Raw genomic sequence first — 71,552 nt, forward strand, 5'->3', positions numbered from 1 at the left:
ATGCACATTGCATATTAGTTGGGCAGGAAGTATGTCTTTCTGAAGATCTCTGAAGTACTATGAAATATTACAGTTGCTACATATGAACAGATAGAAATTCATATGTATTCAATACTTGGCTAAAGATTTTCTTGTCACATCATCAGACAGTTGTTCTTCACCTAGAATTTTGGTGAAGTTATCTATCAAAATGCTTTAATTTAAATGGTATGATTAAAACAAAGTACAACATATTTTCTTGGTCTAAGAAAATATATACAACCAGAATTATATTATATTCTGTGCTGTTTGCATACACGCTGAATGAAAGCCCAGGATTAGTATATGAGCTATAAAGGCAACGAGAAGTAGGCGATTCCAGAAAAAGTGCTTTGATTGTAATAAAGATTACTTTTGCAGTGGTACCCTTTCTACTTAGGAACTGCAGGTATAGTTGCCTTTGATAGATGAAACTAATTAACCACTCTGCAGGCAGGCACAAAGGTCTGTATGGGCACTCGGAGAGACTGAAATGGTGAATAAGCCATTAGTTCTCTCCAGAGGAATTAATTTTGATGTGCATGTCTTTCATCACTGCTAATCAACTGTGATACGCATTCTTTGTGCCAAACTCCTGAGATGTATGGGTAGACTTCTGCAAAGTCGTGAAAAAACAGTATGCACTGTACCTCCCTGTCCAATCTACAGTAGGCAGCAGAAGTGAGCAGAGATCAGCACAGTGTAGGCACACAGGACAGGCTAGAGTGGTTGGCTCATGACCGATTCAGTATGCAAAAACAGTGAGGGCTCCTCACTGTAGGGAAAGACCACCAGTTGTGGCAAGAAGAGAATGTAAAAAGAAAGGTATTTCCTTCTACAATGACAGAGCACAGCAAGCAAGACTTATAAAGAATAAGAAAATAGCAGAATGGAGGAATGAGGCACCACAGCAAACAGGACAAACACGAGGGCTGACAAAGGCCCCTCACAATGCAGTATTTTGTGCCTACGTTGGGTGATATTGATAAGGGTTGATTCACTCAAGTTTATTGAATCTTCTTACATATTGCAATAGCCACATGACAAAGATTAGAAGCAAACTCAGAGCAATCACTCTACTGTTAAAATTTATAGCATGCTCTGGAAGATTTCTTGTACCTTCTTGAAAGTCGGAATAGGTTGGTGCTTTCTATTGGAAGTAGGAACAACGCCTTATGTATGCCGTTATTTCCTATAACACAAAAAGACTCCCATTTCATTATTTCGGTAATTGTGAGTATCTGAATTCTGGCTAAGATACAGACTAATTTTCATGCTTTCCCATGCAGCATTTGGGATGAAGATTAAAGCCTCTATAGCACCTTATATATTAGTTTTAATTATCTGTTAACAGTTGTATCATGAACACATTGTATCAGGACTTCAGAAGTATCAGTATCACCTTGGGTTACCACAAATAACTGTCACTAGAATGTTATTAATGTCTGTAAATCCTTCTGGACAAGCACCTGGAGAAAACAGAGGAGGGCAAAGAGGCAACAGGCGGATAAGAGCTCAGATTTTTTTTTTTTTTCATGCTACTGATTGAAAATTTTCATTTTAGTATGTGAATAATTACATTCTCCTAGTTACTTCTTAGATGGATCCTTACTATTTCATCAGACATCATTAATCATAACAGAGCTCTGCCTGTATAAGGAAACCTTAGGAATAGAGGCCCAAATAACTAGATTTTCAGAGTATAGGTATTATATTGTTTCTATATTTTTGTGGGCAACTTTTTAAAAATATCCACTTCATATGATAAATGCAGACCATTTGTGTTTTTTCTTATGCTTACACGTTTAGCAGTCTTACCTAGTATTTCCTTAGCACAGTACAGGAACAGAAATGACAAGGTTTCATTAGCTTTTCTAATTAAAAGTTTTAGTGTCAGCATGGACCAGAACTGCTGAAAATTGGCTTAAGAAAAATCTGTCTGCATTAACTGAAATAAACAGTTGTATGGAGGCAGCTAGAGATTTTTTCCTTAATAATTTTGCTTCATTAGCAGAGGCATTGTCAAAGTTTCCACTAAGATTTTAGCCTTAGGACATGCTAACAGAGAAAAACCTAGAAAACGTTCTACAACTATACTCCAAAAACTCAAACCAGAAGGAAAATGAGGATTTGCCTGGGGAGAGTGAACACCTGAATATTTCTAGCTGGCCCCAGGGACAAAAAGTTGCACTCCCCACTAATGCAGATGCCTCACAAGACTTTTAGGAACCTTGACCTTAACTTATTTCCTAAACGAATTTTCCTTCTATGCGGAGCCCCTTTAACTCCAGTGCAGCCCCACCTTCCCACAGGCAATGCCACACCACAGCCTGTGCAGACGCAAGGGTGAAACAGGGTCTCACACCTGCCAACATTTACTTGATGTCTTCGTTATTGAACTTTACTACTGCTCCTCCAGATAGTCATGCTAAGTATCTTTCTGAGTATGTGACAGACAGATTTGGACCTTCATAGTTTGATTTTTTTTTTAATACATACAGGTGACATGTTCAATAGCTCAACTAAATCTTTTCAGAAAATCAAACTACTGGTTTACATGCCTAACTTTAGGGGCAATTCAGGCATCCATTTTTACCTTTTTCAAACATAGCCTGAAATTTCATCAGAAAGTGTTGTAAATTCTTATACCTGTCTTATTCTGTGGCTCGTCTAAGTAAGTGTTTGGAGTCTGTTATCCTGGTGGCTGTGTGAACAGATGAAACACAGACTTCTCGGATGATGTACGCTACAGGCAAGTGATAAATATGCAATATAAGTGACAAATATACAAGACACAACATGCAATGTGCCCCTGTGGCAAAGAAGGCCAACAGCATCCTGGGCTGTGTTAGAAAAAGCTTCACCAGCAGGTCAAGGGAGGTGGTGCTTCCCTTCTACTCAGATGTGCCATCACCAGTGCTGCAGTGCTGTGTCCAGTTCTGTACTTTCCACTACGAGAGAAATATGGCCATACTGGAGCACACCCACTGAAAAGCTGCCAACACAATTAAGAGACAGGAGCATCTGTTACACAAGGAGAGGCTGAAAGCTGAGACTGTTTAGGTTAGAGAAGAAAAAGCTCAGGGAGCTTTATCAATGTGTATAAACACATGACAAGATGAATAAAGACAACAGAGCCAGATTCTTCTCAGTGGTGTCCAGTGACAGGACATGAACCAATGGGCACAAGCTGAAATACAGAAAAGTGTTTAACCATCAACAAAACACCTTTCTCCCTGTGAGGGTGGCCAAACACTGGAATAGAGTATTCAAAAGCCCGGATGGACAGAGTCTTGAGCAACCTGCTCTGGCTGACCCTGTTTTAAGTAGGAGGGTTGGCCTAGACCATCTCCAGAGGCACCTTCCAGCCTCAGCCACTCCATGGTTCTAAATTGCTCAGTTTTAAACTCCTAGGAGCGCAGGCAGGAATTCCCAGGGGAACTCCAGTTGCAAAGACAGACTTTGGAATTGACCACTAGCTCTACTGTAAAGGTATTAGAAATATTGTTGGTATTAATCAGCTGCTAAACAAAAGAAAGCATTGCTAAAATGCATCTCTAGTATCAGGCTTTCAAGACATGAAAGCAATTATAATCAGATGGCTGTTCTGATAGATTTTTCAAACCATGCTGCACAGCACCATCTTCTGGTCACCTGAAGTTGGATTTATTTTTTCTTTCAGGCTTTGAGAAAAGAAGCTGTAACCATATCAAAGATAATTTTGATACAAGAAATAGTAATGTTAAGTTTTAAAATAAGCAATTTAAAATAAATAACATCTATAAAGACAGAAGTCATCAAAAAGTTTTTATTAACCCCTGTTATCCCTAGAAATATATGAAGTGAAAAAATATCCTGTAAAAAGCCTTACCCTCTTCATCAAGAGGACCAAGCATCAAACTTGTTCTGATTTCTGCAAGCAAAAAAAAATACTTATTGCTCACATAATAAACAATGAAATCCCAAAGTATATATTACAACAAAATGTTCTTCTGAGCTTGTACATGGACTCTCAGGTGACAAGCAAGTCTGCTTTCTGGAGGAGCCTCTGGATGGGCTTTAGAATATGGGAAGTAAGAACTATTGAGCTTGCTCTGGCATGAGCCAAAAGACATACCCATGAAAAATACAAGTATGCCAAGTAGACCATGAGCACATAATTGCTTAAACTGAATCTCCGTGAGCAGGCTGCACAAAAACAGGCAGGACAGAATTTATGCTTAGAAAATAAGCCACTTGAAAGTACTCTGCTTGTTTCTAGCTTGCTACACTGACAAATCTCCTTAACATCACCATACTTCCTTTTCATTTGTTGAATTTTCCAACAAGTAAATAACCAGTCAATAGTTTGATGCAAGTTACTTGATTATGCAATCACTGTTCAATTAACTCTCCTTTCTTACATAACTGGCTCAACTAGCAAGAGTCATACTTGGTATCTGGTAGTTTCCCAGGTTTGCACACAAGCATTTTTAACTAGACTACAAAAATAGAACAAAAGGAATGAATACATGAAGTAGAAAAATTCTAGACAAACCAACAAGGAATGCTTAGGAATAAAGAAGACTCTGTTTCCTTGTTTTGTTTATCACGTAAAACGCAGAGTTTCTCACAACAGTACATACAACGGCTTTTCCTCCAATGTAGGAGCATGAGTAGAACCAAGGTAAAGTAAGCATATCTAAGCTGTTTTTCTTTTTTAAATACAATCAACACCTTTAGGAAATAAGTGAACCCACATACTACTTTGATATTAACTGCTCTATATTGAGTCTAAGATACCCCAACACTGTAGCTGTGCTACAGCAACACACCCTGGGGTTTCACTGCACTGCAGGCAGCCTTCTGCAGTCACTGAATTTGCTGAATCTGGCCTACCTTTCCTCAGGGTTTATCAGCCCAGCGCTGTTCTCAAGCTCAGGCAGCACAGACAGTACACCAGCTGGGCACTCCCACCTCAGACGTGCTTGAGCAAGGGCAAGACGAGGCCGGGAGGCCGGCAGCTGCGCGGGCTCACTGAAGCACCACACAGCCTGAGGAGAGAAGAGCCTGGTACTGCCCAGGAACAAGCCAACGTGCGAGCCCAGCTGACAGAGCGCTGGTGCCCGGCACTGCGCTCAGAGGAGGCGCAAGGGGGCTTTGAGAAGCGCCCGGCGGGCTCAGCCCCCTCAGAGGCCGAGGAGCACCCTGACGGGCACGGCCAACCACGCGCGCGACAGCCCCGCTTCCCGCCACGCGCCTTTTAAAGGCTTCGGCGACGTCACGGCTGAAGCGGGCGGCCGTTGGACGCGCGCTGCCCCGCCCCCGGCGCGCCGCGGCGGCCTCGCGGCGCGCACGTGCGACGCCCCCTGCCGGGTGTCTGGAGGAGGCGGCGGGCGGCGCCGATAGGCGGAGGCCGGGAGGGGGCGGGGCGGGGGCGGGGCGCAGGCGCAGTGGGCAGCCGGGCCGCGGGCGGGAGGCGGCCGCCGGGGCGCGGGGCTGGCGGTCCCATGAGCAGGCGCTGCCCGCCGGCCGTCGCCTCGCTGCTGCGGGGCCTTGTTGGCCCCGCCGCCCTCTGCCTGGGCCGGAGCATGAGCCTCTGCGGGGTGCCGGCCGCCTGCGCCGCGGGGCCTGCGGGCGGCGGTGGCGGTGGCGGTGGCAGCGGCGCGGGCTTCTCCGCGCGGCTGAGCCCGCCGTGGCTGCGGTTGCCGGAGGTGCCGGGCGCGGAGCCGCACCGGGCCAACGAGATGCTGCTGCTGCTGCCGCCGCCGGCCCCTCGCGGCCCGGCCCCGCCGCAGCAGCATCACGTCGTCTACTTCCCGGGGGACGTGCAGGTACGGCGGGGCGGGCTGCGGGCGGTAAGCAATGGCGGGTGGGAGCGGCCCGGGCGGCTGAGGGGGCCGGGAGGGCGAGAGCGGGGAAGCGGCGGCGGAGGGAGCCGCTGGCCGCACGGTCTCTGCGGGGCGGAGGGGTGGGGAGGGGGAGGGGGTGGTGGCCGCAGCTCCCGGGGCGGAACCGGCAGTGCCGGGCTGCGGGCATCCCGCCGCGGCGAGTCGGAGCCGTTCCCTGGCGAAGCATCTCTTGGGCGCTCTCCGCCCGTCACCCTTGGGTAGACGTAGCGGGAATGGGCCGTTCTTGGAACCTGCAGTCGGAGCAGCGGCGGGGAGGGGGAGTGTTCTTCCATAGCGCTGCCTGGGATGGACGTTTCTGGCGGTGACGGCGATATCTGACATCCCATCGAAGAGTCTCTGTGGAGAGGCGGCGGTGCGATGCGAAGGTGGCGAGTACCTCGGCAGGCTGAGCGCCGCGCTCTGTGCCGCTGTCCGAGCGCCCCGGCACCGTCCTGCGGGTGTGTGACAGGCGCTGGCGCTTCCGCGGCGTGTCCTGAAGGCACCTGTCGTCCCTGAGCGGACGGAAAAGGAAAAGAGAGGCTCCCAGGTGCTGTCCCCAGGCAGCGGGTCGACTCCTGTCGCCTTACGTACTCTGGGTAGTCGGCTCATCTCAGAAGTCAGTACTCCTCAAAGGCAGGGTAGTGTCTTTTTGCTCTGGGAAAAGGCTTTCCTTTTCTGTCGGATAAAGATGCGGGACTTTGGATTTTAAGGATTGGGATGGCCTAAGAAAACCTTTTTGATTACCTTTCCTCGTTATGGCTTTATTATTCCTTAATAGTATTCTCTGCCATTATGCATTTAGAGATCAGGACCATTCGTGACTTGGGGGTTAATTTTTTTCCATCTATGCCCCGTATGGATGCGAACAAGGAGAATGAAAACTCCCTACAGCTGAATGAGAGGGGTGTTTTGTTTTTTTTCCTGTGTAAAAGACAGAAAACTTATTACGAAGTTTTAAGTCTATTAGTCTGTAATAAGATAATCGGTATTTTTTCAGATGGAAATAGTACTGTAAAATTATGTATTCTATGCAATGCTAAGTTGAATAATACTTTAATCTTCTCCTGGAGTGAAGTCAACAAAAATTACAAACACTTCCATGTGCTTATTTTTGTTGTATTAATTTTGGGGGTATTAAAATGTGTGGTTAAAATATTAAAGTAAAATAAGTAAAGCTAAATATGACAGTTTCTTTAATGTGTTTATTTTTCTGGAATCCTAGCAAGTGTGTGCCTCTTTAATGCATGTTTCTCTGTAGTTACAGTCCTTTCTTGCGAGTGTAAGTATGCTAGACAGAGCTGAAGCATTTTCACAGTGTAATAACATGTCTTTTCTATTTTTTTCTATTTTTTCAGAACTATCATGACGTCATGTCTTGCCACCCAGAAAACTTTCAGTGGGAGCACTGGAGTTTTGAAAATGTTGCTACCATACTTGCTCGCCGGTTCCCTGATAGCTTTGTTTGGGTTGTAAAGTGTTCTCGAATGCACCTGCACAAATTCAGTTGTTACGACAATTTTGTGGTGAGCAACATGTTTGGAGCACCAGAGCACAGCACTGACTTTGGAGCTTTCAAGCATCTCCATGCATTGCTAGTTAATGCATTCAGACTCTCTCAGAATATTCTGCTGTCCCAGAAAAGCGTGCATGGTGTCAGCAAGGATGCAAAAATAGCTGCTTGTAAATCACAGCCACAGTCTGTTCCAACAACAAATGGCTGCTCATCCACAGAGAGAGAGAGAGATTGTGAATGCTCTAATAATTCAGCTATGAACTTCATTATACCATCTGCTGTAGGTGCAGTGTCATTTACTTTGATTGGCTTCAGTAAAGGTTGTGTGGTTTTGAACCAGCTGCTTTATGAGCTGAAGGAAGCTAAAAAAGACAAGAATACAGATACCTTCTTAAAAAACATAAAAGCAATTTACTGGCTGGATGGTGGTCACTCGGGAGGAAGCAATACTTGGGTCACTTACCCTGAAGTGCTGAAAGAACTTGCTCAGACAGGGATTGAAGTTCACGCTCATGTTACACCATACCAAGTGTTTGACACAATGAGGTCATGGATTGGGAGAGAGCATGAGAAATTTGTACAGATACTTGAAGAATTTGGTGTGGAAATAAATGATCAATTACATTTTGCTGATGACGTTGCCTCCTTAGAAAACCATTTCAGAGTTCATGAAGTATTTTGAGACTGTATGTATCTGAATAGTGTATTCATTGTAAAAGCACTTTTAACGCTGTAAATGCTGTCATCTAGATTTACAACTTTGAGTAGGCGCTTTCTGAAGAGAATACTAAATCACTCCTGTGTTGCTGATAGATACTATATATATGTTTCAGTAGCTTAAAAAGGAAAACTGGGACCCCATACCTACAACAGATATTGTCATTTGATTTCTGGAAAAAAGTGTTGTGAAGAACTATCCTATACATGTTTTTTTTGTTAAATGTGAACGTTTATTCTCAAACTGCTGGCAAAATTTTTTAGTCCTGGACGTCTAATTTCATATACTACCTATACTGGGAGTTTAAAGTACTCAAGACTTTCAAATGTCTGGATACTTCAAGTTAGTAGCTTCCAGGGCTAAAAGCTTTCATCTTTGTCAATTACAGACGTAATGTTAAGTTTTTGGCTTAAGGAAAATTCTGATTGTTAGAACAATATTAGTTATATATTTTGGTGAAAACTGTTTTACTTAGTTAATCAAATCTTCCAGTTTTATAACATTTCTCCTAATTGAAACAAAGTCACAAATATTTACTTTTGGAATAATAGTGCCAATCCATTTTTCTTCCTGATGTGCGCCTTGCCTTTTCTGTCACTCTAAAGTTTCGTTAATTCATTGTGTAGTATCTGCTAGTGAACAGACATTTCACCTGGGGGCTTGAAAATCTTGATATAGCTATGTTAAGTGACCAAGAATGCTGATGAGGGTGTAGTTTATTGCTGTTTCAACGTACCTTGCTCTTGCTTTGACTAACTTCAATAAGGACCAGCAGCAATATCTGTATTTTCAAGTCAAGACATGTCTTTATCCCTGCCTCAGACTGGTGAGGTTTTTCTTGCTGATTGCTGCATTGATGTTGATCTAAATTGAGCTGTAAGTAGATAACATAGTACAAGTTGCATTAAAATGTTTAGATTGTTGACTGTAGCTGTGTCAAAATGCTTCAGTTTTTAGAACTATTATCTTCTTCAGATGTATCGCAGTAGTTGCTTCGAGAGCCAACCAAAAATCTATTTTCAGAGCATGGGTTTTTTTATACAGAAAAAAAACAACTCTAAATACAAAGCCAGGAAAATCAGATACAAAAGATGTGATCTAGTTCAGGCCCCAAACCTGAATATTCTTCAGAAAGCATTACTGAAAGATGGACAAGTGAGGATATAAGTGGAACTTTTCTACTGCTGTAAGTAACTTTTTCCATTTATCTTCAAATAAATCTTAGAATCACTCTTAAAGACAACTGCAGCTATTAACAATGAACCAGTAGCTTAAAATGGGTTTGGATTTCCTGGAAGTATAGTAATACAAAAGCAGGTTAGCAAAACACTGTGAAGATTGCACAAACAAATGTGGCTCAGTTCTGGAAAAAGGCATCTTATTCAACTTTGTTCATATGTTTGGTGGCTTAGCAACATCTTTCCCCTGCTTCTTGCTTCCTGTGACTGTGAAAGGAAAGCCCTGGGTCATGGCATCATTAAAACTTACATGGTTCACTGGAGACAGTATTTTCACGACTCTTGCAGAGGTTGTGCACCTGTTAGTGGTCACTGAAGAATGAGAAAAGTGTGTTGAACTATTAAGAAAATTTTCTTAAAATATTAAGAGTAGTAGAATTATGCATACAATGTGCACCTTACAATATGAACGTGAACTCTGTCACCAATAATTACTAGACTAATGTACCTAGTTGATCAAAAGGGGAAATTATCTATTTTAATTGGTGGAGAGAAGTGCAAAATGCAAACTAATTCTAACATTTTATAAAAGAATCTGAAATCTAGTTCAATCTGCTCTTTGTTGAAAACTCTTCCTTGGAGACTTTGTTCAACCCTATTTATTGATTACATTCTTAATGGGCGTATAATGACTTGTTTATGTATTCCAAGGAAGGCTATTTCCATTTTTTGGTCCTTTTGATAACACTTGTAGCATACGGGAGGACTTTTTTCTGTAAAGGAAATATGAGTCACCTAGCAAAGTGGTTTTAATAGAAGGCCTACAAATTGCTTGAAATATTTTTGATTATCCACTTATAAAATAAAAATTTTAAAAATAAATAACAAAAAAACAGACCACCCCACTGATCTTGTTCCCTCTCATTTCAGTTTCAGACTGACCAGGCAAACCTGAGTACCCTAAAATGTGCCCTTTCCAATAACAGTGCTGATCACAGACCAATTTCTAAACAATTCTGTGCCAGCCAAAACGGCAGGAGTAGGTTGTTGCAAGCTTTTGGAAACAGCTATTAAAATATTGACATTGTCTTCAGAAGTTTCTGGATGGCTGTCCTATGAAAATAATATTAACCTGTTTGATGGAGCCTGCTTACAATAACTTGAATAAAATAGGCTCAACTGTTGCTGTATTAATTTGAAGAATAAGCACTTTGTTGTAAAGCTAATCTTGTTGTGAGACCTCATGTTGCGGAGGGAAAACTGGCTAGTTGTTTTTCATCCTCTAAACAGTGTAGTACTCTGTTGGAATGTGCCTCTGTCATTCACTACAATGCATGCTAAAAATAAATTTTGCAAACAATGTAGAAAATAAACTATTTCTAATGGATGAACCACTTTGATGTTAATGTAAAACCATTAAACAAGGAATGTGCAGTTAAGTTTTGTGGATTAAGCTTTATCAGGTGTTTGTGGAGACCTAGTTTAAAAAATCAGATTTATTTGATAACTTTTCTTGAAGGCAGGCTTTGTATTTGTGTAGCCAGCGTCCGTGATTCTAAAACAGCTTGCTGGCATCTCACATACACGGGAAAGCTGGCATGAAGTACCCAAGGATGTGAACATTTCTGATAGGATGAAAGGGCTCATGGTTTGTATATGCCTGTTTTTGACCTTAACTGTAAAGACAGTTTTTAGTAATTTTAGATGTAAATACCTGAAGTTAAGTGATTCTCATGCTTTCTTACCATGGCTTAGTTCAAGCCATTTCTGGTTTTGAATGGAGTGAGCAACATTACAGAGTCCTTAGTACAACCTAGAATGTAATAGCTGGTATTCTCTATATCATTACCTGCTCGTTTCTTGTACAATAGACAAGACATTCTTCAGATTTTGAGAAATGCTAAAATGTTTTAAGCTGTGCCTGTTAAATTCCTTTAGAACAGAGCTCGATTCTGTGAAATTGTCCAGATTCTGTATGACTTAAATGATTTTATTTTGTGCGCATCTTAAATAGTAGAAACTTTGGTAACCTTTTTCCTATCTAGGACTAACTTAATTGCATCTTGCAAATGCTACTGCATAAATCAGTGTTGGCTCCTAATTTTGAAGTGATTAAGGGTCCAAGTCTTAATATGTTGCTGAAAGGAGCAGTCTTTTCTGTCCTCCCATCAATAACATCCTGCTGCCTCCCTTATGGTAGCACAAGCACTTTATGGTGAGCCGTTCTATCTTACTAAACAAACATTATTGCTGATAGAGATAACTAACAGGAGTGCTGTGTATTTAATTAATCATATAAATTATTTTAAATAAGACTGCAAAGTCAGTTCAGGAGTAAGGATGTTACAGCTGTGGATATTCACAGATAAAAGTGATTGTGTATGATCATGCACTCAGGTTTTCCAAACAGTTTCTTTTTGACCTATTTGCAGAAAGAAAATGTCACCTGTTTTTTCCGCCCTCTTGTGCTTTTTACAATGCTGGCTTTCCTAAGCTAACAATTATTCACTATTCCTGCAGATAAACAGTATTCATTGTCTGAAAGTTGAAGCACTGAAGTACACTCATCCATTTACTTTGAATGCTTATTTTAAATTACATGGGGTCTTATTAGTTAATATCAGAGAGAAGTTAAAACACAGTAAAAATTTTGGAATGTATGTTCTTTTTTGTGAGCTACATTTTTAGGTACGTCACTGCCTAGCAGAATCCAGAAACATGAATTGTGTGTCTGGTGTTCCTGTGCAATACAAAAGCAAAGGCAGATGTTTCAGACTGAGATCCACAAGAGACAGCCTCTTCAAATCACCTCCACAGTCACTTCACAATCTTTTTAATCTTGTATTGAAATCTCATTTCATTTTTTTAAGGATGGTAGAATAAAGAAAAAAAATAGTTTACTTCTGGTTCCCATAACCTGATGAAAATTTAGACACGTTTAAATATTGCTGATGGAGACCATAAGACCAAGGCTGGCTTTGTGTTGGTCTTGCTGATCTCTTAACTCTGTTAAGATGCAAGGTGACTGTTTTTAACTCGAATGAAATAACATGAAGTCATTAAGCAAGTAGTCCAAGATCGCAGAATACCTCTGTGGTGGAGACAGGCACTGCATCTCCCTGTGCCAGACACTGTTCCTGACTAAATTCATTCTATCAATATTCACAGCATAATTCTCTCCTCCTGCTGACAAAACACACTTGCACAGGATGCACTGTGGATATCATGGAAAACTGATTCAGGCAGTCATTTTGCATATAGTGTAGTGTGGGTTATAAAGTAGTGATGGCTTTGTAGTCATTTCCTGTCATGAGGGCTTCGTTACATGTTTCCAAGCGACCCAAGAATTGCTGAATTCTGCAAATCGCCAGAAAAGCATCTGGTAGAACAAAAGGGAAAAATCCATTCTTACCTTGTTTTTTCTTCATAGAATCGTAGAATGGTTTGGGTTGGAAGGGACCTTAAAGATCACCTAGTTCCAACCCCCTCCCACCGTGGGCAGGGGTGCCTTCCACTAGATCAGGTTCGTGTGTATAAACATCTCGGGTATTTGAGAAGCAGCAGAATGCCATTACTTCAAGGTTCAGAATAAATTTTCCTTCTTTTAGTAAGCTTTCAGAGAGCACTTTTAATCAGGATTGTTAGTTTCTTTTGTTAAGCTTGGCACTTCAGAGCTGAGTTGTTTCTAAAGAAAGCATGGCTGCAAGACGCAGGGAAGAGTCAAGAGACATACCAGCGCTGATGTGCAGAACAAGGCTCTCCACGTCTCCCTCACCAGAGTTTACCCTCCGAGCAGTACTCGTAAGCCTGCGTGTCAGATAAAGCTGTCGCATCCCTTACAGGCTATTGGCATAGCTCTTCTTTCCCATTTGTCACCATTAGAAATACATTGAGTTTGTGTGATGGAAATTTTAAGTGATTCATGTACTGCTTGACAGCTGAGGTATAAACGTTTTCACAGCAAAAAATTATCTGTTACTGTGATCTGGGTTATGACTGCAAGCGATAGCTTCTGAGCGTTCTGTATGAACACAGCGTTGCACGTGGAGCTGCGTGTTTTACATAGTTGAGCAGTTCTTTTAATGTTTTCAATTGGCTCTTAAAAATGTTGACTAGGAACAGATCTAACAGTTGGAAAGGAAGTAATCTTGCTCTTGTTGCTCTCGGGAATTGCCACTTAAAACGGATCATTGCTCTCAGGAATTACCATATACAGAGATCAGAATCTATCCCCAGTCCTAGAGTCTGACTCAAACCAAAACAAGAAACCTTAACATGCATCTTCACAGCAAACTCAGATAACGGTCAAAAAAAAAAAATTAAAATTTCATCTGGCCTTTTAGTAACACAGGAATCTATGGTTATTGAGCGATACTAACTTAGAGAGAATTCCTTGTAAAAGTTACTGTCTCAGAATACGTATCTTCAGTACCTGTGTTGTCTGCATGGAAACATCTAAATGTCTCAGGTTTGGGAAGATACGCTTTGGGCAGAGGAAAAAAGAATCAACACTGCACAGGAATTTTTTTTAAGCTGTGAGGTAATGCGTACTGGGATCACACCATATGTCATGTAACCTCTACTATGGTAAAATCATCCTCATCTTAGTCAAGTTAGTAGTCCTGTTGGGGGACTAACTGTGAACAAGGCGAACAGTTTCATCCTGTGTACTTAAAAAGGATTGCAAATATACTTCTCATTCTTCACGATCAAGTCAAACCCTTTCACATTAGGCATTTAACTTGACACTTGTATTAAGAACCTAGACCCTGTGTAGTTTCTGGAGAGAAACACATTCTTGAGTACATAAAATCTTCAGCACATACATGATAGGCAGATTTTTAATGACCTGTTTAATAGTCTGACAAGAGAATATTTTGACATCATTTTTTTCATTTGATTCTTTCGACAGCAAACACATTAAGAAAAATGTATAAAATGTTTATCTTCTGAAATTATGTGTCATGCTTTGCATTTCATATGACCAAGAATAAATAATTCTTTCCAGGTGCTGATTTGCAATGAACTTACATTTTAAAAGCCTCAGTCAACAAATTTTCAGAGTAATTAAAAGTTTGGGGTTGGCCAAGTTTAAACTGCTGATTTCAGGTACTGTCTATATTTAAGTATCTTAACTCATCTTTCAGTCCTGGGCAGTCCACATCACCTAACTCCTCTGTGGAATACACCATTTGAAGTTGTTGTTTTGAATGCTGAAGATGGTCAGTGTTTATTTTTCTAACACCTGTTATCACAACTTTATCTGTTTTATTGTGGCATGATCCCATTTTGCTTTAGGTCTCTAAAGAACAAACTTCCACAAAATGTCAGAGGGTCTAATTCTTTGTGTTATTTCAGTAACAGACTTTTAAGTATGGCTACATGTATTCTCTCACTGTGTTAGCTGGAAGTTATTCCTTTAATGCTTTCACCATTCATTCATCACTTTATTGCCTGTTTCACACCATGGTTAGAAAGCACCAAGTAATGTATTTATTTTTTAACACAGAAACTGCAAGATTTTTATCACTAGTCACATCATGCTCAAATTGAGAAAATAGATTTTTATTTAAACTGCTTGGTTTCTTCTTTTATAGCATTTCAGAACAACTTTTATAGAAGTTATTAAATAAGAAATTGAAGAAACTGGTTCAAAGTGAGAAAAGGGTGGCTCTGACAGAACAATTACTGTGCTGGTCTTCACACTGATCTACATAGAATAGTTTTTGTTGATCTTTCTTGACCATGCATTTACATCACATCTGGTGGGGTTTACTGACAGTGTTAAGAGAACTGAAAACCAAAGGGGAGGGAAAAACCCCAAACCACTGTCATTGCAAGACTTCTCACAGCACACTGGAAAAGAAGCATGAGCGGGGCTGTTATCCACTAGCTGACCAGGGTGAGATAAGCTCATTTGCTGACATATAAAAATAAAATAAAGGCTTCATTTTAAAGTTGGTAGTGTGGAGAGGAAATAGCTGCACTTGCTATAGCACTTGGCTCACGTTTAATTCAGCATGACCCTCTCTTCCCAGCCAGATACACGCTTTCCAATCCAAACCTCACTCTAGCCTAAACAAGTGAATTATTGCAGCTTTCCTGCTGGCTACCTCAGCACTCATAACTGCAACTGAGGGCTGCACTTGGCCTAAGGTGTTTAGATGAAGAGTTTAATAGCCTCCCTCACAAAATAAAAAGGGGGATTGAAAAATATTCAAAAAGGCATTCTGAATTCCTGTGGCTTGACAAGTCTTATTTATGCTTTTTACATATTTGCTATGAAACAGGTATTATTGAAAATCTGAACATCACCGTGAGGTGGCACAGCAGTGAAGGCACTTGACTCTCAGGATTTTCCTCCTTTTATGTCCTCATCTCCCCAAGAGCCCCAAATGGTTCCCACCCTCCCTCCAGAGCACCACAGGCACTTCTCACAAGCTGAGACATAAGCAGATCGCTCATACGGTGACTGCAGCGCCATGACGCTTCCCTTATTTATACTTGGGGGGCCTGAGAACACCAAGCTAGCACCTCTCTTTTGGGAATGGAGAATCAAGAAATGGCAGAACGAGGGATCAGCACAGTACTTCTCTGTGCTAGCATATTGAGAAACTGCTGGTGGTTAGAGTTGAAAGTGATAGCTGTGCAGGCACAGTGCTGGAACACAGCTTTGTCTAGCCCTGCAGGCTCTCTCTGAGCCTCTCCATTTAGTTCTAACACACAAAGGATACGCTCTGTACACCTCTGCAGAGCAATTCAGATGGGGCCCTCGACATTACCAGTCCAACAAAGCCCAGAGGCTTCCTCAGCCTAAGAGACACACAGATTCTGTCTTCAGCAGTATGCACAAGCAATCCTTGTTCATTTTCGAACAAAAATTTTGGGAGACCTACTTGTGATCCCAAATTTAAATTCTACCCTCAGAACGTACAATGATGTCCATCAGAATCGCTTGGCTGGTTCCATTCATGCCTATTCATTATGATGGCTGGGTGCCCGTTCACATGGTAGCAGACTATTTTCACTGTGTTGAACTGCCAAGAAGAACAGGTTTAGAAGAATAATCTGCACAGTGTTGCAAGCCTCTGCTCCTCTGGAGAAAGTTTTTTCCAGCACTTTATTAACACTGCATATCTATTTAGTCTAAGAGATTTTGGCAAGTTACAGCTCTCAAAAAACACTGCTGGAAGTAACAGGCTGACCTAAATGTCAGACAAATGCTGCCTTCCCCAAACAGCACAAGTAATAACATCAGAGGGATTTCAAAGGGACGACGACAACCTATCTTTTCTGTGAGACATCCGTCTTTATTGCACAAGGCTTTTGAAAGCACCACAATCTGCTGAAAAGTAAACCTCTACAACACCTCTGCAACAGGCTCCATCCCAAAAGGTGCAGTGCAACCCCCTTTCACATGGTAACATAATGCATCTCAAACACCACTTCCAATAGATTCTACATCTACTGCAGAACTACGAACTTCATTTCGGATTTTAGGACTGTAGCTGGATGGATTTGTGGGCACGTTAGTTGCAGGTGTTTCACAGCTGCAGAAACAGCAATGCTGCCCGACTGCACCAGGGCAGCGACAAACAAGGCTTCCTGCGCAATGCCTTATTCAGCTAGGAAAGGGGTAAACCAGTTACCTTGCAGTCAAGCTGCTGCACAACTCTAAACCTACCTTGCATGATTAGCTTTTGCCTTCCCCCCAAGCGCACTCTGTTTCACCACAAGAGGGAGCAGAAACTCCCCACACGTATTACGAGGCTATTACTCAAAAACAAACCATGACTGTTAGAACCACCACCCATGGCTTTCTTGGACCTCCTCAGAAACCACTATGGCTTTCTTAAACTTCAGTAAATGAGGTGGCATTCAGGAAGATGTGCAGTTACTTCTAAATACTGGGAAATAAACAGGATGAACTAGAGATGCGTGTACATGAGCAGGGCTACGACCTTATTGGCATCACGGAGACGTGGTGGGACGACTCCTATGACTGGAGTGTCAACATGGAGGGGTATAAGCTTTTTAGAAAGGACAGGAAGAGGAGACGAGGAGGGGGTGTTGCTCTCTACGTCAGCAACCGGCTGGAGTGCGTGGAGCTTCACCTGGGGTCGGAGGAGGAGCTGACAGAGAGCTTATGGGTCAAGATTAGAGGACGGGGACGGATAGGTGATGTTACGGTAGGAGTCTGTTACAGGCCACCTGGCCAGGAGGACAGAGCAGATGAGGCGCTTTATAGCCAGATAGGAGCAGCCTCGCGGTCACAAGCCCTGGTCCTCATGGGGGACTTCAACCACCCTGACATCTGTTGGAGAGACAATACGGCAGGGCACGGGCAGTCCAGGAGGTTCCTGGAATGCGTGGATGACAACTTCCTCCTGCAGGTGATAGAGGAGCCGACAAGGAGGGGTGCCATGCTTGACCTTGTGCTCACCAACAGGGAGGGACTGGTGGGCGATGTGAAACTTAAGGATAGCCTTGGCTGCAGTGACCACGACATAGTGGAGTTCAAGATCCATGGGGCAGCAAGGAAACCATTCAGCAAGCTCTGTACCCTAAACTTCAAGAAGGCGGACTTCGGCCTCTTGAAGCACCTGATGGGCAAAGTGCCGTGGGAGGTGGCCCTGGAGGGACAAGGGGCCCAGGAAAGTTGGTCCACATTCAAGGAGCACCTTCTCCAAGCTCAGCAGAGGTGCATCCCGACGAAGAACAAGTCGGGCAAAAAGACCAGGAGGCCGGCGTGGATGAGCAAGGAGCTCCTGGACCAACTGAAAATGAAGAGGCTAGCCTACAGAGGGTGGAAGCGGAGACAGATAGCCTGGGAGGAATACAGAGAAGCTGTAAGAGTGACCAGGGATCAAGTGAGGAAGGCTAAAGCCCTGAAGGAATTGAATTTGGCAAGGGATATAAAAAGCAACAAGAAATGCTTCTATAGGTATGTAGGGGACAAAAGGAAGTCCAAAGAGAATGTAGGCCCCCTCCGGAAGGATACTGGTGCTCTGGTTACCCGGGACATAGAGAAGGCTGAGGTACTCAATGAATTTTTTGCCTCAGTCTTCAATGGTAAAGCCTCTTGTCTTACCACCCAAGCTGTGGAAAGAACTAGCAGGGACTGTGAGGATGAACCACCGCCCACTGTACTTGAAGACCAGGTTCGGGAACATCTGAGGAACTTGAAGGTGCACAAGTCCATGGGACCTGATGAGATCCATCCGCGGGTCCTGAAGGAACTGGCGGATGAAGTTGCCAAGCCACTGGCTATTGTATTCGAGAAGTCGTGGCGGTCTGGCGAGGTCCCCGATGACTAGAAGAGAGGGAACATAACCCCCATTTTTAAAAAGGGGAACAAGGAGGACCCGGGCAACTACAGGCCGGTCAGCCTCACCTCTGTGCCTGGCAAGGTCATGGAGCAGATTCTCCTGGGAACCACGCTAAGGCACATGGAGAGCAAGGAGGTGGTGGGTGACAGCCAACATGGCTTCACCAAAGGCAGATCGTGCCTGACCAACTTGGTGGCCTTTTATGATGGGGTGACAGCATCGGTGGACAAGGGTCGACCAACGGATGTCATCTACCTGGACTTGTGCAAAGCTTTTGACACTGTCCCGCACGACATTCTTCTCTCTAAACTAGAGAGGCAGGGGTTTGATGGATGGACCACTCGGTGGATAAGGAATTGGCTCAATGGCCACACTCAGAGAGTAGTGGTCAACGGCTCGATGTCCAAGTGGAGACCGGTCATGAGTGGCGTCCCTCAGGGGTCCGTGTTGGGCCCGGCCCTCTTCAACATCTTTGTCGGTGACGTGGACAGTGGCATGGAGTGCACCCTCAGCAAGTTCGCCGATGACACCAAGCTGTGTGGTGCCGTCGACACGCTGGAAGGGAGGGATGCCATCCAGAGGGACCTTGACAGGCTGGAGAGGTGGGCCTGTGAGAACCTCATGAAGTTTAACCAGGCCAAATGCAAGGTCCTACATCTGGGTCGTGGCAATCCCAGGCATAAATACAGACTGGGTGGTGATTGGATCGAGAGCAGCCCTGAGGAGAAGGACTTGGGAGTACTGGTGGACGAGAAGCTCAATATGAGCCGGCAATGTGCTCTTGCGGCCCAGAAGGCCAACCGCGTCCTGGGCTGCATCAAGAGGAGCGTGGCCAGCAGGTCGAGGGAGGTGATTCTCCCCCTGTACTCTGCCCTCATGAGACCTCACTTGGAGTACTGCGTCCAGTTCTGGAGTCCCCAACATAAGAAGGACATGGACCAGTTGGAGAGGGTCCAGAGGAGGGCCACGAAGATGATAAGAGGGCTGAAGCACCTTTCCTCTGAGGACAGGCTGAAAGAGTTGGGGCTGTTCAGCCTGGAGAAGAGGAGGCTCCGGGGTGACCTTATAGCGGTCTTCCAGTACCTCAAGGGGGCCTACAGGAAAGATGGGGAGAGGCTGTTCAGGAGGGCCAGTTATGATAGGACAAGGGGTAATGGTTTTAAAATAGAGGGAGGTAGGTTCAGGTTGGATATTAGGAAAAAATTTTTTACTATGAGAGTGGTAGAACACTGCAACAGGTTGCCCAGAGAGGTGGTGGATGCTCCATCCCTGGAGACGTTCAAGGCCAGGTTGGACAAGGCCCTGAGCAACCTGATCTAGTTGGAGATATCCCTGTTCCTTGCAGGGGGGTTGGACTAGATGACCTTTGAAGGTCCCTTCCAGCCCTAACCATTCTATGATTCTATGATTCTATGATTAAATGTACATGCTGTTAGCCCAGCCCAGACACCAAAACTTTTTTCAGAAAAATATAAGCAGAACACCCCAAAAAAGTAATCGTTAAGTGCAGGCACTACAAATGTATGCCTCGTTGCAGAAGAGAGACCATCTCCAGATCAAGCAGACTGCACTAACTGCACATGAAGAAAAACAAGAAAAAATTCTTTATTAGTCTTACGGAAGGTGTATGTATGTACACATGGACAGTTTCCATATTAAAATATAACTCTCTACTTTCATAGGAGTTTGCTGAATGACAATGTGTTGTTTTATCCATAATCATTTCTATAGGCTTTTTCTTGGATGCGTAACACCATTCTCCGAGCATAAAAATCCCTATATTCCTCAGGTAGTTCTTCAAGTGCTTTCAAGGCCCTGTCCAAGATCTGTATAGCTCTAGAGGCTGCCGTGGGATCTTTATTTCCATAAGTGTCACTCTTATCGTAGGACTCAGCAGGAAGGTGCTTCCAAAAGACATTCAGTGCCACTCCAAACTCCTCAGAAATTACATTGTGAAACCACAAAGCTGTAGAAAGAATAATGTATAAAATGAAAATTACATTCTGAAACTTCCACGTGACTCAAAGCAAGTTTCAGAATTGCCCAAACTAAACCTAGTTGAGGAAAAGACTCAACTACTCAATTTTTTGCTTATTTATAAATATTTATCCCTGAATATATTGCATTGTACCAAATTTAAGAAGTTCAAGATGTTTATGTTGATCCGTAACTTCACACAAAAGTAACAATTGCTGAAGTATAAAGACATACTCAAAGGTAAGCAAATGACAAGCATGTGTAGGATGAAAATAAGACATCTTCCCTGTTCACCTCATTTCATCTCTACTCTGAATGCAGAGATGCATTTTCACAGATTTAGTCCCTGACCTTGCACAGATTGTCCAAGCATCAATGTAAACCACCAACATCATCCAGGTTGCAAGCTGCTTATCTTTTCATGTAAAGTCAAGTCAGGGGGCTTTTCAATTGAATCATCATGGCTGTGGTAAGGAAGCAAAGACATTTTTGCCTTATCAAGTACATTTTCAAAGTAAGTTTAATATGGTATATTCACCTTATTTCAGTTTTAAGCTAAAAGACTGAACGCCGTGATTATTGTGGCATAGTTGCTTGTATGTACTGAAGACATAGAAAAGTTTATTCTGATAAATGAACAAGAAGTTTCTTTCAGGTTAGGAAAAGCAGCTGCTTCTACCTTCTCCGTAATAACCACACTCTTTTCTCAAAGAACATCACCTTTTTCAGTGGTCAGCACTCCAGAATGCTGACAAAGCCAGCACCATTCTCTGGACTCAAAAATCCCTGTACTCCCCAGTCATTGCTGAGTGCATCTTAAAGTTTGGATCAGCACACCTACTGGGCAAAGAAAAACTAATATCTGTACTGCATAGAAAAGAACAGAAATGATGTATGCTGACATCAGCAACAGTGTGATATACCTTTCACTAACTGTAACCAAAAGTTTAATTAGAAAGAAACAAAAACGATAAGTTTAAAATTAAGTAATGAGTCCAAGGCTAAGAATCTATTTTAAAACTTCCTAAAAACCTGCTGCCTTCTTGTTTACTGGTCTGTTTATATTGCCCAGATGATACAAAAAGCAACAGAATAAGTATCTGCCACAAGCTCATGATGAGTTAAAATGAAAAATTAGTAACCAGCAGGAGTGTTTCAATAGGAGTAATTCAAATGCCTTTCCCTGATCACCAGAATTTTGTCATCTCTGCTCAGGAAGCAGCTTTATATTTTCTGCTTGCACAGAAAGAAAGATGATTAGGACTTGTCTTTCCATTCCCCAAAGGTGATTATAAATTTCTAGAGGGTCCAATAACTCTACCATCCATAATTCTCATCAAATCACGTGCCTCACAGTTCTTCAGTGCCAGAGCTACAGAAGAACAGAAATGGTCCTTCACTCAAATTCTGTCATTAGAAAACTCAGGTCACTGGAGTAATTTCAGATTTCACGAGTTGATTTTATGGTGCTAATCTATTAAGACACAAATTCAGAAGCATATAGTGTAATCTTGAGGGAAGGTAAGATTAGTAGGTAGATACAATAATACCTTTTATTAGGCTAATTAGTACAGTTGGAAGTAGACAAGTTTTGCCAATGTCTTTAGATGCTCCTACTTGTAACACGGAAATACTTTAGTAACCTGCTACCATCCCTAGAAATGAGAAATTGCAAACTGTCCTGGTTTTGACTGGGACAGAGTTAGCTTTTCTTTTTAGCAGCTGGAAGAGCTCTGTGTTTTGGATTTAGTATGGAATTTGTTATGAGAAGAATGTTGAGAGTGCAGTGATGTTTATAGTTGGTACTGAGACATCAAGGACTTCTCAGCATCTCATGTTTTGCCAGTGTGCAGGAGCACAACAGGCTGGGGGGGAACAGGGCTGGAACAAAGGGTCCACAACCCCCCTTATGATTCAAACTTAGACTTAAGCTTGAGGGCCAAATTGGCCAATTAAGTACTCCCTATCATGCAACGTTGTGCCTAGTATATAGATGAGGGCTGACCAGAAAGAAGGGCCTTTGCTCTTCTGGGGGCTCTCACTCTCAGAGTTCTCTCTCTCTTCTTTTTTCGGGCCTCTTGCTTGTTCGGGATTGTGGTGTCAGGACTTAACTTGTTTTGGGATCGTTTGCCGGGACAAGACAGGTGTTGGTCACCAGGTGGTGAGCAATTACACTGTGCATCACTTATATATATTATTATTATATATATATATTCATACATTATTGTTATTATTAAATTGTTCTTATCTCAATCCACAAGTTTCCTTTTCTTTTCTAATTCTCTTCCCCATCCCCCAGGGGAATGAGCAGCTGTGTGGCATTTAGTTGCAGCTGGGCTAAACCACGACACAAACAAAACTGTTCAAAAACACAACATGGTCAGGAACTAGTTTTCACTTACCTGGAATAAATAACACATCTCCTGCTTCCAGAAAACATTGATAGCGTTTGGCTTTCACAAAAAGGGGATATTTCTCTAAGTCTGGTTTATCCACATCCAGTACCTCTGACTTAGTACCTAGGAAAGTTTTCAGAAGTAATGAATAAACATCCCTGCTCTTCCAACAGTAACAAAGCATTATCACATCGCTCACAATGACAGCTCTTGAATCAAACTTAATACTGGTTTATTGTTCTGTAACTCTTCTAAAAACCAGGGAAACCTTGATGGCACTCGTTTACTGAAGAGACATATTTTCCTATTGTCTATATTCCCCCTGTAACTGCAACCTTATTAACACTAAAAAAACACTTTCCTTGGCATTTAAAACACCATTTTGAATCCAAACAGGGCACTGTACTCCTCCACAGTCAGGTGCTGAAAACAGAACCTGCTCCAGCAGGAGCTGCTGTGCTCCTTTGTAAATTCCCTAACCTGCCCCACTCTAAAATGCTTAGCTTTGACTGAATCAAACAGGATCAGAGCTAGAGGACCAAATGATTTCCTTTACATCAAGCTGTCTGTTAGTGATTTTCTTCTACAGTGCAATACTTGTAAGCTGGAAAGGCAACTACGATCACCAGACTCTGAACTAGATACACATGATATGCATACCTGATAAATACAAATACGGTGCATCTCGAGGACTATACAAAACAACTCTTTTTTTCCCTGTTACTTGGATTAAGAAGTTATCCATTACCTGCAATAAGCATAGTGAGAGAGACGTTGGCCAAGAGTTGACAATGAATACATAGCCTGCAACTAATCTAAAATATCATCAGCTTAAATGAGGGAATTATTAAAACCTTCATATGTTAAGAATTAGCTAAAAGAGCTTCCACATATCCTTAATGTAAAAAACTCAAGAATGTGAGGTACTTTATCCCGTAGCTGCACGTTTTTGACAAATAGTATATCTGGAAACACAATATGGCTTTCCAACAACTTTTGTGTTTTTCCTTAAATAGGAATCAAGTTCTTCCATCTTAAACACAAAGACATACCACACTTTAGACATATAAACCAGCAAAATATAACACAAAATGTATTTGGGAAACCTTTTCTTTTTCAGTGTTACCCCTACCTCATTTTGCTGACTTTCTATTGACAAAGGATTCTCTTTCCTAATTATAACGCAAAAAAATATTTTTCTTATAAACAAATTTATTCAGAATTACACTGCACAAAGCCAGAAGACAATCTTATCTGTAATCCACCGCATTGCAGCAAAAGACCACTACAATCATTGTACAAATACCAACAATCTCACCATTAGAATAAAAGAATGAAGGTAATCTTGAAGACAAACACATTGAAAGTTACTGTGTTTCAGATTTTTAACTGAAACTCAAAACATTAATAAAAAAAAAAAGAGAGAACAAAATCAAACATAATTTAATCTTACAAGTATGGAATTAGACATAAAACCAGTAAGATATTATGCCCACATAATACATCTATTTAAAATTCACTGTACCACTGAATGTGATTCATTCCACTATTTCAAAATATGTGAAGTTTGTCACCAGCTGATCTCTGACAGAGATTTGCACCATAATTATATCAAATCTGTAATGCCACCTGCAAGATTTTATGCTAAACACATGTATTACCTACATCATAATGTGTCCATAATTGTAATCCAGCTGAGCTGATGCGGAAGACGCTAGAGAAAAACTGTTCCTTCTCAAAATACTCTGGAATCTGAACATCTTCTGCCAAAACAGGAAACTGCTTTCTGATATCTGCAATATCCTGAAACAAAAAGGACGTAACTCTCGGACAACCATATACGCACATTAAAATAAGGGAGCACTTCACTATCATTTCCTATCATATGAAACACAGGGCTAGAACCTCAGCATTGGTGAAGAGCTGAAAAGAGCACGGCTTTCTAGCGGTCACCCTTTCAGCATTGACTTGGTCATCGATACTAACAAGAACAGCCAGAGAGCTGCTTTTAACCATGGCTGCTAGAAATCACACTGAAAAAGCAAAAGACCATCAGAAATCCTTTTTTATTAGTTTACAACAAAAGCTAAAGAATGGGAGGTGAGAAATGTACTCTTCAGTGATCAGCTAAGCTCTCGTATAACAGCAACTATTTTAGATGCTTAGGTTTAAATGTTCTGACCTAAATCCAGTCAGATCCACAGGCCAAGTGACCATAACAAGTTGTACGCCCATACTACACAGCCAGCGGATGACAACAGGCTTTTCAAAATACTCCTAAACTGCAACTTCACAATAGTAGAACTGTAATCTCAAGTAACTCACCTTCCTAGCATCTTCACCCACTGATCGCAAATAATACTTTTCATCCTGAAGAGAACACAAAAAGACAATTGTTCTGGTTTTTAATAAGAATTACAAACACACTTAAACAAAGAGCTTGAATTTTCTCATTAATCTAATGCAGGGCTTCATCAAAATATGGTACAAATAAATGGCATTTACAAATTCAGCTACATTGTTATACTGTCTTTTCTCTACTGCTCCCTGCTGTTCACCTCAAGAAATGGGAAGAATATGTTAACTGAGAGTAGAAGAGGGAAGTGGGTGAGACTTGTCGACGGCTTCAGCATCACTGTTACTGAATGCATTCAAAGCAAGTGCAGATTATAACTTAAGTTCTTCAGAACACTGATACAGGAAGCTATTTCAATTGGCTTCAAAACTTGTAGCATAAAAGGTGAAAAGCATGCCTCCATTCAAAACTGTTTGCTTATTAATTACAGTTATCTGAAAAATTCCTAGTTTGAACACTGATACGTAAAGACAGCCACACGTTTGCTACTCACAAATTATGTTACAATAAATCTGTATTTGTATTTTGATGTTTACATTATGTACATTGATGTACATTAGCAGATGTAATCAAACTCTAAAGTATCTTCGTGATATTTACTTGCAAAACACGTAAATGATACAGTTGTTATTCTAAAGCAAGGTGTGATTACTAAATTTTATGCTAGATTTTCTGCTCATGTAAGCAGTTTTTGTTAACAGAAGAAAGACCACTGAAGTTAACCACACTGTACGCATACAAAACAGCTCCCGAGAAAATTACTTCTCCCTACATTTTTTCCCCTGGCTCCAAGCCACACAAAACAGTTAAACCTAAGATCAAGTGTTTTACTGGATTCATAGATTCATAGATTCATAGATTTCTAGGTTGGAAAAGACCTTAGAGATCATCGAGTCCAACCATCCCTAATCCCCATTAAACCATATCCTCAAGTAGATCATCCACCCTATTCTTAAACACATCCAGGGATGGGGACTCAACCACTTCCCTGGGCAGCTTATTCCAGTGGCTGACAACCCTTTCAGAGAAGAAATACTTCCTAACATCCAACCTGAATCTCCCCTGACTAAGCTTATGCCCATTTCCTCTTGTTCTATCTCCCATCACTAATGTAAAGAGCCCTTCCCCCACCTACCCACCATCTTTTCTCAAGTATTTATAGGCCGTAATCAGGTCTCCCCTCAGCCTCCTCTTCTCCAGGCTAAACAGCCCCAACTCCCTCAGCCGCTCCTCATAAGTTTTATTTTCCAGCCCCTTGATCAGTTTAGTTGCCCTTCTTTGGACTCGCTCCAGGAGCTCAATATCTCTCTTAAAGCGAGGGGCCCAAAACTGGACACAATATTCCAGGTGCGGCCTCACCAGTGCCAAGTACAGGGGCAGGATCACTTCCCTGCTCCTGCTGGTCACACTATTCTTGATACATGCCAGTATCCCATTGGCCTTTTTGGCCACCTGGGCACACTGCTGGCTCATATCAAGCCGGTAGTCAACCAACACCCCCAGGTCCTTCTCCGCCAGGCAGCTCTCCAGCCACTCCTCCCCGAGCCTATAGCGATGCTTGGGGTTTTTATACCCCGAGTGAAGGACTCTGCACTTGGCCTTATTAAAGCTCATGCCATTGGCCTCAGCCCAACGATCCAGTCTGTTCAAATCCCTCTGAAGGGCCTCCCTACCCTCGAGCAGATCGACACAGCCTCCCAGCTTGGTGTCGTCCGCAAATTTACTGAGGGTACATTCAATCCCCTCATCCAGGTCATTGATAAAGATGTTAAACAGAACTGGACCCAGCACTGAGCCCTGGGGAACCCCACTGGTGACCGGCCTCCAGCCGGATTTAGCCCCATTTACCACCACTCTTTGGGCCCGGAGTGGAGTAAGACTTTAAATTACAATTCCACATTTTCCCCTCCATATACTGGCAAAATAACTGTCAGGAGAAATTGCGGTACTAAGGAAATTACCTCAGAAAGAAAGTACTCCTTGTGTTTGACTTCAGCTGCTTTTCGTACAAATACATCAAAAGGGAGAGTTCTGAAATATAAATATTTTAATTTATACAATAAATCAATTTAACAACACACGGTCTAAACACCAGGTTTAAAACCATCAGCTCTCTTACCATATCTAGTGTAACTCAAGATGCAATACGCTGCTTTTTTTTTTCCCAACATGGTGACTAATCAGTGTTTGCAGTGGAAGTTTGAAGAGCTCTACCGAGATAGAAATCCTGCACTTACAAACCTCTCTGCTTTAGTAAATAGTTCTAATGTATATCTAAACAGAATGATGTAATTACTGAGGCTGGAAGGCACCTCTGGAGATCTTTCAGTCCAATCCCCTTGCCAAGAGCAGGTCAATTACAGCAGGTTGCCCAGGACAGTGTCCAGGTGGGTTTTGCGTATCTCCAAGGACAGAGACTCCATAACCTCTCTGGCAACCTGTTCCATTGTTTGACCACCCTCCCTGTAAAAGAGGGGTTTTTAAAAATAGTTTAACAGAATTTCCTGTATTTCAGCTTGTGCCTATTGCCTCTTGTCCTGTCACCATGAACCACTGAGAAGAATCTGGCTCCATCATCTTTATTCCCTCCCTCATCTATTTATACACTCCAGTAAGATCCCCTCTTGAGCTTAAGGGGTCTGAATGGTTTGAGTCACAGTACAAGAAATTTGTTCACAGAAGAATCAGACTTCAACTGTGGCCAATGCCTGACAATACTCATTTAGACTATTTCTCTAACTGTCATTTTCAGGCTTGTTTACTGCACTTTTTTATAAATTTGGAGAAAATCTGAGCATCAAGAAAACTACTGCAGGTGATATACATGTGTTTATATGTTTTTTGCTATGAATTTGTACAGGAACACAGATATCTATCTTCATTTGCAGATTGATAAAATTTATTTCAGTTATCTGATTTTTTTTTAAACACATGCTACCTCAGCTGAGCAAAACATGAGAATCGTGGTATTTTCAAGCGTTTCTTTACAGTTTTCCTTGAAATTATTAAACACAACTTCAGAAGATTCAAAAAGAATCACTAGACATTAGAGCCTGTCCCTCTGAAGTCAATAAAAGTGTTACATACCTATTTAAATAATGGGAGTTTTTCACAAGGGTTACAGATTTTGGCATCAGTTGATAGCTGAATGTCAAACCAAGCACAAGTAGTAATAGAACATGCATTCATTGTTATGAATTCAATGTTATGTTCATTCAATTCACCATCTCACATTGTCACTGGATAATGAATGTATTGCATGTAAACATAAAATTTCATAGCAACCACCAAGTACCCAGGGTTAAGAAGAAAATATCCTCAAGCAAAATTTTTCGTGATCCTGTTTTTCCTTCTACCAAAACGTGACCTGCATCTGCTCTAAACATTTTAGGCTTGTTTGTAATAGTCAAATACAACAATCACTGGAAAAACAAATAAAAAAAAACCAACCCTCTGACTTCAGCTGAGCTGTTACATCATGCCCATTTGCATTTTCTACGGAAGAAAGTGAGAGCACAGCTCCACAACAGCTTAAACTGATGCATGCTGGTGCTGCCACAGGTCCACTCTTGCAGTCTATCCTAATCATCCCGTCTCCTCCCTTACTCAGCACTGACGCTCATCTGACCTCATGGTAAACCTGCTAGCAAAGCTAAAACAGCAGAAAAACATTCAGATTTCTGTCGCACATCACAACATGGCTGAATGAGTTCCAGAACCAACACAAAGACAGGGTAGGAGCATGCAACTTACAACACGACTGCAGTACTACTCACGTGCATCGGTTTAAAATCACGGAACTGCGTGTTAAGTCCTCAGTGTTTCTAATCTTTTAGTTCTACTTATTCTCCCTTCGTATTAGAATGAGGGGCTTGCTGGGGAAAGCATTAAAGCTTCCTGAATTTCAAGTGAAGTAGGTGAAAGTCCTAACTCCTGCTATAATGAAGCATCATCAAAGCACCTCCATTTGGCTGTCTAAAAACCTGCCAAAACTAGCACACCGGATCGACTGTATGTGAACTCACAGCAAGAGGCACCATAAAAAGAAACAAAATAGAGCAGGGAAAAAGAAATCTAGAGATAAGGGAAAGTCATTCAAGTATAACCTAATTTCAAAAATTCAAAAGTTCATGATGTAGTGAGCAGAATATAGCATGATTATAAGGTGTTTTTTCCCCTAAACAACAGGCTCCACTCATAGAGATTTGTAGCTTGTTTACACTTATGGCATATGCTTCTGCCCACTTACAAGTTTAACAGACTAAACACGTCTTGTTCCCACTTAGGGAAAACAAATGACAACTAAAATAAAGGCATTTACCTTTGAAGAATAACACAATGACTGAGATTAGATGAATTCTGAAGAAATGTTTTGGCAGCTACATGAGAGGAACTTCAGAGGAGATCAAGAGTTTACGTGACCCACATCGAGACTAAACAGCTGGTGAAACGTGCAGTACCCAGTAGTTTGAATATTCCAAGAACAGCACATGCTAACTTTGAAAAGAGCTTAGTTTTAATTAGTAACATCCCTCCCAGAGTGGAACAGCATGGCCTGCCACATGCCAGCATTCCAACACGTTCAGACACGTCGCAAGTCAGAAACTAGCACTATTCAGTAACACTGAAAACGCACCATATAATTAGAACAAAATAGCATATCACCTAGTATCAGGGGGTTCTTGGTTTGCATTTCTTATTAATGCCAGCAAATGCCAGGCTCGAATTTCCTACAAAAGTGCTCTGTCAAAATATCTTTATAACACTTCCTCATGCCATCACTTTTAAGGCCCTGTTTGGCCCCTCCTTTCACTCTTGTAGTATTTACTCAGGGTGTTGAGATATTTGTGGAATGAAAAGAAGGGGAAATCAAAGACAGTACTTCAATAGGTAATTTAAAGTTTTCACAAAGTATCTTGATATTCTCACCCTCAGTTTCAAACAGATACACCACATGTCTGAAAGTTACACGCACATGCCTTTAAAATACAAGAGGCCTTTGGAACAAAGTACCTATACACAAAGTTCTTACTGAGGAAATCCATCTGTGGCACTGTGGAAACATGAATCTTTACTTCTTTAGATCCTTCAGCTTGGCTCAAGTAATCTACCGTCCATTTGGTTGTGCAAGTGCCAAGTTCCATTCCTTTCAGCACTACTGGCTTTCTCTAAAGAACAAAAAAAAAAAATCAATGGTGAAGTGATTGTAGCATCCAGTGGAAAAAAATCAGGATCAGTTTTTCAAAGTAAGTACATGCAAACAGTCAGCTGAATACCGGGACCCACTACACAATGTTACAACCAATCTGTTCACAAACAAACAATGTGAATCAGAATGCTGAATGTTTTAACAAAATACAGTAAATCGTGGGACTGTTTCACTATTTGCTATATCCTCTTTCCTAGCAGGATAAGGAAGGATATGAAGAGGCAAAGACAATTTTAACAGGTACTTTGTGCTGGGGCCATTGAGGAATCTAGCCAGGCTAGGGAATAGCTTTAGCCATTCTAGCCAGAGCTTAGTGGAAAACAGACAAAAGGCCATACAGTTACGGTGTAGACTGTGAGCTATGGCGGTGCTATGTGTTCTCAGGAAAGTAGCTCTTTCCACCTATATTAAGGTTCCTTGATGCTGAAAACCACAAACGGGTTTGATCCAGCACATACACAAAAACTCGTAGAAAACCACTTTTGCTTTGAATCAGGACGTTGCAGAAAAAAAAAAAAAAAAAAAAAAAAAGCAGCAGCAACGGCAAAGCAACAAAACCAGCAATCGCTACTTTTTTTAACCACTGTTGAACAAAACGAACTCGGAGAGAGATCAGCTGTGAGAGCTGTTCAGCAGCTCCGAAGGGATTTGCCTGCAGAAGCTCCTTGCTCCTGAACTCACGCTCAGTTTAATGGATCACGACACCTCTCGGGAATTACACCGACCCAAACCCCGCGGTGTGCCAGCACTGGCTCTGCCAGCCGAGGAGGTGCCGCAGACATCTCCCGCCGCCCCTTCTCGCTCCGCACGGCCCCGGCCCGCTCCGGCGGGGCCCCCGGAGAACCCGCCCTCCCCCGCGCGGCTGCGGAGCGCCTCCGGGCCGCCCGGCGCGCCGAGGCGAGCGGGGCAGCGCCGTACCCGGGGGTACACGTCCCGCAGGAACCGCTCCCGCGTGACCCCAGCTAACGCCGCCACCGGCACCACCGGCTGCTCCCGCCGCTCCATGGCCGCTTCCGCGCCGGTGACGCGCGTCCGCCTCCCGCCGCTCCCCCCGGCAAGAAGAGCTCGCGCAGAAGCGTTCCCGGCGGCCTCCCGGCAAGGCACGGGCCGGGGAACCAGCGGGTTCCGCCCTTCTCCAGACGGAGGGTCCCGCGGTGACTGCACGCTCCTCTGAGCCGGCGCGGTCCAGAACCGCCGGTCACCCGGAGCTCCGCCGCCTGCGGAGGACGCGCCGCCGTGCGGGAACCAGCGGCGGCGGCTCTGTTTCCCGCCGCGGCCGGGCGGGACGGGACGGGGCGGGGCCGGGCCGGGCCGGGCCGCGGCTGTCATGGCGCTGCGCGTGGCTCCCAGCTGTGGCCGTTGGCTCGCGCGCGCGCTCGCGGCGCCGGGGACCGCCCGGGTCCCGCCGCTGCTGCCGCCGCCGGGGTCCGCCGCCGCTGCCGCCTCGGCCCTGCCGCCGGCCGGGCTCCGGCCCGCCGCGCGGTTCGCCAGCACCGCCGGGCAGGGGCCGGAGGCCGAGGGTCCGCAGCGGCGGGTGGTGGTGGTGAGGATCACCAGCCCCTTGGCCTGGCTCCGCACGCGCTTCTATTACCTCCTCATCCGCCTCTACTTCGACCAGGAGTTCAGCATCGAGGAGTTCACGCGGGGGGCCAAGCAGGTGAGCGCCCGGCGGGCGGGGGGTTCCTCTGAAACTCCCGTGTGAAGCAGGTGGAGTTCCCCGCTTTGGGCTCCGAGTACCTCACTTCGGTGAGGAAGGTGGTGTGCTTCTCTTCAGGCTTTTCTTGTTTTCTTTTCCCGGATTCTAGAATTAAAACGAGCTGGTTTAGCCATCCCCCAAAGTAGTGTGAAGAAAGGTGCTTCCAGGCGTTTTAGAGACTTTTAAGGGGAAATGTATCTCCTTTTAGCTTATTTTTCTAAAATGCCAAAGCTTAGACAGGCTTAGAGCTGGTGGGTATATTTGTTTCTCCAAATTTATGAACCCAGTAAGCTTTCACAGAATGTTAGGGGTTGGAAGGGACCTCAAAGGATCATCTAGTCCAATCCCCCTGCCGGAGCAGGAGCACCTAGATCAGATCACAAAAGATCGCATCCAGGCGGGTTTTGAACATCTCCAGAGAAGGAGACTCCACAACCTCTCTGGGCAGCCTGTTCCAGTGTTCTGTTACCCTTACTGGGAAGTTCTTCCTCATGTTTAAGCGGAACCTCCTGTGTTCCAGCTTACATCCATTTCCCCCTGTCCTATCATTGGATGCCACTGAGAAGAGCCTGGCTTCATCCTCATGACAGTCACCCTTTACATATTTATAAACATTAATGAGGTCCGCCCTCAGTCTCCTCTTCTCCAAGCTAAAGAGACCCAGCTCCCTCAGCCTTTCCTCATAAGGGAGATGCTCCACTCCCTTAATCATCTTTGTGGCCCTGCACTGGACTCTCTCAAGCAGTTCCTTGTCCTTCTTGAACTGAGGGGCCCAGAACTGGACACAATATTCCAGATGCGGCCTCACCAGCGCAGAGTAGAGGGGGAGGAGAACCTCTCTCGATCTACTAACCACACCCCTTCTAAGACACCCCAGGATGCCATTGGCCTTCTTGGCCACGAGGGCACATTGCTGACTCATGGTCATCCTGCTGTCCACCGGGACCCCCAGGTCCCTTTCTCCTGTGCTGTTCCCCAGCAGTTCAGTCCCCAACTTGTACTGGTACATGGGGTTGTTCTTGCCCAAATGCAAGACTCTACACTTGCCCTTGTTGTATTTCATTAAATTTCTCCCCACCCAACTCTCCAGCCTGTCCAGGTCTCTCTGAATGGCAGCACAGCCTTCAGGTGTGTCAGCCACTCCTCCCAGTTTGGTGTCATCAGCAAACTTGCTGACCGTGCACTCTATTCCCTCATCCAAGACACAACATGTCAAAGAGGTAGTGATCCCAAGGCTAATCGTATAAAAATTACAGAGTTACCTGCTGTGAAACTTCAATTATTGTATTTAATTTAAAACAAACAAAAAAACTCAAAACAACACACCAGGTGGTAGGGGACAGAATGTTAAAATACTTAAGATCAAGTCAAGAGAGAAAAAAACACCTATGCCAAATTAGTTGTCATGTGTGCAGAACCACCTGTTTTATCTTGCCCTGTTTTTTTCGTTTGTTTGTTTTTACTTGCTGTAGGGTCCTAAACACTCTGTCAACATTTCACAAGTACGCTATTTGAATATGTAGGGGCGTTATTGTATGTAAATGTACCTGCAAAATTTAAGGGAAAAGGGGAGTTGATTTTCCTGAAGTTTAGAGACTAAACAAGATTTATAAAGACATTTTATAAACTGGAGCTTCTGTTTTGACTGAAACCAGGAGATGAGCTGGGAAAAGGGGCAGGGGAACAGAATATTTAGGGGGAAAAACATAGACTGTTGAATTATCAAAAAGAGTAAAAACAACTTATATAGATTACTGTAATGCTTTTTTTTTTTTTTAGTAAGACATGCATTCACTTGCCTGTTTTCAAAAGGTTTGATGCTTTAAATGAGAGACTGAAAAGAAACCTTATATTTTTATCAGTTCATGGAATCACTTTTTTAATGCTGGAGAGCTTCCATTTCAATGGTGGTTTACTCTGCAAACATTGAAATCCTAAATCATGGAATATTTAGGTAGGTTGTCACACGATGAATTTGTCTGAAAGATAAGCCAACCTAGTGTTATTTGTTCATGTATTTCTTTCTTTCTTTTTTTTTTTTTTTTGATAGGCCTTTTCTGTTGTTTCAAAGCTGCTATCTCAGCATAAACTTGACCTGCTGGATGAGCTTGTGTCAGCAGAGGTAAATGCTTTCCATTTCTTACTCTAGCAATTGATTTTCCATTATGAAGTAATATGTATTCAGCCTGTCATTATCTACAAATACTGCTAGTTTGATTTAATTTGGGAAAAACAGCAAAACGCGGAACAGGGCAATCGTTTGTCCCCTAGCTTTTTTATGTCTAATTTCAAGGCATGAAAGCATAAGGACCAATTGCCAAAAAGATTGCTGGTGTACTGGAAAGGATTGAAAGGTGGTGGGTTCTGGATGGCAGGTGGAATTGCATACCTCTGTTGGCATAGGCAGATAGCTGACGCTTTTGTTCTGTGCACCAGAATTTAGATGAAGAAAGGAAGTAGCTTGTGCTCATCCCTGCTGCACTAATACGTTCCCATCCCCAAGCAGATCATACAGCCAATTACTGGTTTTGGCTGGAAGGCCTCAGTCTCAGGGATATGGCTGACCTGGCTAGTTAAACATCAGTGGTGTGTGTTCTGTGCTTTTATGAGTTTTTAATTGCTGAAGTTGTCTTGGCCTTCCCAGGGGACGGAGGTAGCAGATGCATCAGAGTCAAGTGGAGGAGATACTTCAGGTCTATGTCTGCCTTGTTACTGGATGTCAGCTTGGCCTGCCCTATTGCCACCCATGCCTTTGCAGCAAAAGTTTTGGTGCTATTCTAGTGCATCCCCACTGGACAATCTTGCCTCCTCTCTCTGAGCAGAGATAGCAATAAAATGTGAGTTTGTTTCTTCAAGTTGTTTTGAAAGAGCATCTCCTCTTCTTCTGCTCATCTTAAATTCTTCAGATGATCCAGTTAACATTGATCCAGAGACCTCGTGTAACCAGAGCATGCAGTGGATGAGGCTGTGATACCACAATACTTTGTTGTTGCTTTGGCCAGTCAATTTTATACCTGCAAAACGTACTAGAAACTGGTATCTTCCAGTGAAGATCACCTCTTGCTTCCATGTGACAGCTGGATGTCTGTTGCTCAAAAATGGCAATTCAAGTTAGACTAAAAACTGAGTATGAGTTAAAAATAAGTGCTGCACAGCTTCGTCCTTCCTTATGACATGGTGTTTGAGATGATACCTCTGTTCAGTTCATGCACCACACCCTTTTTCTGCTTAACACAGCTGTGTAGATCTTAGGACACTCAAATACTACGGATATGAATACAATATGGAACTTTAGTCCCAGAGCAATGATTTTTCATTCTCTTCTGGTTGTGTATGAACTTTCTCTAATGGAAATGTGGATCACAAAATGGCAAAGATAGATTTAGTGGTACTGGAACTGATTTTCAAAGAAATGTGTGAAAGTTAGTTAAGAAATAATTGAATCAAAAGCTAAGGAATATACACATAGCGAGAAATCAGCAGTGAGAAGGCAGAGTGTAAATATGTGGAAGCAAGCTTAACTGGTGTTTTCTGGGCTGACATGCCTTGCTTTGCAACTGCTGTTTTGACAGTACCTTTTCTAAACGTAAATACTTTATGTTCATTGGTTTGAGCATTAAATGAATCTTCGTTAGTATTGCTGAACTAGGGTTTGGTATTAGCTGCAGTAGAAAAGATTGCTACTTTTATTTTCTAATGAAAAATTGACAGTTTTTCTGAATTTAGGTACTTCAGGTGTTGAAGGAAAAGATTTCTTTGCTCCCTGACAACCACAGAGATGCTTTAGCAGCTGACCTTGATGCAATTATGTACACAACAGAAGGAGACGTTCGCATTTACTATGATGATGATGGTATGTTTAGAATTCTAATGCATTTCAGCCACGGCAGTCTTATTTTCTGGTTTTGCTACTAAGCAGGCCTTCTCCTTACAGATGTGGTTTTGAGTACTGTTTCTTGTTCTTTGTTCTTCTGTTTATAGTTCATCTATATATAATTCCCTGTTTTCCTTTTAAACAAGAACCTGAGAGTTTATTGTTAGTAAGTCATGGTACTGTTTTGACTTCTGTTTAGGTCTTGCTCATTCCTCTTGTTTTGTAATTTCAGATTTTTGCATTATTAGTCCTTTGCAATCTCAAACCACTCAAAAACAATTATTCTACCATATGGAGAAAGCTGTTGCTTCGCCAATGAAAACATATCTTGCAAGAAGAATAGTGAAGGCTGGATAATGAAATAAATTTTGCTGTCTTCACCACTATTCTGCTTTCATGGAATACACTTTGTTCTCGGACTTCTTGATTGTTATTTTTTTAAGCTAGTGATGAGCTCAGACAAGTTTTTCTTTCAGTGTTACGTGCTCAGTTCACTATCAGACACAGTTGAGATGATTTATAGTCTGACCATGGGTCTTCCAAGGAGCATTTCCAATTGTCAGACCCAGTGAGCTTATTTCCTGTTTTGGAGGATAGGGATTTTTTTTTTTTTTCCTCTTAGTTTACTCCTGAGTTTCAGCTACTCTACGTACTTTTGTACGATCAGTAGTTGGCTTTGGACCTTGTGGTAACCAGCTTTTTTCATATGGTTTGATAATGTATGATGTCACGCAACAGTCATGATAAAATACATACCTTTTTACAGAGTGTATTTTTATCGTTGCTAAACAGCATGAATATGGCTTTAAATAGCTTTATTGTTCATTATTCTATCATGCATTCTTTATGGCTAAAGTCAGCTGCCCTTCCAGAGTCTCACTAGAATATATGCTACATAGCAAATAGGCGCATTTGACCAGTGAGAAAAAGATCTACCTTATGCTTTGATTTATTTCCAACAGGAAGAAAGTTTGTTAGGATCCTCATGCGTTTCTGGTATCTGAATGGTGCTAACCTACCTGATGAAGTACCAGGTGAAACCAAAGTTTTCCAGATTGTGTTTGGAGATGAAAGCACAAAAGAAAAAAGACATCTTTTAACAGCAAACTATGAGTAAGTTTACTTGTCCTTTTTTTCCTTTTTTTTTTTTTTTTCTTTCCTCCATGTGCATGGCCTAGCTGTGTGGAAACTAGTTTGGAAACTGAAAGCATTCACACTGTGCCAGTGCAGAACTTGGTATGTTTTAATTTACCTTGATTCTAGTCGCAGTTAGTTCTCATCCAGTTTTTGAGTTTTTATTCTGGGGCCAGTTTTTTTAAAATACCCCTTAAAGTCATTATCTCATTACCTTGCTTCTGAGTTGAGATTAAAGAGAACGCTTTCTCTGTCAGGAAGAGAAATAGTTGGAGCATTGAATGAGGTTTCTGATCCTTTACTGCTCCTGCAGCTTTCAGGAAGTAGGCCAATATCAGTCCTTGCTTCCCAGTTGCTGTTAGTAGTGCTACAAGAAATAAGTCAAGCCAAGCAGTCAAGTGTGGTGCTGTTGACTTGTCACTTCCCACACAAAAGTTAGAACCACAATTGGCTGAAAAAGTAGCTCATGAAAGAGAAAATTTTTTAGCCATATGCTTTCTGCAGAAAGGTAGAACAAAGCAGGCATCACCTGGTGTTCAGATAATTCATGCCACTGATCCAAGCCCTCAAAGCACATGTTAGGTAGATGGATTTTCATAGAAATGTTTGTGAAGAATGTTTAGTGTACTGATCTCAAAGCAGCACAGAAATATCTGCATGGTTGGCAAAATGTTTGGAAAATAACATTCACAGAAGTTGGAAAAAGGGGGGATTTTTGTGAGAGAAATGTGATATAGTCAATGACTTCTATGCTCATGTTTGCAATGGAAAGACTATGAGGTCTAGATGATCGGGAGCTCTGAAACAAAGGCAGCACTCTGAGGACACCAGTGCTTTTGCCTGGATGGATTTTTGTGGATCCATCCCTTAGCCAAATTCAGCATGTTTTTTAGAGTTGGAGGCTTCTGAGGCTCCATTAACCTCAAGAACCTCCTCTGAAAGCCCTACCTATCTGTTCCTAATCCCCAGGAGAGGCATCTTTGCAAGTATGTGTTCCTTCTGCTGTTTACAGTGCTAATCTAAACTGAAATGGGCAAAGATACTACAGGCCTTGGAAGCCTAGTGTTAAGTATTTGGGTGTCTGGAGAAGACAATTTCCAGGAGTGAATTTGCATTTAATTGCAAAGCAATGAGGTTATACTGTTCTTGTCCACAATATGCAGATTACTTGGGAGCATGAATTTTCAGCTTGAAGCTCAGACTTTTCTTTAGATGACAAGCAGTCAAAACTAACATGCACAGAGAGGAAGGCATTAATGACTACAAAAGAAAGAGGAAGATTCTTTGAAAATAGGAGTGGATGTTTTAATTTTCCTGTCAACAACTGCAGAATTTTCTTTCAGGGAGATTTGGTACTACTGCTAGCTTGATCTTTGATGTATTTCTGAAAATATATTACTTTTTAAAGTATACTTCAGGAAAAATGAAAAATTTCAGGAAGAATGTGGAAAATGTCCTATCCTTTTACAGTTACCATCCCATTAAATGAAACCCTTTATTTAGGGATGAAAATCTGCCACAAAGCTATATTTATATTTACTGCTATGAAAACTGAGTGCTCTCTTTATATCAGGGTCTTTACTCTTGCTGCTTGATCCTGCCTGTGGGATCTGAACCAAAACACTCTCAAGTCAGTGCACTTTTGTTTCTTACTGTAGAATTAATTTTAATCTTCCATTTTGGAGCGTAATCATAGAATCATAGAATGGCATAGGCTGGAAGGGACCTCAGAGATCATCTAATCCAACCTCCCTGTCATGGGCAGGGACGCCTCTCAACTAGCCCAGGCTACTCAAGGCTCCGTCCAACCTGGCCTTGAACACCTCCAGGGAGGGGGCATCCACAACTTCTCTGGGCAATTTATTCCCAAGTCTTACCACCCTCGTACTGAAGAATTTCTTCCTAAGATCTAATCTAAATCTGTTCTCCTTCAACTTAAACCCATTTCCCCTTGTCCTATCAGTGGACACTCTTGTAAAAAGTCCCTCCCCAGCCTTCCTGTAGGTTCCCTTCAGAGCATCAGCATCAAAGTCTAAGGAATAACTTTGAAGTAAAATATTTCTTCATGATTTCTTGTTGGTGTTAGTAGCTCTTTAAGGATCAAGTAAATTTTAACAACTCTTCACTTACTGCCTTTTCTTTTCCAGGTTCCAAAGGGAATTTACAGAAGGAGCAAAACCAGACTGGACAATTACACGAATTGAACATCCAAGGCTATTAGAATAAATGTCTTCTACAGCCTTTTTAAGTACCATTGTAAATGTTCTGATGTAACAAATACTAGGCTCTTTTCTGGGTTCTTTTTTCCCTTCCTGCCGTCTCCTCTGAAAGAGGGATGAATTTTGTATGTTTGATTTCCCAAAACTGTTTCTGAAACTTACACTATGCTGCAGCTTACAATAAAGCCTTTTGCCTGGAACAGCCAAGTACAAATTTAGTCGGTACTAATGCTCATCCAAGGCCTTTACTCAGCGCAGTTTCACACAGGCCGGCCGGCGTTACGGGTGTGTCAACTTCTTACATTCTGAGAAGAAATGGTACTGCTTGAAGATAAACAACACTTTCATGGCAGGTGGCCCTTCTGAGTTATTTTCATATGCTTGTGTGGTTTGTTTTTTTTTCCCTATGGACTGTACAATATATAACTGAATAATATGCAGGATGAAATAGAGGTAGATGGACTTCTTAGATTGTCTAGCCCAGCAGTTCATTCTGAGGTAATCTTGCTTTTGAATATATTTGAGATTAAGAAAGTTAGAGCCATTATCAGTATTTGGTACAGGATTGAAGTAAGAAAAAACTTTTAGCATCGCACTGGGAAAATGGATCAAAGAGATATCTATATATAGTTTGAAAAATAAAAACAACATTCCTTTCAATTCAATAACATACAGGTAATTCCAAGTTTAGAGGTTTGTGAAAGAAAAATCAGGTGAAAACATGAATTTAAAACAGGACCTGACAGTGAAACTAAATTAAATCCTCTGTTTGAAATGCTTATTGAAGAAATGAGCAAATCATTAAAATTTGATGTTGCAGTTTATGAATTTCCCAATTCTCAGATTATCTGTGTTTCTGGAACATGAGATCCGTGGTGTAAGTAGCTTTTATATGCAGATCAACAGAAGATTATCATAACAGATTTTTTCAATCCCTTATCTCAACTTTAAAGATAAAGCTAACTTTCTACCCAGGCAATGGTGTAGAGATTTGTGCAGTGTTTTGAAAGTGTAAAATAAGTGTAATTACTGTGATTCACAGTAGTTGTGATTGAAAAGTATAGATTAAATTTTCCATGGTTCAGCTCTTTTGATGTAGTGATTTAATGAGAAGAATGATGGAAGCTTATCAACAAGTTTTTATGTCAAATCTTGGCAAAATAATTATGGTATTTTGCTCTGCCTTAGCAGCAGCAGTCTGGCCTTATAATGGAGAATTTGTGATTCGTCCTCTGGACAAAGTTCCATAATGACAGAGTGCCTTCAGGGGAGAAACAAGAGTCTGTGTTTAAAATTACATATAGCCATCTTATCTGCAGTCAGTCTGGAAGAGTTTGAGGCAAGGCGAAAAACGGTTATTATTCTGTGGGCTGTTTGCTGGTGTGATGCTAAGTGGTAGCATGTCTAGTTTGGCCACTGAATGATGTGCTGCAAGAAGCTGCCATCAGCTGTATTTAACATAGTAATAGGAGAAAAGCAGAACACTATAGGAGAAAAGCAGAACACTAGTGAAGTGTGCAGATGCAATTAGAAGAGAGGTCATTATTACGGAGCAAAAGAAGACAAAAGCCAGTGAATTCATCTTTATATTCAGGACTGTCTACTTTCACATTAAAGTAACAGAGTGTCGTGGGTTAGGCTGCTCTGGCAACCATACCCTACACAGTTGATCACTCACCCTCCCCCACCCCAGGGATGAGGGAGAGAATTAAAGGAGAAAAAGGGTTTATTAAAAGGATAAATTGTTCTTATCTCAACCCATGGGTTGAGATAAGAACAATTTAATACAGATAGTTACTACACAGAGTAGATGCTCACCACCCCCTCGTATCCAAAGCCCGTCTCGTCCCGAAGCTGCAATCCTGGACGAATGCAAGGCCCTGAAATAGAGAGGGGGAGAGAGAGAAAGCACCCCGAGAGTCTGAAAGTGAGACTCCAGGAAGGGCAAAAGCCCTTCTTTCTGGCTGTCCCTCACTTTTATACTGGGCATGATGCTGCATGATATGGAATACTAATTGGCCAGTTTGGCCCTCAATCTTAAATTCAAGTACAAATCGTAAGAAGAGTCGTGACTCCCCGTCCCGGCCATGCTCCCCCCTATGCTGTTGTGCTCCTGCACACTGGCAAGAACACGGCAGCTGAAAAGTCCTTGAGACCTCAGTGCGAACTACAAACATCAGTGTGCTGGCAGCATTCTTCTCAGAGCAAGTTCCAGACTAAAACCAAAACACGGAGCTCTTCTAGCTGCTAAAAAGAAGAGCTAACTCTGTCCCAGCTAAAACCAGGATACAGAGGTCTATCTAGAAATGCTGGCATATCTTAATTTTTAATTTGAGTTACTTTATTAGTATCTTTTTATTGGATATATCAAAATGGGAGTCTCTGTCACGACTGATGTGGGATTGCTCTTTTACTAGTGACTGCTCTATTTTTGGAAGCAAAGACAGCAGCCCCTTCTGTATGACTAATAAGGAAAAAAGATTTTTTTGTTTTGTTCACTATAAATTTGTGACTTTATGTGAACATACTCCAAATTGATTATAACACAGTTTTGCTGAAAAAAAAACAAAGTCATTGGAAATTTACGTGCACTATTTTATTCTTTCAAAATTGTATTTGTCTTGTGGGTTCTGGGGCAGGGAGGGCAGCAGGTGGATGTTTGGGGTGTTTTCCCCTGTAATCTTAATTTAAAAAATTATACTGGAGACTACAAATCTCCTTCAGATGCAGAACTACCCATGGCCTTATTGCACCAAAAATAAATTGGAACGGCACATAATTACTAAGCTTACTGTCCTGGAAAGTAGTTTGCTTACATAGTGACTAAAACTGGCTTAATTAAACTGAATTTACAGTCTAATCTTGGCTTCAGAAAAAAAACCCACCACCCCACTCAAAAAAAAATCCTCCAAAACAACCCCAAACCCAACTTGGAAGGAATGTACAAATGTCCATCTTCAAGAAGAGGACATTGAAGTTTACAGGAAGCTTTGCCTCCTTTTGACCTGCCATCCATAAATTCTCTGTCGTAAATCTGATCATCATAGGAATTAATCAGACTGAAGGCAATGTCAGTGAAGCTTGTTTGTCATCTTATGATATCCACATTTTCTCTTGTGGAAATACGTTCCTTCCATGTCGCATGTTCAGTCAAAAGAGGAACTTTTAGTTTCTACGTTGCCAGCCAAATATATCTACCCAAACCTATGTTTAATGTCTTCAAGCTAGCTCCTAGTGAATACATTTCTATATGCTATAAAGGTTGTCCCAAATTCTCATGGCAAAAAGGATGAGTAAGAGTAAAGAGTTAAGTTTGCTTCATCTTGATCTAAAACTTAAAGGCAAAGATGGAGGAGAATATTGTCTTGTAATCTGGGATTTCCAGTGCTGCCATTCAAACACCTTACTCTAAAAATCGTAATACTAACTTCAGTGTTACCAAATTTTTAAAAAGAGCTGAAGAAAGTATTTTGTTAGAAACATCTTCATCATTTAGGAGTAATGCTGAACAGGGAACAGCGTGGAGATCTCTATGTCACACATGCTAGTGCTCCCAAATTCTCTTGCTGATTTGTCTCGGACATCACCCTGGAAGTCACAGCGTGTAAGGATTTGGGTGTGCTTTATTTCCCTTCCATCTCCCTGCCCGATTTCCGTTTCTGTTGCTTTAAGTCAGGAGGACAAGTACAATTGTAATTAAGGTGTACAGCCTATAAATCCTCATACGCGCTGATTTAAAATATTTGCAGTTTTAGCCTGCAAACTTCTTCATTCAGACCCCAGTAATTCTTGAAAATACTGCTACCAGGTCTGGTAGTGATTTTTAGGGTAAAATTGATATCTCTATTAGCAACGCTGACGTTTCTGGTTCTTGTTACACAGAACAATGAGGTCACAAGATGCCTGGACTATGCTTGAACTGGGGATGTAGACTGAAAGTACCACATTCTTCTCTCCTGGGTGAAATCATGGTTCTTTAGGTTCACGTGGAGTTGGGGAAGCCTTATTCATTTATTTGTTCATCCAAAACTGTGGTCGTGTTTACTAATTACTGAAGCTGCTCAACTGTAAACAGCTGCTTGTCACAGTTTCAATGCTTGCATCTAAATCTTGACAAGCACTAATTAAATGTGGCCAACAAAACCCCCATTAATCTGCACAGCTCGCTCACCAGTAGATGGCCTTGGTCACAAAGCTATTGTGGCTGGGAAGTGACTGACATTAATGAGTTTAAAAGGGATAAAGAGTAAAATGGTAGAGGCATTGATTCTCATTTAAGTGCTATTTAAATCATTTGGACTTGTCTTATTAAAAAGTCTTACTGGCTTTCATTGAGCCAACAAGTGTCTTGTGTTCTCTCTGCAGTGCCTACCCATTTTAAAGTGGCAATTTAACAGCATTCCTACTATGGGAAAGATGACCCGTACGTGTGAATCCACACAGGCACCTTAGTGTCTGACAGTACCAAACCTTAGCTTTGTATTCACATTTTGAAGTATGTTTATCATGTTGATTGTGGTTCCTTTCCCTCCTGTCCCAGCATTGTCTGATTAATTCTGGGGCCACATTCAACTTTCTCCAGTTTTTAAGGTGTGTTCTAGCTTGACCTTACCTTCACTTCAGGTTCTATTTAGTTAGTTATTTTCAGGTCTTATGGCTGGAAACCCGTTTAGTAGTCAAAGTCATATTGTTTGTCACAGTAGCTATCATACTCCTTCAAAATTTCACAAGTCCTGTGCTCCTCTTTTCAGTTGTGTAGTGTGATTAAACTTGTTTTCTGCCCCAGGTGCCTTACTGGCTGCGGGTGGAGGCCTTTGAGATTCCTCCCAGGCTGTAGTCATATGATGACTCCCAGCTTACATGAGATGGGATACAAGGGTGTGTAGCATAAAGTGTTTCCAGCTTGATCCCTTCCTCACGTGTGGATGTTTCTTTAAGCACTGGACTATGTGTGGGCACAGGAAGAGGTACTGAGCTGTTAAAAAGCAAGTATTTCCTACATAGCTGTGCATTTGTTCTTCTAAGGGAAAGGCAGCTGGGCCATATGGAGTTGCACAGTGAGTACTGACCACAATAAGTCATAGGGGTTTCCCTCCTTGTCTTTTACTTTTTTTTTTTTCACCCACATTGCTCATGTGTTATTCTTTTGGGTTTCTACAGTCCTGCCAAATAGGATGGGGGTTGAGTAAGGCACTATGTGTATCTACAACACTATTGAAAACACCGGCATTGTCACAGCTCTGTCTCTTACATGTGTTTTGTCTGAATTCAATGATGTACGCCTTTCTGAATATAAGGTTCTCCTATCAAAGTTCATGGGGAAACTTTCATGGATTTTAATGGGAGCAGACTGAGTGCAACATTTGTGCTGCCTTTGAAGTTATTCTGTCAGAAATAGAGGCAAGCTAAAATTAGATGTGCTGTAGTTTCTCTTGTGTGCTCTTTCCTCTCTCCTCTGCCGTCACAGAATGAGACTTTTGATAGTGAGCTTGGTAATGTAGTGCTCAGGATCTATGAGGGAAAGGAGCAGGAGGAGCAAAGCAAATGTGTGAGCAAGGTCAGATCACGGTAGCATCAGGCTGACAGGACAAGATTGTCCACATGGACAAATTCGCCTTTTTTGGCATTGGAAATCTTCTATCCCCAATTTGCTACTGTTGCACCTGGCAGAGTAAAGGGCATTTCAACAAGAATGCAGCCCTTTGCCTCAAGGACATGGGAAATTTGGCCTGTATAGGGAAACAAGCAGTGACTTGAGTGTTTCTCTAAACTATACTTTGCAGGTGACAGTAACTTTTTACATAACAAGCTATACTTCTGATTTGCGTATGAGGGAAAGATCTGAGTTTCCAAGGTTGGAGCTGAAGTCCAACCTTACATTTACAGAGGTTTCACAGTCTGATGAGGAGGCATGGGAGAGGCTGACCAGGTACAGCTGTGGTAAATCAGAGCCAGCTACAGGCTATCTCTGCCTTACACTAATTAGCAGCTGGCACATCCTTAGAAATCAGGAATGAAAAGGGGAGGGAGGGAAATGCCTTGATAATCCCTCTCTTAGGAACTTTCTGGAACCACCTGGCAAGTGCAGCATCTGTAACCTGAGTACCAGCTGCCAGGTCTGGGGACTAAAGCTTCAGCGATGCAATTTGAATATGTGGGTAGCCTTGTAAAAGCCCATGTGTCTGTGAGAATGTCAGTCTCTGTGCTCACTGGTGGTGTTATGCTCTTTAAGGACCTTCAAGCTTCTTATCTGCAGTACAACCAAACAAGGTCGTTACTTGTGATGTGGGTGGGTTTTTTTTGGGTTTTTTTTGGTTGTTTGTTGTTTTTTTTTTTTGTAGTGTGTGTATCGTTTTATAAACTGAGAACAGATAAATATAAATAATGGTTTAGGAGATTTTTATATATACTTTCAGAGGGAACAAAGTTGAGAGACTGCAATATAATGTGAAGAGGAAGCTAATGAAAATGAATTTGTGTAGTCTGTTAACTCGTGTTGTGCAAGGCATTGACCATTAAACAGGTGAACTTTTAGTCACTGCTGGCTTGATTGGGGTGGAATCGAAGAGGTCTACCTTGGATTGGCAGCTGCCTGAAATCTCTCATGTGTTGAATATTCGAAGTACATATAATATTAAAATCTTTAATGAGCTCAGTCAGGCACTTTTTAATTACCAGTTGGGTGACTGTCTTTTAGATCTACTTCAGGCTCAGCCCTCTATAGCAGAACCTTCTGAGCTGTTAGTCTGTTCCCTGTGTTGTTGTCATCAGTGTCAATGAGCCTTCTTTTTATCTCTGAGATAAGAGATATTTTTTAGTGTGCACTGCTTGTTGGCATGGGTTAGGGTTTCCATTATTAATACATAGAATTCTGTAGGGACTTCTGCTGAGAAGTGCTTCCAGAAGGCATCATTCCTGCTGTTGTAGTTCAATCTCTGCCTATGAAAGCATGGTGCGACCCACTGATGAGAGGATTAAATTGTGTGATTTCACCCTTTCCATAAGGTTCCAGCCTCTATCTAAGAGGACAGTAAAACATTTGTACAAGCACTTGTGAAAATGCTAGACTCATTGTGGCTTGGATGATAAACTATTAGATTGTGTATCTACCTAAAAGTTTCAGAAGCAAATTGACAGATTGTATTTTGAGTCTGAATTTATATCAGCCTTCAGATGCATTAAAACAGTAATTATAATAAAATCTTAGGTAGCGTGATTTCTACTGTGAGTAAGGGAGGGCTTTGTCTGTTGTCATTCACGTTATTCTATGGTGGTTTTTGTTTGTGTTTTGTTTTTTATTCTCTGCTAAACACCAGCAGTTAGACAGGGCTGAAGAAAGTGTTGCATTGCTGAGCGATAGTATAGAAATCTAAGAGAAAAGTGGATTCTTTATCTGACCTGTCATTCTTACATGTTTCATATTCTACTTTCAGATTCTGGGTTAGAAATAAGTGGGGTTTTTTTTGACTGCCAGATTGGTAAGGTTCGCTATCTTTCTCTGCAGTGGAGGCTGTCGTTTCCTGATGGAATCATCTGTGTGTATTTTGCCCAGTTTTCTGCCAGCACGGTGTCCCTGGGTACAGCTCGTGCTGCAGGGTCTCCTGCAGTGTACAATTAAATCTCCTGCTTTCGTTTCACTGAAGTATAAGGGTTTTGGCAGGGGTAGCTGGGTGAAAGGTAGTGCCTGCGTGATGCTGGAGATCTGCTTAAGTGATCTAATGGCTCCTTCTGGCAAAATCTGTGAAATTATAATAGCAGAAGTAGAGGGAGGAAGGGGATCAAAGGTGGATGGTAATGCAAGATTTGTATAAAGAGGAAGCTGTATGTATTCTGACTCTTTAGAGCAGAAGCTGTAACAGCCCTGAAATGGAAGTACGTTTAGAAAAACTAAGCAAAATAAAAACATTATGAGAGAGTCAGTGTTCTAACTGGATGTTGTTCTCTAGCTGCTCATTGCTGCTGAAAGGTAGGTGAATATTACTTTTTCTCAGAAATTTCGTTGTTGAACTTGCTCTGGTCAGGACACTATCTCAGAATCCTACAAGAAATTATCCTTCCCACTAGCATATTGGCAACCTAAATAGACAGTAGAATTTATCTTGGTTGTAGGATAATCTCTGTGTTATCAGGAAGAAACTATGGCTAAAGGATTTACAGTGACTTGCCTCAGTTGTGAGTGAACTTATAAATGTGAAGACACATCTGCTAAAGGCTCCATTTGCAAGACCCCCAGTTACTTCTGTTTAGCAGCAGTCAGTGCTGTCTTGTGAGACAGATATATTTAGTCGGCAGTCAAATGACCTTCTTGCTTTTCTACTTATTTACTTTCACACAAACATCTTGTTTTGTAACCTTCTTGCAGATCTAGCATTTGTACAGCAGCTAATTCAAGAGGTTAGCTGGTGATAATCATTTATAGATGCATTAATCTCATTAGAGTCAAGGGAATAATTTGATTGTCTTTTCTCAAACATCTCGGTGTCTCTAATAGCCTGACCAGAGCTGAGCATGCTGCTGCCGATGATCCTGCTGTATTTATTTGATGTTGGAATAATTTCTTCTAATTTCATAATTCTATTTATATATTCTCAAGCTTGGTTTGCAGGATCTCATTTCTCCAGTTAAGCATAATAGCAAAGACTACTTAAGATTTCTCCCTGGCATTATTTCTGACCCTGTGTGTGACCAGTAAGGATTTCCTCCTTGTTTCATTGGTTTTGGTGGGGTTTTTTTTGTCCAGTGACACATTACCACCATAGTCTCTTTTCACTTTGTTTTTAACCCTGTGTGTTCCTAATCCTTCTACTACATTCAGTATGCTGTTGCTGCCTTTCTTGTTCCTTTTGCTTGCTTTATAGTGCATTAAGTGACGATTTATTTCATCCTGTGCCCAGAAAAAAAATAAATAAATCTGTGTTTCAAAAATTATGCCTGAAGCTACTTCAAAAAGAAAAAAAGTTTGCTGATTCAGATATTCAAAAAATGCCGGAGGAGAGCCAGCATTAGTTTCCTGTTCTCAGATTTTCATGAGCTCTTATCTTGCTCCTTGTCTGCATGTCTCTACTGGGACAGCCATAGCTGTGTCACTTGAAGTCAAGGCCTGTCTGGATGCAAGTGATTCTGAAAATTGCCCAGAGTACCATGTCATAGAGCATGCCCCGTCCTGCGCAAGTCTCTAGTCATTTTCTACTGACGTAAATCGATATTCTAGCTCTCAATACGGTTTATTTGATATGTAAAATTTCTGTGTCATTTCAAGCACTAATCCAGCCAATTGTTTGAGCACAAAAGACCTAATTGTTTGCTTTAGTTTCTGTGCAGCTTTACTAAGACAATGCCCCTGTAACTTACATTTACATTATCTTTCCTTATTGCTAAAATTTTTCTTAAACTTTCACTATACATCTACTTAAAGAACCGTCCCTGTACCATTTGGGTGTAGGATGAGCTACAAAGCAAAGAGGACTTTAAAAGGATTCAATTAGATATATAGTGTTGCCTGTTTGCTTCTTAGATGGTTTGCTGGGCTTTGTGGTTTGTGAGAGCTGTTGTGGGTGAGTTTTGAATCGCTTTCTCATCTCTTTTAATTTCTTGTTTGCATCCACAACAGGCTGCCTGTTTTAGTAGTCTTCTATGTTTCTCCCTAGTGGGCTATATTTCCTGTTTTCTTTGTGAACAGCACCATGTGTAATTGTTTTACCATTCTTGCTTTCTTCCTGAATGATTTGGGAACTGTTTGGGAGTTTTTATCCAGATATACATCCTCTCCCAAGTGTGTCAGCTCTCCATGTTTCCAAGTTAGTCCTGAACAAGACTGGTTTGAAATCCACATATGCACTTTCACATATTTCCATTTTCCTTGCCCACATTTCTGATGCATTTCTTTGCAAAGTCTTGACTATTGCAGCGTGCCTTTACTGCCACTACATCATACTGGTATCTGAGATGTTCTTAAACTGGTAGTCCTGGTTATTGATGAAAATCACATCTAGATATGTGGTCTTTGTGGGTTTTGTTTGTGTTATTGGGGTTTTTTTGATTTGTTTTTTTTTTCTGGACTTTTCCCCACCATCCCCCCCTCAAATGCTGCATCCAACACAATGTTTCATAAAGTAAATCACTGAATAGATTTGTGACTTCTGTCATCAGGGCCCTAGATGCCTGAGGTGCTTCCTGCTTCATATTAATGGGGCTGAAGTTGCACATAATTAAAATTCTGTCATTTCAGTATGAATTATTTTATTCACATGCCTTTTCTCATTCAAGGTTCTCTGGTGCGCATCAAACGCATACTAGTCCTACAGTCTGCTGTAGCCGCTTAACTTAGATTAACTTATTGTGCTGCTCATTTTGTAAAACCGCTCTAGGTTTGAGGTTTAGCTTCTGTGTTTTCCACACGCTCTTGTCTTCTGTTTTTTCTTCCACCTAGAAATTGTCCAGAAAGATTGTATTTTCAGTAAATATCTGAATGTCTGGCCCTAAATGTAGCTCGAAGATACTAAATAGGAAACATTTTATGTGTTCAGAGGATTTAAATGTAGTATGGTTATTATCACTTGTTTAAATAGCTTTTTATAATTTGCATCCCATTGTTCTCAATGCCTTATTCCATCCTAGTATTTTTAATGGTGATTTCCACCAATGCAGCCAAGAGCAACACCAAGTAAATGTGGAAGAAAAGTCACTTTGGGAATACAAGAGTATTGTCCCTGGGAAGAGAGTACTCAGGAGAGAGACAGATTTATAATTCTTCCCATTTTGTTTTGTCTTCCCAGGCAACAGCAGACAATGCTGCGTGGAATTTTTTCAGACAATGTGCAAGCTACTGCATGATTAATGTTATACTGGGATGGGTCTGCCAAAATTCTTAAACCATGTACTGTAGACCTGCGTGTAGGCATCCTTAGGCAGTTTTTTGAATAAAACACATCAAAGTGTCCCAATGTGGCATAAGGCATATATAAATATGACATGCTGGCAAAATAATCCTTGTGTTTAAAGTATTGTTTCCATTTTGCTCATCTTCCTCATGCTTAGTTTTCAGGTGTAATGAAGTTCCTAAAGAACAACTGTTTTTTACACTTGCTACACTGCTTCGTATTTTCCAGGGTATATGGCTGTTTAATGAGCTCACAACCAGTGGTTTAACAATGCCTATCATGCACTGACTCCTCAGTGTATTTGTGATGAAGATAAGGTACATCAACGTAGGGTATATATCACTCCTAAAAACATCTTGTATACATACAGAAATGTTAATGTATGTGTGCCCTATAAGCCAACCATTGTAACCAGTCTTTCTAAATAAGTGAGAAATGAAAAACCTGTTTTGCATGTGGCTTTCAGAGCATTTTATTTAATATGTATAGGTGGAAAGGGAGAGTGGGTGGAGAAGGTCTTGAATATCCAGGTTCACTTGCTGAGCCGACAAAGAGAACACAGTTCTCCAGTCTCAGCCTAGTGCCGTTTCCTTCAGGTCACAGCCTCCCTCCGGTATTTGTGCTTCATTAGCATGTTCTTCTAAAGCACGCCTTTTGCTTGTGTGAGGCCTGATGGCTCTATTTTTCCAAAGGCCTGAGTACCTAGGGTTTTTCAGTGACTTGGTGAATGGCATTAGTTGCACTGCTGAAGTCAGCTCACATGAGACAAGACTCAAAACTGGTTCAGTCTTATAAACTACTCCTTTGATTTCAGCGTGCTTCAGAACAGGCTGTGCTTCACTGACGAGCCTGAGCACTCAGCCACATAATGTGCTGTTGGATGTGCTAGCCCCAGTCCTACCAAATATTCTGTAGAGGTACCATGGATTGCATAGTTTTACTTCTGCTTTTGAAGTTTTGTGAATTTCTAGGAGTTGTGGTTGGTTGATTGGGGATTTTTTGGTTTGGGGTTGTAGGGTTTTTTTTCAGAATTCTGACTAGAGTGCTTGTCACATTGCAAACTTTATAATTCCAGTTTTAGATTCCTTTTATAAATCTGAACCTCAGTTTCCCGGATTGATAGGTTTTCTTAAGAATGACTAAGAACATGTTCTTGAGTCTTACTGTGCATGTTACTTTGTCATGGAGCAGGAGCAGTGACTTTCCTCTCTTCAGTGAGTGCAGTCCAAAGCCCAGCTTTGCATGAAACCAGACCTGTTCTACCCTAGCATGGTATTGGAACTGTAAAATTGCCTCTGTGGTGTTACATGGGGGACAGTCTGGCTGCCCAGCACAGCTGTGTGCTGCTTTCCTCAGAGCAGCAGAGGTCTCTGAGCCAGTCCTCTCTGTGAATCAAATTGCCCAGAGTTTGTGCTTCAAATGCTTCCCTGACCTATATACCAGACTAACTCTTCCTGTTCGAATATTGATTTAAGACTTAAGCATCAGTGGCTTATTTTTCTGCGTTATAATTCTCTTTCCTATTTAACAGTCCTTTGGGATATGCAGAGGGCCAAAGTCAAACCTTCTTGGCAGTCAAGATGGTGGGGGGAAAGGCATGTGCAGGACACTGATGAAAAGAGGCAGAGATTGAATTACAGTGCCACACAGAGTATTTTAGTTCAGCAGTCATATTGTGTACTGTACTACTTGCCAAAATAGATGAAATACAGCTCTCATTCTCTTGCAAGCGCTCTCCTGTATTTGTTAGCTTAATGTAAGCTCCATCTTATTTACGAGCTCTGACCAAGGCTTCTCATTAACTGTTCCCAAAACAGTAGAAAAGGAAAGTAGAAGGTACTGTCTGCTTCATGTAGCTCTCTAGTTAACAGCTGTGCCTCTTACAGAAAAGATAAAATAGCCAATGGTGACTCGCCCTCATGCTCATGAGGAAAGAGTACTGCTCCACATGTGCTGCTTCTCCCCAGGATCCTCATGTGGCAGCAGTCAGCACAATACTCCTAAGTGCTTCACACTGCAAACAATTTAATTGTGGGCAAAGAAAGGTTTGCTCTGCTCTTTTTCCCCGCCTTAGCTACCTATTCTCTCTGTTATTTCTTTGCTGGTTTTAATTTTAAAAAACCTGTCCTAGACTGGCCTCCCAAAGGAGTACAGATGCTCGGAAGTCATTTGGTTATTGTCTCAGATATCAGCCTGGTTCAGCAGTCATGAGCTTTGTGGAAGTGTGAGAAATTGTTTATATTCTGTCTCTGCATATGATCAGCCCTGCAATACTGGGCTGCAGGATTGTGCCTTCTTTCAGCGGCAGTCTAGGCTCCTTGTGGAGCCCAGTCTTTGCAGTTGAACCAGTGCTTGGGCAGCCCGTTGTTCTCAAATGAATCTTGTTACATCAGACCATCATCTGCATAGTTGTTGGCATCCTGGTATTACATACTAATCTTCTCCCTTAATTTTTGGCATTGTTGTTCTGATCCAATATTGCTGACCACAAGCAGTCAAAAATGACGGTAGTGTCGGAATATTTGTAAAACTTCCTTGTAAAACAAACTAAACTCTGAGATCTAACTGCTTTTGATTTGTTTTATTCTAGCTTTCTCACCTTGTACGCTCATTAAAGGCATGTCCTTTTGAAGCTTTTCTTTGACATTGAAGGCTAGGAGTGCATATCTTCCAGTGCCACCAAGACTGCCCCCAGTTCACACGCTTGTAGGAAATGGGGGTTTAGTATCCATGTGAGGCATGATAACAATCACAGGAGCTGATAACAGTGCTTACTTACATTTGCAGGTGGAGGTGATACACAAGCGTGAGCTAGTTGACCAGCCCTGCCTGTGAAAACAACAAAAAAAGGGCTTTAGATCTTCTCATCTGTGTGTTGGCATTTGAGATTTTCCTTTCCTTCTCCTAAGTGGCATATAACTTACTTCAAGGAGGTGGTGGCATTCTTTTCCAAACTGTAAGTCAAAGCCATCTAAATGCAATTGTACTAGCTACTGTCTCCTGAGGCTAAAACTTTTCCACTTTTTCTGATTAACAGAGATTTTAAAGTACTATAAGGAGTTTACCCCATGTGCTTTCTTCAGTCTTATTTAGGGAGGGAATGCATTTCTAATCCTCTCAACCCAGGAGAATTTGAATGCACTAGGAACACTGACAGTCTCTCAGTATTCCCCTTCAATATGCATTTTATATATGTATAAATATTAACAAAACTCTCCACTACTTACTAAAGGTACATCTTCTATAAGGCTGGAATTCATACTAATCCCTTGGGTATAAGCAAGATCAGAACCTGATCATTACTTCTTTTGGTAGGAAGCTCGGAGTGTGAGAGGATGTTCCTCAATGTTTGATGTATGTGCAAATGAAAAAAAGGATGCCTTTGTATTTAAATTACCCAGTTTGTATTCCCCTATCTAGAATATTACAGACAATTTTTGTAATCAGTAGAGAATTTACCTCTTACTAGATGAAAAAGTAGGCTATGCAATGAAATTGGATCACTTTTTTCAATAAACAGAAAATTCTCTTGTCTGGTTTAGTTCCTGCCCTAGAATAAAATCTGTGTAGTTCACCTCTACTTATGTGTATATACACTTACACACATCTGTGGAAGGTTGGAGGAATTAACAAGAATTCTGAAGTAATATAGGGAATTTTTAAGAATAAATTCCTAACCTTTGGCCTGCCTGTTACCTGGAATTTGTTACTTCTTCTAGAGATTCGGCTGAAAGAGGCAGCCCTCAAACTGAAAAAATGGTTTATCTGGGATAGCTTAAGGTAACTGGGATCAAATTGTTAAGAATGTTATTATTGGTTAATGTGACTCTTAGAAAATCTGGAAGGGGGTTATCTTGATGACTGTATGGCTACGCTCCTAGCTGCCTGAATAAGTAAACATCTCTATGTGGAGGTCCATGTGTCACTATTTTAGTTACAATTGAACTTCCAGTTGGTAAATCTGCTTGGTGTCCCTCTTCAAAAGCCATCTTACTGTCTTATCTCTATTCCTTTAAAAAACAAAACAAAACCACCAACAACAAATGAACAACAAACAAAAACCAACTCCTTTTTTCTACAAGACAGCCATTTTTTTCTGAACACTAATTTTAGCATTATCCATTTAAGATGCTCATGGGAAGGTCAGTTGCAGTCCTAGGTTTTGAGATGCAAAGTTTCAAGCTAAGCAAGACTCTCTTCTGACCTCTACCAGCCGGGCAACCAGCTTGTCTAGTTTGTAATAAAGGAGATCAGAAGAGACGTGGTGTATCTCTCCTCCCTGAAGTGATTGTATTTCACACGGTGAGGCAGCAGACGCAAGGAATGGAGCAACAGTGTCTCAGACAAACCAGCTTGGGTTAGGGAACCTTTCCTGGAAAAATAAATTAAGCATATGATGTAATGAGCATAGCTCATTGGAAAGAAAACTGCTTCAAAATGCTGCAAGGAACGATGCAGCGCTGGTTGAGGCAGAAATATTTACATGATTCTCCCAAATGACTCCCTCTAATTAGACTGCATTGGCTCAGGCTGAAAAAGAGAATCTTGAAAGACAGTTTTGGAAAATTTTTATTGTTTCTGTATGGAAAGCATATGTTTTTCCTTAGCCCTCACAGTTACGTTCTGTGGATCTGCATGCACTGACTTGAATTGACTGTTTATGAAGAATATGAAATGCTCCCTGGTGATAGCATTTATCTACTCCCTGTTTTCTTCCAGGGAAATGAATTGCCTTTCTAGTAAACATTGTTCCTGGAGCTGGAAGTATCAGGGAAAAGGAGTTTGTGGGTGGGCTCTTTAATGTTCCATGAATCTGCAAAATACCTTTGTGCCATACATCTAAAAGATTCTACTTACCTTCTTGCTCGGCAGGGAAAAGGGAAGTTTTACTGAGGGGCAAGGAAGAGCTCTCAGAAGGGTGAGGAAAATATCACAATGTAAAATACTTCTAAAATGGCAAGACCTGGTGGTGAGACTATGAGGTATTTGCCCTTCCTAATGCCACGATTAATTGCATGGGACTATGATGTAACACTGAAGTCTATCCTTCTGCCAGGGTTTTTGCCTAAAAATGCTTTTGATGCTCCCAGTACAAGCTACTGCTATGAATGCTGTATAAACAGTCACGCATCACTTACAAGACTGAGGAGCATCATTGTCTCTAGTTATAGATGTGAACAATGACGCTAATGTTATGAACTGTCCGATGCAAAGTTGTTTTGTTGGTTTGCTTGCTTACTTGCTTTACGAGTTCAGAGAAGTTAACTTCCGTAATAAAACATTTCTTTGAATCAGGCAGAAGGCACCAATACTGTCTGTGACTTGAAATATCAAAAATACTGAACTCTGGATGAATGGATGTGCGCATGACTTGTTCATTATTTTTGCATTAAAATTCAAGTGGTTTTAATTTAGACTGAAATAATCTTTGCTATACCTTAGAGATAACTTTGGCCTTGTATATTTATGGAATTAGCTTGTATTTAATTCATGCTGATGCTAGGAAAAAGTATGCAAGCATTGAAGTAGTTTAACCAAAAATAGGGTATGTGGTTTGCTGGTTTGATAACCACCATCTTTTTCCATCATAGTGAAGAATGGTCTTTTTTTCTCACTTATCAGCATACACTTACATAGAGGAAAAATGTAACTCGGATAATATTTTAAAATTTAAGTCTTTGTATATATATCTCTGCCTATCAGTATGTGAAAATTAAGAACCTGGTTTAAAGGAAGGTAAGTTGTTTCATTGTTCCCACATCAGCCACTTTGAAGTCCTTTATGTTGCTTCCATTATGCAAAGTGTAGATACCCAAAAAACAGAAACATGATCATCTGCTTTATAGAATCATAGAATGGTTAGGGCTGGAAGGGACCTTCAAAGGTCATCTAGTCCAACCCCCCTGCAAGGAACAGGGATATCTCCAACTAGATCAGGTTGCTCAGGGCCTCATCCAACCTGGCCTTGAACGTCTCCAGGGATGGAGCATCCACCACCTCTCTGGGCAACCTGTTCCAGTGTTCTACAACTCTTATGGTAAAAAATTTTTTCCTAATATCCAACCTGAATCTACCTCCCTCTCTTTTAAAACCATTACCCCTTGTCCTATCACAACTGGCCCTCCTGAACAGCCTCTCCCCATCTTTCTTGTAGGCCCCCTTGAGGTACTGGAAGACCGCTACAAGGTCACCCCGGAGCCTCCTCTTCTCCAGGCTGAACAGCCCCAACTCTTTCAGCCTGTCCTCATAGGAAAGGTGCTCCAGCCCTCTTATCATCTTCGTGGCCCTCCTCTGGACCCTCTCCAACTGGTCCATGTCCTTCTTATGTTGGGGACTCCAGAACTGGACGCGATACTCCAAGTGAGGTCTCACGAGGGCAGAGTAGAGGGGGAGAATCACCTCCCTCGACCTGCTGGCCACGCTCCTCTTGATGCAGCCCAGGACGCGGTTGGCCTTCTGGGCCGCAAGAGCACATTGCCGGCTCATATTGAGCTTCTCGTCCACCAGTACTCCCAAGTCCTTCTCCTCAGGGCTGCTCACGATCCATTCTCCGCCCAGTCTGTATTTGTGCCTGGGATTGCCACGACCCAGATGTAGGACCTTGCACTTGGCCTGGTTAAACTTCATGAGGTTGACACGGGCCCACCTCTCCAGCCTGTCGAGGTCCCTCTGGATGGCATCCCTCCCTTCCAGCGTGTCGATGGCACCACACAGCTTGGTGTCATCGGCGAACTTGCTGAGGGTGCACTCCATGCCACTGTCCACGTCACCGACAAAGATGTTGAAGAGGGCCGGGCCCAACACGTACCCCTGAGGGACGCCACTCGTGACCGGTCTCCACTTGGACATCGAGCCGTTGACCACTACTCTCTGAGTGTGGCCATTGAGCCAATTCCTTATCCACCGAGTGGTCCATCCATCAAACCCATGCCTCTCTAGTTTAGAGAGAAGAATGTCGTGCGGGACAGTGTCAAAGGCTTTGCACAAGTCCAGGTAGATGACATCCGTTGGTCGACCCTTGTCCACCGATGCTGTCACCCCATCATAAAAGGCCACCAAGTTGGTCAGGCACGATCTGCCTTTGGTGAAGCCATGTTGGCTGTCACCCACCACCTCCTTGCTCTCCATGTGCCTTAGCATGGTTCCCAGGAGAATCTGCTCCATGACCTTGCCAGGCACAGAGGTGAGGCTGACCAGCCTGTAGTTGCCCGGGTCCTCCTTGTTCCCCTTTTTAAAAATGGGGGTTATGTTCCCTCTAGTGAGCTGTCACAGATGCCAGATAATTCTTAGTGATGAATGAATAAATGGTTTTGTACGTGAACAATGTTGATAATATATTTATGGAAAACATTTAATTCAGAATTCATAAGCAAACTCCACCCCCATCTTCTGCGTGTGTGTTGGGGTTTTTTTGTTCCAAGTGACTTGTCATAGCTGTAGGTGTTTACAAAAATGTTTATAAATGACTACAAACTACTACTTTTCTTACAAAATTAGATAAGGATAATCTTACTTTGATCTTGGGAATTTTTATAGTCACTAAAGTTGATAGGGATTATTTCACCCTTCTGTGTGGATAATATTAGAAACAGTTTCATAAAGCAATATGACTGTTTCAAAAGGAAATGCTGTGTAATCGTAGGCAAAATTTAAGTTGGCAGAAAACTCTCAATGCAGGTTGAAATGTGGCAAGGTCACTATGTCCTTCCTGCCTATTATTTGCTGAAAGAATAATTCCTGGAATCCTTGATTACGGTCAGAAACATGAACTTCTTATCTGAAAGCCAACATGTGTCAGTGTGATGCCTTTAACATTTCATTTTGGGATTAGATCTTGATGAAAAGTGAGAAAAACCTGAAGGCTCATCTTAATAAAAAGGTTTCATGCACTTTCTCTTCCATGATATTTGGTCAAAGACATTTCAAAATGTCTCTTTAACTAAAACTCATATTTCCTTTTAATAATGTATTATAAATAAATTTTAAAAACTCAGACCCTAGGAAGGAGAGTAGCCTTGAATGACGGCCAAGTGTTTTTTCCTTTCTCTGGGTTTCTGTGAAAGAATGTATCTATTGTACTGGATCCGTTACCTGACAACAGTGTATAAAATGTTTTCTAGGAATCCTCTTCAGTATTGCCTGTTATGCGCTAGTCCTGCCACGTTCTGAAAACCTCACAAGCATAGGAAACAAAATGTACTTCCACCACTCTCTGAATGTTAGTAAGGATTATGGTGGACTCGTGCGTTTCCATCACAAGCCAGGGAGCGGTTCCAGAGGCAGGCTCTAAGACGAGGCTCAATGTGTCGCCAGCAAGTTTGAAGCACATGGTGCCTCTTTAAAATCCCTTCTCAGAGAAGAACGATACTTAAAATAGACTCCTTTTCTGTAACACCATATGTAAGCTATTATCAATCAAAACATTTCCAAACTCATTGTTCAGCATTCTATAAAGGGAACCTTCTCAAGCAGCAGGGAGCCCCCACTTCATGAAATGCAGAGGAAACGTGCTCAAAACAAGGAAGGAGTCCTCCATTTTAAAACCCAGAGAAGGATTTAGAGGTACAAACAAACAAGTTTCTTACGATTGTATTTATGTATTTTATATCTCTTTCAATGTGGCTCTTTAATCTGGAAATATAAAATCATGCAACGTTATTATGAAGAAGAGGGCTGTCTTGTTCTGGTTATTTTTTTGCCATGCTTTATAAGAAGCTAGACAGTGGCTTATTACTGAAGGCATACTTAACTCTAGTAACTTAATAACATCAAAATTTTCCTGTTTCTTTAAGCGCAAAGCAAGCTCTTTCTTCACGTGTTCAGTACGAAAGCACACAGTTCACGAAGCTCCGATTCTCTTGTGCAGCTTCTCTGCGTAGTGCAAGGGGCACAGAGAGGCTGGGCTGGCTGTCGGCAGTACGTCGTGGCCACCACCGCCCAGAGTCTGAAGAGCAGTTCTGGCTTAGCAAGTGCTTCTGGGCATGGGGCAGCACTGGTAATGGCCGCTGTGCTGCCAGCTGCAGCACGAGGCGTTTGGGCCCTTCAAAGGGATCTTCAAGCCTCTCTAACTATTGCTGTTGCATTTTTTTTCTTCACGGTTGTGGAAACAGCATTAATTTCTATCTTGGAGGATGGCTGCAGAGGAAGCAACTCTGAAGACATCCGGTAGATTAGAACAGTCTCTCGCACTGTATGGCATAGCCATCGCTTATCTCTTCTCGACAAAACCTGCAGGGCAAACATAGTATTACCATCCTCAGTGGAATGGTAGCTGAGTTGCAGGGCTAGACTTTGGGGAAAACAAGTGTTTTGGTCCAGCATTCCTTCTTTCTGCTTTCAATCTTGGCTGTTTTGAAGGTACCTAAATTCCCAATGCATTAAATTAGTGTCTTGTAATGCTGTGTTTCTGCAAATGTGACTTGCTGTCCCAGAACTGGGCAGAGCTCGCACAAGGTAAGCCTGTTGAAGTTACCAGGAGCAGTCTGCTTGGCAAGACCGTTTCCTGAAAGGGTCCTCTGATCACATCTTCGAGGTTTCTAGGACTCTGGGTAAATACTAGGATTTGAATGTATATTGCATTTAATTTTATGGATGAATGACTTCCCCCTCCCCCCCTTTGCTAGGGACACCAAGGCTTTTAGGGAGCTTCTTTCAACAGTGTGGGTTGCCTGGCATGTATTTATTCTTCTCTATGATCTCTGTCCAGATTGCATACTGTGAAAATCAGTAAAGAACAACAGGCAGGGTTTCTCTGCACCATATGTGTGCTCAGACCCTCAGACTCTACAGGGCTGGACCATGATGGAAAATACAGTGTTAGCTGGCTGCCACCTTCTTGGGACAGGAACATGTGTAAATACTCAATTCAGCTTTTAGCTGTGAGACCTGATATTGAACCTTACACAGTACTTGTGACTGAATGAAGCTGGTACTTGCTTAGGAAATTTTTCAGATGTGCTCGAACAGGATGGGTACCTAAAATCCCGGTTTTTTTCACCTAACTTTTACTGCCAAACCTGGCTAGAAGCTCTTGAAAATCTCAGTAGGTATCTAAACAGCTTCCTATGTCCAAGCCCCTGATCTTTGAATAGAAGCAGTAGGGACTTGTGCTTCTGTATGCAAGGATCCTGGGCTTGGTCTTGAAATGATGTCATCTGGGACTTCATTGTGTAGCTCCTGCAAGCGACTAATGGCTTGAGATTTCTTCTTTTTTTTTGTAAAAAGTTGATATATTGAGAATTGATACACTAATTTTCAGTGCTTTGGTATTGTATTTGGTCGATATACTGAGTGAAGGTGTTAGCTTCATTAGTTCAGTTTTGTAAATACTGCATTAGCTTTAAAATGCCACATTAACTTGTCAGGATGTATTTTTTTATAACTGCTCAGCAAGCAATGCCTTTGAGACTGGTCTGATTTATGAAATGATCTATGCATATCAACTAGGTTAATTCTTTCAATTCTTGATAGATGGTGACTGAATTTAGTTATATATGTCTAATGATATCCAGGAAATATGCCTAATCCAAGAAGAGGGAGAGGGAGGTGTGAGAGACTCTGTCTGAAATACTGTACTAAAAAGCTTCTGACTGAATTCTGCCATACTTCCAGTGAAATACCCTGCAACACACTAAAAACTGAATCCACTGCAGCTGGGAACAGCATTTTAAAAATAAAACTCTGATGTTTTCAGGTTCACATCAATGATTGATTGATTTAATCATGACTGCATAATAGTGAACTGAGAACTGAACAAAGTTCTGCACTCTGCTCACAGGATTTGATCAGTTGCAAATGAAAAAGTAAATTCACTGTTGTGAAGAATCATACTTAAAAGCTGCCACTCCACCCCTTAAACGAATAACCTTTCATTACTTTTGGAAACAGTGAATAACAAAAATAACAAATTTGGTCAGTGGAGAGAATCCACTTCTAGAAAGCTAAAATGGGAAAATAATTTGAATCAAGGAAGTTCTTTGATACATTACTTTGAACAACAGCCCAGTTAAAAAAAAAAAAAAACGATCAGATTCACAAACCAGAATGTTGCATTCTTCCACAGAGCTGAATCCTTGTGAAGAAGAGCAGTGACGGCTTGGGAGTACCTGTTTTCTCTCAAACCCTGCTAGTCTTCTGAAAACTCCAGGGCATGCTTTATTTTACTGCAGATTTTATTGAGTTCTGCAGGATTTCACTCCATTAGTAATCCTCCCTATAGGGAATTTTGCCTTTCTGATCTCTGTTATAAGCAGTTAAACAAAACAGAAGTTAGTAATTGGAACTCAAGGCTGATGGTGGAGCACATTATGGAGGTGGGCTAGAAAGGGGAAAGTACAGGTGTTCTGGATATGGTTCTGACCATCCATTTTGGAGTGCTCTAAACATTGGTGCAAGTGAGCCGGGCTGGCTGGCATGGTTGTGGCAGCTGCAGGAAACCTGGCTGGCTCCAGTCGTGCTGCAGAGCACTGGACAGTGCTATGTGGTCATGTCCCAGTGTCAGTGTGGAAACTTTGTGCGAAGAGCAGCTATGGCACAACCTGTGCTAAGTGATTTGGCAAATGTGCTCCCAGAACTAATCATCTTGGTCCCAGAGATATTCAGGACACTGAGGGGATGGCTTAGAATATTGAGCTGGAGCTGGAAGTTGTCATCTGAATAATCACAGATAGTCCCTGGCACTGCCTAAAGCTACATCTCCTAACCTTATAAGGCCCTCTTATTAAACTAGTTGTGGTGGGTTTTTTTTTCAATAATACTAAGAGGTTGTTCCAGACCTTTAGCAGGTGGCTAACTTGAGCATAAACTTTGCTTGTCTGATGCTTACCTGACATCACCTTCTTCTCACTGCTTGCTGTACCTTGGCAATAGTACAAGAGCGAGTCTGTCTTCTTGAGATATATTTATGCACCTTCATGTAAGCACAGATGTTTGAGCATCAGAGTGTGAATAGTTTGGGTGTAATTGGGACACTTGTTTGATGTGCACCCAAGAGTAGTTAAAAAATCAAGCTCCTGTCTGTTTTTTTTTTTTTTTCTCTCCACGTCTTCCAATCTTGTCCTTATTGGAGTTGCCAGACAAAAGTATGTACTTAGCTGAATCTTGTTAGGCTGCACAGCACATAAAAATAGACAAAGATACGTAGCTATAGTAGTAGAAGTCATAGATTCAGCCTAACTAGCCAGTTCAGACAAAACCAATATCCTGACTTTGGAATGTCATCATGGGTGACTTTGCCCCTTCCCCCGCAAAAGGCATAATTTTCTATACTGGACAAGATGATAGTTTTTTCTATGGGTTATGTATCTTTCTGGAAGCTTTTTGAATGCTTATCACTGGTCTGTATGTTTTGGAGTCCAGAAATACACTTTTAAAAGCAGGAAATAACTTGCTTGTCAAGCTTTTTTTCAACTGAAGCTTGTATTTTGCTGCTCTGTATGGTCAGTTTTTGCCATTTCAGTCTCTGCTTTTTTCTCTTTCTCAGCCTTTAGGCATTTAGGATTCCTACCAAACCTGCAATTACAGGGGAAAAAGAGTGAACAGAATAAGAAGTATTTTTATAGCAGTGCTGGATTTTATCAGAAGTCCTACAAAGTTAAAACTGTTCTTGATGACTTTTGGATGTGTTCATCAGTGGCCACTAACATGTAAACCCTTTGGTTGTTCAGTTCATCGAGCATCTCTAGGTTTATGATTGACTCATCCCTGTTTATAGTCACATGGCCACACGCCCCAAACTTTGTTGTTTTGCAGAATGAATGGTTTGACAGTATTGCTCCAACACTGTGTGGGCTTGTCTGCCCACATATGCCTACAAGTGTGGACAAAGCCAGCTGTTTGCAAACTTCTTTGTGTCATGTGTCCTGTTTTAAGGACACTGTCCCACTAACATGCCGCTTCCACTTATGGCCACCTCTCTTTCCAGATGCATCATAGCTGTTCCCAGTGGTGATCTCAAACGTTATTTATGTAGAAGAATAATTAAAAGTGTTTGATGTGGCTTTGGCTGTCTTTAGTACAGCAAAAAATTTGTCATACTTGAAGATATTCCACTTTTTTTCCCCCCTTCTACTCCTTCTCTCAAGACTGTTTCCAGGCAATATGCACCTTTTTCTACTCCTGCTTATACCTGCAAAAATCACAAGTAGCACCATGGGAAGCAATGAAGCCATATGAGAATAAGGTAGGAAGAATTGAGAGTAAGGTCTGTACTGTGATGTGTCCTCTTCTTGTCAAAGCAACCTGTATAGGCATTGATTTCTTCCTGCATCTTTCACTCTGATCCTGTGAAGTGCTTTTGCTGCACTGGTAATAAGTAAAATTCTCTGAATGTGAATTTAGGTTGTGCAAGGCCCCTGCATATCAGAAATATAAACTAAACTGGTATGTGCCTACTCCATCACAAATGCAAAGTAAAATGGCTTAGGTTAATCCACCATGAAGGCACTTGAGCAGAAGGTGATAGTACCCAATTTATGGGCTGTAATTCTTTTGCAGCCATGGAAGCGTACTTGTAGTTTGCACAGAAACCATAAGTACTTCAGTCTTCATGGGAGTATCATGGCTTGAGCTACGTAGCTGACGTTTGCCGTTTGTTACTGATCAGTGTTTTAATATGCAGAACAATGAGGAAGACATTAACTCAGATCACGTATCCTTGCTCATCTGTGCAGGTTCAACCTTCTTTATTGCTGTTGATCTTGCTTTCAGACACTCTTTTTTCCCAGTAGCATTTCAGCAAACTGTGCCCAGATAGATTTAGATCTTTTCTAAGGAGTGAGAAAAATATCCGAAGCTGGATGTACATTCATACTCACTGTGACATTCAATTTATAGTAAAATATGGCCATTAATGACATGAGAGAGCATACAAAATGAAAAGGATGCTTCTCTTTTCCAATCCCCTGATAAAAGGATGAAGACAGTACAACTCATCCATCATGGTTGTCCTGGGACTTTATAGCCAGGCCTCTGGCCTATAATTGCTGAAGGTTTTGTGGCAAGAAGGCACAGCTACTTTTGCTCACATAATCCTCAAGCCAGTCAGGATTTGTAACCAGCTTTCCCTCATCTGTGCTTCTTCCACTGTAAATTAGAGCAGGTCTGAGGCTGGTTTGATATGGGCTGCATTTCTGCCTCTGGTTGACTGGAACGTTTCTCCTCTGGACTTGATGGGAAATGCTTTGAGCTAAAGAAAGTAGGCTGTGTAAATCTAGATCTAAAAATATGTTGATAACTTTTGATTAAGTAGAAACTGTACAGAGATCACCTGACTCTCCTGACAAGCGGTGTCACCAACAAGGAGTCAGCTTATGGTCCCTGTTGATGAGAAAGTTAGAAATACCAATATAATTTGTTAGCCTGCCAAATTAAAATTTTCCTTCCAAGTATACACATTTTTCTGTGTTTCAAAGTGGGCTGTTCCTGGCCTTTTATATGCACTGAATATTTAGAGCAATTTTTCTGCTCATAAATGTAAAAAAAAAAAAAAAAAAAGCTGACGGCAATAGCCAGGAAGTGCATAATACAGACTGTTTGTCCAAACACATTCCACCTAACTTACACTGCATCCTTTTAGTCCCTTCCTAGAGCTTGTATGAATGGATAAAGCAGATTACAGGTTACTGGCACCCTGAGCTTTTTCTGAAATACTTGAAACTGCAATTCTACAGCCAGGACTATTCTTTGGAGTTGAACATAGTGAGAGTGTGAATGCAGATCCAGCTCTGGACATTTTTCTCATTTCTTAGAGGAGATCCAAAGTAAGAGTGATAGATTCTTAACTTCAAAACAAAACAGATAAAAAGGACTCCCTTGGGTAAGTCTAAATAATACCTGCTCTGAAGTGATTGATTTGGGATTGCTAGTAAGGCTAATTCTTGTGATTAAAATCAACATCTGAGGAGTCCTGTCCAGTGTGTGAAGAGGAATAAGCCCTTAGCTCAGGCTCGAGTCAGAAGTTTGGTTGTGAGTAGACAAGATCTGTGCTGGGATGAATCTCTGCCCAAAATGAGCTTTCCCCTGGGGAGTTAAGATGAAGACAGTGATGGCAGCTGTGTGATCAGCGAATTCATTTCCACTTCCCATCTGTCTGAATGTATTTCAATAGGCAGACAGCTATGCCTGTACAATATAAATGAAATGTATCGCCAGTAAGTGCATGGCAGGAGTAATTTTATTTAGGATAAGGAGAGCAAAAAACAAGTTCTACTCAAGTTTTAGACTTCTTCCTTTTCTCTCCATTCCCACCCTTCCCCAAATTTGGTCTAAGCTATTCCATGATGATTTCCTTCATAAATAGTCTTACTCCCTTCCGAATGCTTTCTCTTCATTCATTTTGGACATAACCCTCCGATTGTCACAGAGCTGTATGTTTATCATTGTGGCATTTGAAAGTATGTAAATGACTTACAGATGCTCTACTGGACTGTAACCAGACTTGGCTGTGTCAGTTTTAACATACACATGACAAAACCACATTGGCTCTGAACAAGTCTCAGCATAATAAGGTCTCTAGGTTCTCCTTCTACGTAAACACTTCTATGTCCTTTCTAATTAGAAACAGGAGCCTGCTTCTTTCAAAGTTCACGTGATAGTGATCAGGCCAAACAATGAGGCACATGCGATATCTGAAAGGTTTTATGATAATACTGCCAGGGATCTGAAGTTCATTTTTTGGGACATATATGTGTGTATATGTGTGTGTGTGTATGCATATATATATATACACACACACATATATATAAAAGTTAAACAAGCATAACCAGTAAAGCTTCCTGGAATATTTGATGTGGTACATTTACAGTCCATGCATTTCAGCATACATTTCATATGGCATATTGTTGACCTTAAACTCAAGTATTTTCTTACCCTTATGCCTTAATGTCTTTCAGCATGAACAGGTCTGGAAGCTGCTTTATGAGCTGGCAACAGCACTGTGGTTTACTGAAATAAAAATACGGGAACAATCTGTTATTAATTATATAAATCTCCACACAAAATATCATTCAGGTTGGCTGCATGTTAGGAGTGTATCAGTAATGTTTATCTCATAGCACTACTTCATAATATGGAAGCACTTGAACATGAAGTACTTAAAACAGCTGTGGCAAATTTAACTCTGGACAAACGGGGAATAACTTCGCTATTGATCATTTATTTACAACACAAGTATAAACTGGCACAAGTAAGTGAGGACATGGTTTGACTACAACAGTCCAATTACTTAAAAATTTCTTGACAAAAATTACTTGTCTGCTGTGCTAACCAACAAACAAATAACATTCAAAATCTCCTTTGATTTTAAATCGCCATAAATTGTAACTTTCTGTTCACTGATATCACGTGAATTGCAGACTGGTACGTGGTTCAGAAGCCAGGAACGAAGATGGTGGGAAGGCAGATGGTAATGAAGAAAGCCCTCTCTTGCATGAAAGGGTGCGTTTACAAGTTGCAGTGACAATGAGGGTAATAAAGAAGCAGAGATTTAATCTCCTTAGTAGACCCGTCTCTGCGGCTGTAATCTTACTGGACAATAGTAGGAAATTCAGAGAAATTTTGACAAAAACTCCTGAAGCTGATTGAAGAAGCCAGAAATGTTGATTTCCACACTAGTTGATATGGACTGCTTCACAAAGATAAAGATGTGGCCTGGCTTAGTACCTGTAGTCGAATCTGGTTCCCTTCAATAACTCATCAGCATCTGTTTCAGTCCTGATCGCTTTCCATCTCCAATTTGTACCACTTTAAGCTCCCCTGAAAGACCGGATTAATATTTTCTTGTTTACGTTTCCCTTCCCACCAGAATTCCACTCCAGTGGAAACAAATCCTGCTGCTTTTGTCTTGCTTTGTGTGAATGGGGCAGTAACATTTATCCCAGGTGAACTTTTTCCATTTAATTTTCTGAATGACTCGGTACCTAAAACGATTGTGCGATTTTTCTCAAAGTCCTTAAAATTCAAGGTCTTTCATTTTTCAGGAATATTATTCCTTGTACTTTGTAATTCACCTCTGTGCTTCTTCAGGAAGATGTAGAAATAGCTGTTTCAAGTAGTTGCTTCAGTACACCCGTGGGAGCTTCTATCAAAACTTTGGTTTATGGCACTGTGCCCACCACTGACGTGGAAGGGATGATTCTGTCAGTCGCCTGCCTTTCTCCTGACTATAATCATATGCAGGAAACAGCTATAAAGGCAGCAGATTCTTACCATGTTGTTATTTACAGATTGTCTGTCTTCTCTGTCTTTTCATCTCTCTTTAGAGAGAAAGTATTTCAAGTGTATTCTGGAAACTAGGACTGTATTTTTCTCTCTCTTTTTGACTGTATAATTAAGAAATGCTAGCTGCATTATCACAACTCAATTTAAGGTTTTCTTGATCTGGATTGTGTCATGTATGTAATATAAAGGCTTGAAAGTGAGCTAATTGTGAAGTTGCAACCCTGGATCAGAAGATTCTGAGCTCAGTTTCTGCTCCTTCTCCTGAAATTTTACATGATCTTGGATAAGATGGTTTCATTTTTATGCCCCTACTCCCTCCAGATTATAAAGACTGACTGTTCTGCTTTTCATCCAATACTTTGTGTGTATGAGTGTGCACACGTGCTTAGTTCCAAGCAACAGAGCACTTAAATGTGAACGTGGCTTTATTGATACTGAAGTGCTAAGACAACTTGTTTGTATGTGTTTGTACAGCGCCTAGTAGATGAAAAGCAGAGCATCGTTTGGGACATCTAAACGCTACGATGATACAAAAAATGATGGTACAGTTTGCCGTATAACAGAAGGAGCGTGTGTACTCTGGCGGTGAGGGCTGTTTCAGATAATTACCTGCATAGCAGATTGGGAAGAATTTCAGTTAACTACAACACGTAAATGAAGAAGCACGGCACTTTGACAAGGAAACATTAATTTAGGAAATTAATCTGCAGGATGGATGTTGATTGTAATTTCTGAAGGAAGTAAAAGATCCATACTTAGACTAGAGGTTGTACTGTGTTAGGATAATTAGGTTGAGGTAGCTTTTTATTTTAAAAAACTTTTTTAATAACAAGATAATGTTAGTTCTACTAACTATTTCTGAATTGCCCATTCCTCTGTCAACTTTGTTTGGAATTTGCTAATAAATTTACAAGTTACACAGGACATGAGCCTACATGCACAAAAAAATCACTCCTACACTATGACTGTTATAGTCCCATTTCCTTTGGGAACCCACTGATTAACCCAAAACAGAGAGAACTCTTTGAGCTGTCAGGAGATGCTCTGTAGCCAAGGGCTAAGCTTTGTCACACAGCTTGGCAAATTAGTGCGCTCTCATACCAGTTCCATCAATTCAATGACTCAGTCAGGTCAATCTTTTTGCTTGTCTAAAAGCTGGGTTGTGAGATATGTGTGGTGGTGTATAGAAAAGACCTGTGTGTTTGTTGTGGAAATAGGTCCGTATCCTGTAACACAGACTCATTGGAAAACAGGGCTCCAAGAGAACCTTGGCGTCTGACAGGCCATCCCTCTCACCTCACGGTGGGCTGATACATGGTTTGTAGTCATTTGCCTTCCTTATTCTCAAATAACTTCATTATCTCCCCAGGCAAGATATTTTCAGAACTTTCCTACCATTACCATGAGATTTTATTAATCAACAGACTTTTCGAAGTTGCAAGCCTTACTCTCAGTTATATCCAAGTGAGAGTCTATCGGTCTCTGCATCATAGAGGAAGATGTAAAGTATTAACTCATCAACTGTGTTTAATCCACTAATACACACCGTCCTAGCAGGGCACATATAGATTTCTTCCTTACAGTGGGGCCTGTGAAATATCATTTGATTCCTGGTTCTGTGCCACTGGAGGGGAACAGACTCTGATGGACTGTCGTGGTTTTAGGCTAATCCAGCAACTAAAACTCACACAGTCTCTCCTTCTCCAGTAAAGTAGAGAGGAGAGGAAAAAAAAAAAACCAAAGGGACTGAGGGTTGAGACAAGAACAGAGGGAGCACCCACCAACCATGGTCCTGGGCAAAACAGACAGGGCTTTCTCAAAGCAAAAGAGTTTATTAATGATTACTTAGAAGGACAAAGGGAAACAAAAACCGATTACTCGAGAGGACAGAAAGAAACAAAACCAGATCTTAAAACCGACACCTTCCCCCCCCCCACTTCCTTTTCCTCCCGGCTCTACCTCCTCCCCACAGCAGCACAGGGGGCAGGGACTGGGGGAGTGCAGGTCAGTTTATTCCGTGCTGTTACTGCTGCTTCTCTCTCAAAGGAGGAGGAGTCCTTACACCCTTTTCCCCTGCTCCACTGGATCCTCTACCCACGAGGAAAAATCCACAAACTTCTCCAGCGTGAGTCCAGCCCACTGGAAACAATCCTTCCCCACAGATTGCTCCGGTGTGGGCTTTACCACAGTCTCGGGTACTTAGGGAGCTGTAGCCACTCGCTCCGGCGTGGGTCGTCACGCAGACTCCAGATGCCTCTCTGCCTTGTCGTGCGTCCCAACACGACCATCCTCAGGCTCAGGCATCTTCTTCCCACGGGCTGCGAGTGGGTCTCTGCTCCACCGAGGCCGTCCTGGTTGCAGGGGGGCCGCCTGCCATCTCACCATCAGCCGCAGGGGAAACTCGGCTCCAGCACCTCCTCCCGCTCCATCCTCACTGACCTGCTGTTGATGTGGCTGTTTCTCTCAGATCTCAGTCCTCTCCAGGTGAACTCAGCCGGGAGTGGGGTGCCCCCGAGTTCCCCAGCTGGCTCCACCGCTGCCATCCTCCGTGGGCGGTGCCGGCCCGACACAGGCAGCTGCCCGGTCGGGAGCCGGGGGCAGTGCCCTCCTCCCTTCTCTCCTCGATCCTGGGCAAAGCACCTTTTCCGGTCCCTTTGTCCTGACTTAAATAGGGCAATTCTCAGAGGCGCCCTATTGGCTCAACCCCGAGGGGGATGGCAGTCTGATCTGGTGGCCAGAACTAAGCCTAACCCGGTTCCAAAACCGGGGAGGTCGCAGGGAGCAAAACCCCTCTCCTGCCACCAGAACCACCCCCCCCTCCACATCAAACCATGACATGAACCCAGGGTTTTCTGCCTACTTCTGCATCAAGGTGAATCCTCTTCTTCCTTTTGTATGTCCCACTATGTACTCATCCCCTTCTCTTTCTCTTGGCCATACCACCACTTTTGTTCCTAGAGCTCTGTTGCTGTAACAAAACAAGTTGGGTAATGATTGAGGTACAACCACACGCTGTTTTAAAGATACCTGCAGTGAGCACAGTCACTTGTGAAAATGGTACAATAAAGATCTCGCTGGTTTCTCTCATAGATTAGGTTATTCTGCTTGCTCTACAAAAACGCCTCAGCTATGACCTCAGACAGAAAAGCTGAGAGAGTAACAAAATCTGCTATAAACATCTACTACAAACTTTACCCAAATGTCTAAACCTTCTGGGCTGTTCCCCATGCTAGAGATGGGAGTTCACAGGAGTACCAGCTCTCTGAATTTCCAGACTTGTGTCATATGAGAATAACCTGATTCACAAGGGCAGAAAAACAGAGAAAATTTTCCCTGCCAGCCCTGACAGGAGCGTCCATTCTGCTGGTGGAGGAGCATTGTTTTCAGTGGTCACTAGCTGATCTCATACCATTTAAAACCTTTCCAAGTTGCCTGCCTACATCATTCTCTGGGAGTCCATCTGGATGTTATTCAATAATCTTTTCCACATCTCTCTACATACGGGGATTGTCAGGGTTCTTACACCCGAGGTGTATAGCTGCTGCTCCTGTCATCTGCTGTGTCTCGGCACTGCTCCGCTGACCACCCAGTTTGCAGATAAGGAGCCTCCTTTGTTAAGAGCTACTTGTTAAGAAAGGGACTGTTTCATAACAAACAGTTGCTAATATTTCCTGTCTTATGTTATCGATCATAGTAACTTAGTTATTGCTATCTCATGTATGGTTTAAATGTTACCTAGGAATGGCCTTTTTTAACACTGGACAGATGTCTTTGGAAAATCTTAGCATCCCTACGTGTCTGTAGTGTAAAACTTATGTTTCTGGAGAGAAGCATGAACTCACAGGGTAGAACAGAAGCTGAAAGTCAAAATACCGAGGTGCTGTTACAAACTCTGCAACGGACTTACCATGGATAGATCATTTTGCTTCTCAGATGCTCTGTTTCACTTTATCTTTTGTCTGTTTTGA

General features: G+C 41.9%; 3 protein-coding genes across 3 annotated transcripts; 2 read left to right on the forward strand and 1 right to left on the reverse strand.

Moving 5' to 3' along the window:
• Positions 1–5,507: 5,507 nt before the first annotated feature.
• Positions 5,508–9,710, forward strand: C8H2orf69 (chromosome 8 C2orf69 homolog). The gene is made up of 2 exons (XM_086615767.1): positions 5,508–5,831; positions 7,244–9,710. The coding sequence occupies exons 1-2, from the start codon at positions 5,508–5,510 to the stop codon at positions 8,081–8,083; spliced, it is 1,164 nt and encodes a 387-aa protein (XP_086471893.1). The 3' UTR covers positions 8,084–9,710.
• A 10,497-nt stretch (positions 9,711–20,207) lies between these two features.
• TYW5 (tRNA-yW synthesizing protein 5) lies at positions 20,208–31,569 on the reverse strand. The gene is made up of 8 exons (XM_086615823.1): positions 31,483–31,569; positions 30,369–30,523; positions 27,317–27,386; positions 25,325–25,369; positions 24,665–24,802; positions 23,660–23,747; positions 23,006–23,122; positions 20,208–20,592 (listed from the first exon to the last, which is right to left on the reverse strand). Exons 1-8 carry the CDS (start codon positions 31,567–31,569, stop codon positions 20,336–20,338), a joined length of 957 nt encoding a protein of 318 aa, XP_086471949.1. The 3' UTR covers positions 20,208–20,335.
• Positions 31,570–31,891: 322 nt separating this feature from the next.
• On the forward strand, positions 31,892–40,390 carry MAIP1 (matrix AAA peptidase interacting protein 1). The gene is made up of 5 exons (XM_009989849.2): positions 31,892–32,221; positions 34,311–34,382; positions 35,987–36,113; positions 37,097–37,247; positions 39,416–40,390. Exons 1-5 carry the CDS (start codon positions 31,892–31,894, stop codon positions 39,492–39,494), a joined length of 759 nt encoding a protein of 252 aa, XP_009988151.2. The 3' UTR covers positions 39,495–40,390.
• Positions 40,391–71,552: the final 31,162 nt, after the last annotated feature.

Source organism: Tauraco erythrolophus, chromosome 8 (assembly GCF_009769465.1).
Source record: "Tauraco erythrolophus isolate bTauEry1 chromosome 8, bTauEry1.pri, whole genome shotgun sequence".
Lineage (NCBI taxonomy): Eukaryota > Metazoa > Chordata > Aves > Musophagiformes > Musophagidae > Tauraco > Tauraco erythrolophus.

Coding starts and splice junctions, on each gene's coding strand:
- C8H2orf69 (XM_086615767.1), top strand. CDS start 5,508: ATGAGCAGGCGCTGCCCGCCGGCCGTCGCCTCGCTGCTGCGGGGCCTT. Junction 5,832..7,243: donor ACTTCCCGGGGGACGTGCAG/GTACGGCGGGGC, acceptor CTATTTTTTCAG/AACTATCATGACGTCATGTC.
- TYW5 (XM_086615823.1), bottom strand. CDS start 31,569: ATGGAGCGGCGGGAGCAGCCGGTGGTGCCGGTGGCGGCGTTAGCTGGG. Junction 30,524..31,482: donor TGCGGGACGTGTACCCCCGG/GTACGGCGCTGC, acceptor TTTGTTCTTTAG/AGAAAGCCAGTAGTGCTGAA. Junction 24,803..25,324: donor TGGGTGAAGATGCTAGGAAG/GTGAGTTACTTG, acceptor TTTTTGTTTCAG/GATATTGCAGATATCAGAAA.
- MAIP1 (XM_009989849.2), top strand. CDS start 31,892: ATGGCGCTGCGCGTGGCTCCCAGCTGTGGCCGTTGGCTCGCGCGCGCG. Junction 34,383..35,986: donor ATGAGCTTGTGTCAGCAGAG/GTAAATGCTTTC, acceptor TTCTGAATTTAG/GTACTTCAGGTGTTGAAGGA. Junction 36,114..37,096: donor CATTTACTATGATGATGATG/GTATGTTTAGAA, acceptor TATTTCCAACAG/GAAGAAAGTTTGTTAGGATC.